The sequence below is a fragment of the Ceratotherium simum genome, chromosome 3 (assembly GCF_057802395.1).
Source record: "Ceratotherium simum simum isolate JZ-2026a chromosome 3, ASM5780239v1, whole genome shotgun sequence".
Taxonomy (NCBI): Eukaryota; Metazoa; Chordata; class Mammalia; order Perissodactyla; family Rhinocerotidae; genus Ceratotherium; species Ceratotherium simum.
In genome coordinates, this window is record NC_141902.1 from 24,590,528 (window position 1) to 24,652,336 (window position 61,809).

Below are 61,809 nucleotides of genomic sequence, written 5' to 3' on the forward strand. Positions count from 1 at the left end.
CTTTCCGGGTGGCAAGACATTTGATCCCTCAGCAACAAGTTCCCGGTTGCTCTAGGCGCTTCGTTTTCAGTGACGCTGCTGACGGCGGTTGGGCCCTCGGCCGGGAAGGCGCGGCTCGAGTGTAAGGCTGGCAAGGGGATGCTCAAACCGTCTTCCTCCAAGACGAAACAAATGGGGAGTAGTTGTAGGCGGTCTGGACAGTTCAGCAAACTGCCGTGAATTCCTTGGGGAATTCCGGGAGGAACACAGCTCAGTGTACTCCGAAGGTCCGGCGCCGATAGGTCGAGGGTTGGGGGAGGTACCATTCGCGGCACCCTGGCCCCGGGGGACAGCTTCCCTGCCCCACGCAGCCAATAGCCAACTTCAGCAGAGACCCACGCAGCCAATGGCCGGCCCAGTGCGTTCCGCGGTGCCCGCCTGCCCGCGCCCACCAATCGGGACTCGGGCCACCTTGGCACCGCCCCCGGGGCCCGCCCCACCCATCCGCCCCGCCTCCAACTCGCTGGAGCAGGGCTGGGCTAGCCGGCGCGCTCTCGGTGGCGGGGGGGCAGTCCCGGTCCCGGCCCTCCGCACGGGTGGGCTCGGAGCAGGCCGCACCGGGCGGGAACCCCACTCCCACCCCGGAGGCCCTCCTGCCCTTTCTCCCCCTTCCCCCCGCGGCCCATGGTGCGAGGCTGGGAGCCGCCGCCCGGGCCGGACCGCGGTGAGTGATCCCCAGCCCCTGCGACTTCCCCTCCCAGCCCCTGTATGATCTCCGACCTCCGGAGCCCCATCCCCGCGCTGGGGGGAGGAGAATTCTAGGTTCGAAGTCGCCCGGTTTTCCCTTCTCCTCTGGACTTTTCGGTTCCCTGTTGTAACTGGGGGAGGGCGAGTGGGTGTGTAGGGAGGAGGGGAAGGCTGGGTGGGACGCCCTTGGCGAGGGGAGAATTGAGATTCGCCTGCTCCCTGGGGCTCATCGCCCCAAGTGCAGCAACTTTTTGTTCTCTGACCCAGTTTGGAGCCTTCTAGACTGCCTGTGAAATGGAGGATAGGAGAAACGTTTCCTTCCCAGGCCTCCCCCCCACGACTACCTCCTGGTGACCTCAACACACGTACAGAAACCTGGCCTTAATTCTGGGGAGCAGTGGCCTTTGGGAGTGAAAGGTTTAGGAGAAACTGCCCCTTCTGACCCCCTACCCAGCCATACTCAGAAAACCAACCAGGAAAGTGAGAACCCCAGTCCTCAGAGGTTCCTGGTGTTGCGTCCTAATCTGAGACTTCTAAACTGAAAGAAGACTCAAGCTGAGACCTGTGTGGTAATGTGGGCCCAGATCAGATCTTGTATCATATGAACCTCCTCCTCACCATACATTTGAAGTCTTTTTATATTATATGATTAAGATAGGTAGATGGCAGTAACTGAAAAAACCAAAACAGCCAGTTCAAGTTGGGAATTTTTTAAATGATGCAAATAAATATCAAGCATTGTCATTAAAAGTACGTTCATTTCACCAATCTTTTGGGGTAGTGTCCAGGCGTGTTCTTTGTGTAAGTCTGCTGGTTGGAGTTCCCAATTGCCTTTCTAGTATAAACTACACAAGCAAATCTCAAATCTGGCTGCACCCTGAGAACTTTTTAAAACTACTGATGCCTGGGCCCCAGTCCAGACTAATTAAGTCAGAAAGAGTAGGAGGATGCCTGGGTTTAAGTTTCCCAGGTAATTCTAATGTGCAGTCCTGCCGCTCATCACCTATGATTACCAGGTTTGGTTTCTTTAAAGTGGAGTGAGAATTTAAACACTTTTAAGGCAATCTGAATGCAGAATACTTTTGAGATTTTTAAGTCACCTTAAAAAATCTTTTACAGTTGTCTTACCTACTCTCAACAATTTTTAAAATGTACACTCTTTTGTATTGTCTTTCCAAAGCATTTGACTTTGTTTTCATAGGAAAAGTTTTTAATGCACTAATTTTTCATAGGTTTATGTGATGTTTAATTACATTATTATATAAATACAGAAAAACAACAGGCATAACCAGGTTTGGAATCACACACAGCTGGCCCAGGCACACAGGGCAGCTGAAGGAAACAGATGATTTTGGCACACTTAGAGAGAAGCCTCCCCGGCTCTGGTGTCCAGTGCACTGTGGGTAGTGGTCATGTAATCCAGTGGGTCAGTTAGGCCAGGCTCCTGGCCTGGTTGAACACTCCTCCCTTCCACTCTCTCCAGCTAATATCACCAATACCCAGTCCCTTCTAGGCTTATTCAAATTCTCTTGAGTCTTCCATCCACTCTTTCCATCCCAGTTCATCCCAGAACTTTTTGTTCTTCTTTAAGCAGTTACCACCATTGCCTTTATTAAGTTTTGAGGACATAACACAGAGGTTCTTAACTTGGGCTTCTGGGCAGCCAGTGAACCCCCTGAGATTATATATATAATGTGTAACTGTGGATGTTTATTGGGGGGGGGAGTCATAACTTTCTAAGGTGCTTTTATCCGATTCTCAAAGAGGTTCATGATCCAAAAAGTTAAGAAGCACATCAGTTGAAAATCACTAAAAGTCCTTTAACGCCCTTACAACTGTATCACCAAAACACATTTCAGGCCTTCTTCAGTTCTCTGAATAAAGATTTAGGGAATTTAGCAGGATCATATCTAGGGTCCCACTCAAACTTTCTCCTGCTTTAATCATAAGCCTAGGCTCAAGCCTAAAGTTCCAAATACCCATTTTTCTAGGATTGTGTGAACACCTAGATAAGTTTAAGGCAGCCCATTCTTTTCTGCCATCTGCCCAGGAGTATGGAAAGCCCAAAGGGAAAGAAGTTTTTATCCTGGCTCTTTATTTTTAATTAGTGACTTTAAGTAGCAGTAGGACATATCTGACATATTTAATAAGGATACAAATTTAGTAATTACTCAGACTTGATAATCCCACCACCCCTGCCACCACCTCTGCCCACCACCTCTTTCTCCAGCTTTGATTCCCTTCTTTTCCTGCCCTCACCAAATGGAGGCACAAGAACACAAGACACTGTAGTGTCTTCACTGTGGTTTTGATTACCATAACGTCTACCCTACTTGTTAGAGTTCTCATGAGCCACTCTCTGGTTGTAGCTTCTTCCTAATTCAAAGCCAGATTCTTCCAGGGAGGTACCAGCTATATAGCTGTGCCTTGATTTAAGCCACCATTCTATATCAAAAAGTCTTCCACAACTTGTGTTTTGTGTAATTGGAAAACTGTGGATATATATAGTACACCAAATATGATCTTTGCATTACTGCACGTTACATTGAAATATCAACCTGATCCCATGAGAATCTGAGGGATCACAAACCACATGAATGAAAGCAAAAATGCCTCCTGTAGGCTTCTCACTGTGCCTGCCTTATGTTCTGGTTTGGCAGTCTTCATCCTTACACTGGACTGCTTTATTCCTTATGCTACATTTCCTTCTTATCTAAGGTGTTATTGTGTCGGTAAGAACAGGACACAGATAAGGTAACGTAGGTGTCAAATATTGCAATCATAAAGTATTCTCCAGCTTAGATTTGGTGGTATTCCTGGTGGGCCACAATTTCTAAATGGCTGTGCAAGCAAGTCCTCACAGGCCACTCAGCTGTGTCTGGGATGAACCTGGAGGGTAAAGATAGAGCTACCACATTGCAATCCACCTGGCAGTCAGAAAGGCTTTATATCCAAATTATGGATTCAGTTCTCCTAAAGCAGTGATTTTCATTTTTTAAAGCAGCAAAATCCATTCTGGAATTATATCCAACTCCCAAAATATAAAATCATAGATACCCTGGTTTCCTCTACTGCCCATTAGAATTAGGACTCTGCAAAAACAGATTGAAAACAGTGATTTTAAAGGATTTCAGTCTTTGCCTCACTCCCCCCATTGTCTAGGAGGAGCATTATCTTATATCAGAATCACCCCATGAGGCTGAAGTAATGATAAAAGCTGTTATTTATTGAGCCTTTACTCTGTTCTAGGCATAATGTCGAGTGCATTTTTTCATTTAGTCATCAACTTGTGAAGTAGGTGCTATTCTGACCTCCTGTGTTTCTGATGGGAAACGAAGGATTAGAGAGGGTAAATAACTTGCCCAGGGACAGCAGCACTGTAGGAAGTGGTGGAGCTACAGTTCATCTCAAATCTGCCTCACCTGGACCTCCCCATCTAACATGCTTTAGGCCCTGCCTACACATGACACCTAGCACATAGTAGGTGCTCCATAAAAAGATATAACTTCACACACACTCAGCACTGTCTCCATGTTTTACACATGAAGAAACCAAGTCTCATATAAGTTCAGTAACTTGTGCTCAAGATCACATAGCTGCTAACTGCAGAACTGGGATTCAAACTGCAGGCTGGCCTTACTCAAGAGTCACACTGCTACCCACTATGCCATGCTGCCTCGGTTTACCCTTTAAGGTTCTCTTCCAGCTGTGTTGCCTTAGGATCTGCATGGTCTTCAGTTTGTTAGATTAACTTGTTAAAAGGGAATGGTGACACACATTAAAATGCTACCAAATCCTTCTAATCATCATATAAAAGCCCTGATATGACACTGCTCTATCTGTAACTTTCTGGACTCGAGAGTTTCCTCAATTGATCATGTAGCATTTACACAGGAATCCTGTCCCATCCTTAACATATCAGAAGTAACATTTATAAACTCAGATGGGATTTCTCTAAGAGTAAAGGGTGACAGATGTGTTAAAAAAGTCTCTAATGCCCACACATAGAGCTGAGTTAAAATTCGGTCAACAGAATTGTACTGGGAAATAACTTGAGCAGGTATTTCAGGAATGAAGCATAGTCGGGGGCCATTCCCGCAGTCTCCACACCCATAACCCCCAGACTGGTGGTGTGGCTGGGCAGCTTGCAGGACCTGGCTACAATTTATAATGAGCCTGCCCACCTGGTCAGAAGAAAGCTGGACCGAAGAGATAAGAGCTGCAGGCCTTCTGCCCTGTGTGGAAGGGACTGTTCAAGTCTGAGGGAGCTCTCTAGGCTCCCTGGAGAGAGACTAAGCAGTTGGAAGAGACAAAGGCTGGGGGGAGGGGATAACCTTTGTTCCAAGCACGACTTGGGTTGGGGGAACAGTCCCCTCTCTCTACCTCACCCGACCTAAACCCACGTGGAGTAAGCCTCATTTATCCCAGATATCTGACCTCTCCTACGCAAAGAAAAAATAAAGCTATCAGGTTTGGGCTTAGGGCTTAAAGGTACTATCATTCCCCTCCCCCAGCACTCCACCACCACCAAGGGAAAGAAAAGGGGGCTGGGCAGAGGAACAGTGCTGTCCTACCTTCTAGATATTCATCCACTGTACTCCTGACCTTTCTCCACATTCTAGAGATAATCACAAATTGTTAGGAGCTAAAAACGTTTGGAACAGTTCTCAGATTACTGCTCCTCTTGTTTTTGTGGCTGAGTCTTCATTTTGTGACTCTTGTTCCATGAACTTAGAGGGTGAAGTGAGTTTGAATTGGAAAGATAAAGACTATGAAAGGACGAGTTTTCCTCCTTAACCTCTAAAGACAGATTTCTGTCTTGGTTACAATACTCACTAGTCATGTGACTTGGGTAATTTAACTTCTATGGTTTTTTCATCCGTACAGTGGGAATTATAGAGGCTCTGATGACTGCATAAGGTTATGAAAATTAAATGGGAAACTTAAAGCATTTGAAAAGCAATCCAGCACGGTACACATAGGAAGTTGATTGTTTTGGAGTCCAACATTTTGTTTGGTAGAAACTGAGCAATGGGCCAAAAGAGGAGCCCCAGTGATTGAGCTGTTTCTCTTCTTATTACAGCTATCTCTGAAGGGCACAAATCAGAAAACACCATGCCTCCTAATAAAGAGGCCAGCAGTCTTAATAGCTCCCCTGCGGGGCTCATCTGCCTCCCTCCAATCTCCGAGGAGCTCCAGCTTGTGTGGACCCAGGCAGCCCAGACCAGTGAGCTGGATGGCAATGAACACTTGCTACAAACCTTCAGCTACTTTCCCTATCCCAGTCTAGCAGACATTGCCCTTCTCTGTCTACGCTATGGGCTGCAGATGGAGAAAGTCAAGACTTGGTTCATGGCCCAGCGCCTCCGCTGTGGCATTAGCTGGTCATCTGAAGAAATAGAAGAGACTCGAGCCCGAGTGGTCTACCATCGGGACCAACTCCATTTCAAATCCCTTCTCTCTTTTACTCATCATGCAGGGCGGCCCCCAGAGGAGGTGCCTCCTTCTCCAGTGCCACCTCCACAACAAGTTGGTCTTGGAATAGTGCCCCTGACTCTTAGCGAGCCCACCCAGATGAAAGGATTGAAGGTAGAGCCTGAGGAGTCCTCAGAGCCACTGAGTCACCAGAAAGCAAAGGAGCCCCCGATGGCACCTGGCAGTGGGGCATTCCCCCACCAATCAAATTTTTGGCAGGATCTTCAAAGTAGTGGCCTCTCTAAGGAGCAGGCAGGCAGGGGTCCCAACCAGTCACATGGCCGAGGTACTGCTTCCTGGAACCACTCCACAACTGTCCACCAGCCACGTGCTCGGGATAAGCCCCCACCAATCTCATTACCTGCCAGTAGTTGTAAGCAGGAGTCAGCATCTAATATGACTCCTTCTTCTTCCTCTACCTCTTCTTCCTCTTTCCAGGTACTGGCTAATGGAGCTACTGCCACCTCTAAACCCCTCCAGCCACTGGGCCGTACCCCACAGCCACGGTCACCCAATGAACAGGCACTACCCCCACATCTGGAGCCAGCCTGGCCCCAGGGGCTAAGGCATAACTCAGTACCAGGTAGGGTTGGCCCTGCAGAGTACTCTTCCCCAGATATGCAACGCCAGCGAAAGACCAAGCGCAAAACCAAAGAACAGCTGGCTATCCTCAAGTCTTTTTTTTTACAGTGCCAATGGGCACGGCGGGAGGATTACTATAAATTAGAACAGATCACTGGTTTACCTCGGCCGGAGATCATTCAGTGGTTTGGTGACACACGCTATGCCTTGAAGCATGGGCAACTAAAATGGTTTCGGGACAACGCAGTCCCTGGTGCCCCTAGTTTCCAGGACCCAGCGATTCCCACACCACCGCCTTCAACCCGCTCCTTGAATGAATGGCCTGAGACACCACCTCTGCCGGCTCCCCCACCCCCACCAGATATACGACCCTTGGAGAGGTACTGGGCAGCCCACCAACAGCTACGGCAAAGTGACATCCCTCAACTGAGTCAGGCGTCAAGGCTTAGCACCCAACAGGTATTGGATTGGTTTGACTCTCGATTACCTGAGCCAGCTGAGGTGGTGGTTTGTCTAGATGAAGAGGAGGAAGAGGAGGAGGAAGAACTGCCAGAAGATGAAGATGAAGAAGAGGAGGAGGAGGAGGAAGACGAGGATGATGATGTCATCATACAGGACTGAGTGGGCGGCTGGGGGCGGGGAGGTCTGTTACTAAAAGATGAACCAACTTAGTAACATTTAAACAAAGAAACCACATTTTTTAAAATTACTTTGTGGCAAAGAACTGAAAAGTTTTGTGTTCTTGAGGTTGGTGGACAGGGAGATGTAGTGAGGGTGGACCAGGGAGGATGACCATAGCGCACAAAGTGATGTGAGGATTGGAAATCCAGACCTCTAGCCTCAGTGAAGAGAGCACTAAGGATCTGGTCCAAACTACGAGCCAGATAAAGGCTCTTGCTCATAGCTGCTGTTCTTTTCCCTTAGTGTACTACAGAGAGGCCAGACCTTGGCCCCACGTCTATAGGAGGATTGGAAAGGAGGAGTAAAGAATTTTGATTCAATTGATGATTCCAGTGCCTCCCCCAGTCCCACCATTTTCTCTGGAATATAAGGCTGCCTTGCACCCCTTTCTCTCTGAGCACAAGTCCATGCACAATGCAGCAAAGAATCTCAATATGTCCCAGTCTTATCACAAACACTCTCTTCCTCATACCAACTTGACTGTGTATGTTTCACCTGCTTCATTATTGTCACACAGGTAGCAGAATGTTTTCTGATACTGGGACCACTTTGCCTTGTACCTTTTTAACTCTTTCCAGAATCCCCATTCTGTTCACTATTTGTCTCAGGGTAAATCTTCCCCACGGAGCTTGTGAAAAAGTTTAATGATTTGGTGGAGAATAATTTAGACCAGATATTTATTGGAGATGGGACTTAGGGGAGATGTCCTTTAAAAAAGTAGATTAGGTTACAGAGGGATAGAGGAGAGGGAATGGTTTCGACTGTTCAGAAGGATGGTGCAGGTAGGTTCCAGGTTTGGTTTTACAAACCTGACACTTCCTCCTGCCTAGCTTGACAGACATTGATTTGTCATCTTTTTGGTGTTGGTTCAATTTTTGTCCAGAAAAGAGACTTTTTCCTCTCTTTATAAGATCTGTCTTGGGGACAAAGGGACCATGGTCTTTAACTGAACTAATTATTGATGTGTTAGAATGGTTCTCATCAGTTGGGGTCAGATATAACGATATCAGTGGGTTAACCATCTAGAAATAAAAGAGTGGAAGGCCCAAATTTCTAGAATAATAATAAAAAGGCCAAAAATAAAATTGTTTCTCTCTCTTCCACTTTGCCATTTCTATGGTTTAGAGACTAATGGAGCCAAATCCATTAACATTCTGATTTAGTATACTCTATTTATTTATTTATTTTTTGAAGCAGCAGGATATTCTGAGGTAGATTAAGAGAACAAAAACTTTAAAAGGCAGTAGATCAGGGGCCAGCCCTGTGGCACAAGCGGTTAAGTGTGCGCGCTCCGCTGCGGCAGCCCGAGGTTCGCCAGTTTGGATCCCGGGCGCGCACCGACGCGCTACTTGGCAAGCCATGCTGTGGCGGCGTCCCATATAAAGTGGAGGAAGATGGGCACGGATGTTAGCCCAGGGCCAGTCTTCCTCAGCAAAAAAAAAAAGGAGGATTGGCAGATGTTAGCTCAAGGCTGATCTCCTCACAAAAAAAAAAAAAAAAAGGCAGTAGATCAGTATCTATCACTGGGCATATTGTTTCCTGCACGTGCTATGGCACAGGTTCTTGCCTAGAAGAAGAGGTGTCTAGAAATGCCTTTAAAAATAAATTCAGAGTTCCAGAAAGGGTAGTGGGATCCTAATTCAGCTTCAAGTCATTCCCAAGACCTAATTTATTTCTGGCAGATGCTGGCTATCTTTACATTTTTCCAGTATTTTTGATTAAGGCCTGCCTGCTAGTGGCCCAGCCATGTAATTCCTCATTTCTACCTCTTAGTACCCAAAGAAAAATAAATGTTTGATTAGTGGTAGTGTTCTTTGCCCATTCCACCATTCTAGAGCCTGTAATACCAATAGAGTTGCAATACCAATAAAAGGGCATCGTCTTTATTTTATTATGTATGTACTTTAGTAAGCTGAAAGTCTGTGTCTGCAACTGTTACCAGACAGAAAGGAAAATGAACACATTTAACAGTAACTAGGCATAGAGGAAACAACAGGCAAATAGAAAAGGTATAATAAATTAGGACAAGGAACAGAGTTGTTGCTTGTTAACATTGGCAATGGGAGGATATATATCCAAAACTAAAAAATGAAATCCAGAAATAAAACACAGTTAATGAGTATATTACCACCCACACCCAATGATGCCAAGAATTGTTTTTCCAACCTTTGTTTCAAGTTCTAAGAAGTGAGGGAGCTACATATGTTTTGTGAGAGAGATATAAACATCTTCGTGAAGCACAAGCCTTATATAAGACCTGACCACCTTCCTAGGAGGTAATACAGGGTGTATATGGTAAAGATCGAGGAAGATAAGGTACAGAGTGAAACCAGGAAACAAGGCAGGGGTACATTTTCCAAGGCCATCATGCCTAACGGATATTGGATGCTATAGTCCGTCCTTCAGCTGTATGTATACATCAGACTTTGAAGATGGTCTATCTGGAAGTGGTCCATGCTTCTCTCCCCCTGGCTAATCCCATCTGTCTCTGTTGGTAGAGAGTCTGCAGCAGACGACAGGAAGGCAGATATGGGTGTTTATAACAAAAAGGGCAAGTAAGGCCCTCTTAAGCCATTATATGAAGTTTATTGGGACAGTAAACCATCGCTGTTAGTTCCCCATCGTTTTCTCCATTGCATGATAACTAACTTTTCCAAACTCAGATTTGATACACCTAGTGTGACAAAGGCTTTGTTGCTACTTTTGAAACTCTCTGGAACATTTCAGTGTTTTATGGTGATAGTATGGCAGAATATTTGAAACAAACTCTTTTGGGAGATCTGAAACATATGACTACCATGCCCAGAGATGACTACCAGGGAGGCAGAGTTCTTATGCCTCTTGGGAGGTGGCATTTTCTTTAATAACTTTTTTTTTTAACTTTATTATGGGAATTTTCAAAAAATACAAAAGTAGAGTATTATAATAAACTCACATGTATCTATCACCCAACTTCAACAAATAACTCATGGCCAATTTTCTTTCATTTCTACTCTCACTGCCCTTCTCCACTAGAGAAGTCTCGTCTCCTTTGCAGGTTAATCTCTCCATTTGTGAGGATCTGAGAGAAGGGTGTTATTTCCCCAGTGTTGTCTCTTAGGGCTTAGACCCTAATTTCCTTTTTTTTTTTTTAAAGGGAAGCTGATTTCATTTATTTATTTATTTATTTATTTTTTGCTGAGGAAGACTGGCCCTGGGCTAACATCCAGGCACACCCTCCTCTACTTTATATGGGATGCCACCACGGCATGGCTTGCCAAGCGGTGCACTGGCGCACGCCTGGGATCCGAACCGGCGAACCCCGGGCTGCCCCGCCGTAGCAGAGCACACGCACTTAACCGCTTGCGCCACCAGGCCAGCCTCAGACTCTAATTTCTTGCTGATGAAAATAAAGGGCATTTTGGAATATGAAAGCAAAATATTTACATACTTTAGTACGTCCCTGGGGTCACCAGGAGCTTGGCTTGGAAAAGGGCCTACATATCCTCAAAAGCCCAGCCATAAAAATTAATTTAAAAAGCAAGACTGGACTTTTCATTTAATAGAGCTTCTTACAAACCTCTCTTCTCATTCCCATGCCCTTTTCCTCTTGTTGCCTGGATCAGAATCATAGTCACATAAATTTACGAAACATTCTAGCTATCTCTGGAGAAGCAAATGTGGTTTTCCCTAGTTCAAGCAGTACCTCCACCCCAGAGATATATTCCATGGAAAACATTTTTTTGTGGAACTTCTGGGAATGTCAGTTGTGTCCAGAAACTTAGTTCCCAATGGCCAAGACCTCTCAGTTTAAAGCCTTTGATTACTATGTGATCTAATTTTTAAACCCCAAACCAGGAAGCTAATCTGACAGGATAGAATCTTTGAAACTAAGACCATTCTGGAAAATTATGAACATATGGTTACCACACTTGATACCCATGTCATGCTCCACTGGTTACATTCTAACCTTAACAAGAGGCCAGAATGAGGCATTTAGTGTGGAGAGGCCCAACTGTGGGAGCTTTTCATGCACAGACAACTTAGACTAGCCAGGGCTCACCTGCAGGACTGGTAGCTGGAAACCAGAAAGGCTCTCTGGTGTGGTTCTCATCTCCCTCTGACCTGAAGGATAGAGTGGATGGTGAAAGATAACTTCCTTGGGCAGTTCCTTGGCAGTGTTACTTATGGATCTGGGTAAATGGGTAGTTCCCAATCTGCAGCACAGTACTCAGAGGGAAAAGACTGTTGGCTAAGCAATTTAAGAAGTGGGTTATAAAGTCTATTCTTTTCCTGTGAGGATGGGGTGCTGACAGAGAGGTCTGAGATTTGAGTTTAACTTTGAGTAGAAAGATGTAGAGACAATATAAAGATTTTGGTGAGCTATGGAAGATGATAGCCCCTTATCAAGAGGACTGGTAACAGAGGTACTTTTCTGAAAAGATGGAGAGAAAAAAGGATACTGGTTTTATCATTCTCATTCAGAACTGAGCTCCCAGCAATGTTCAAACATAGGAATCCCCCCCCCCTCAAAAAGCCAGTTTAATTTTTAATTCGTCAGGCAACCTTCTGCCTAAATAGCAGGACTAGACTGGTGACAGGATGAGCGCTATTTAGGCAAAGCCCAAAGCCTCCCTTCACTGTGAAGGAGATGCGATAACTCTTAAAGAACATTAAGGAGTCGAACTGGAGACAATGCTCTTGTGGGGTGTGGGCGGGGGAGGGCAAATCTCAACTTCTTTTCACCCTGAAAATCTTCATTTTAGAATATATGTCAATGGTTGAAGCTCCACTCCTTTGGGAATGTTATTTAACTTACCTGAATTGTTGGGGGTGAGGACTCTTGTGTGGCCTGAATCCCCACCATTTAGGGATGGTCTGAAAGGAAAGAGCCCTTGTCCAGAGGAGGCAGATGAAGGTCTAAGAAGGGAAATAAAAGCATCAGCAGAAGAGAAAGGGTAAAGGTAAAAAGCATATGTAAAGGAAGAGCCTATACATTTAGACCAGAGAAGAATAAATCCCCTGCTTGCAACTGAGAATAAAGTTAAGTAATTCAGACATATATTAGATAGTCCTATTTAACCTTCTCTTTTGTTTACATGGTAGATTATAAACCTCAGTGGTACAGGCCAGCCGAGCAGTAACCCCAGGGCTGCTGGCAGAGTATCAGTGTGAACAGATCCCAAGTGAAAGGAAGCATAGTGGTACTCACCTGTAAGATAGGCTGTGAGTGGAAGCTGGTGAAGGGGTTTCTGCAAAGCATAAAAATGAGCTTGTGAGATAATCCATGAACTGGAGAAGAGATTCAGGTATACTGGGGGCCAGGGCAAAGGAACGGGAGATCAAAGGTTTTCAGTAACATATGTTAGGCTTAGGGGCTAATGGCAAGTGAAAAAGCTCACAAGTCACCTAGCTGTGTCTCATACAGGAGCTTTCCTCTCCCTTTCATGAGTTTGTGGGCCAGGATCCATCACTGCCTTGATGTGCCCTAATGTATCTGTGCCTTGGTTTCCCCTCTAAGATGGAGGTTGCCAGAAAGAATGGCTAAAGGCAAAGGGTCATTAAATTGGCAAGGAATGACATCAGCAAAAATGGTGGAGTAAGGACCTACAAAAATTCTCTCCATAAAAGGAATGAGAAAACTGCCAAAATTGTCAGAATCAACTTTTTCAGAACTCTGGAAATTAACAAAGAGCTTGCAGCAATCTGAGGAATGTCCAGAAAAATAGCTGAATGTGAGTAAGGACAGCAAGCTCTATGGCATTTTAACTTGCCCTATTCCCATTTCTCCTTCAGCTCCATGGTAGCCTTGAAAACCAAGGCTTTCAAAGCCTCATTCCCAAAGAATTGTCATCATAGACCTGTTGAGTGGTTCACTGGAGACTCCACTTGCAAGGCTGCATTTATTTGACCTGACTTGGAGCCCAAACTCACCAGGACTTGGAGCTTAGAGTTCACCAAGTGTGAAAAGCCTTTTCCCCAGGAGTGTTTGTGGCAAACAATTAGAGACACCTGTTTAGGCTGCCTGGGGAGGTGAATATCAATGGGGTAAACAATAGGCTAACCAAAAAGCATAAAAGGAAAAGCTGGGGAATGAGCTGTGCGTGAGGACTTTGGAAAGCAACAACAGATTTTGGGAAATCTAGCCACGTGCATGTGCAGAACTGTGTGCATGCTCAGGAAAGACCTGAAAAGGACTTAAGCTCTCATCTGGGGCTTACTTTGAGGTCATATAAGCAAGAAGTGAAGGCTAAGGCACAGTTATCAACTGCCTGGCTGAGTGTTGAAAGTGCACCCCAACACACACAGAGAGTCCCTCAGCAAAGATGGAGAGACTTACTGGCTCCAGGTGTTTAAGGAAATCTTTGTCCAATCATTAGCTGACCATGAAGCTAACCAAATAGAGACTTCAGCGGCCATACATGACAAAGAATATGGATTTTACAGAATTAGTTTTAAAAAGTCACTAAACAACAATGAACAGCAACAACAAACCCTGGGGAGGAGGAAGAATCTAATCCTAGAGTTGCCACATTATATTATTTTAAATGTCCAGTTTTCAACAAAAAATTATAAGGCATGCAAAGAAACAAGAAAGTATCACCCATAAAGGAAAAAAGCAATCAATAGAAACTGTCTTTGAGGACACCCAGACATTGGACTTTCTAGATAAACACTTTAAATCAGCTATTTTAAACATGTTCAAATAACTAAAGGAAACCATGTCTAAAGCACTAAAGGAAAGTATGAGAATGGTGTCTCAACAAATAGAGAATACTAATAAAGAAAAATTATATTAAAAAGAACCAAATAGAAATTCTGGAATTGAAAAGTACAATAACTAAAATGAAAACTTCACTAGAGGGGCTCATCAGCAGATATGAGCAGGCAGAAGAAAGAATCAGCAAATCTGAAGATACATCAATTGAGATTACCCATTGTGAGACGGAGAAAAAAAAAAGAATGAAGGAAAATGAATAGAGCCTCAGAGACCTTGGTGGAACACCATCAAGCATGCCAACATATACATGATGGGAGTTCCAAAAGGAGAAAAGAGAGGAACAGGGGCAGAAAGAATATTTGAAGAAATAATGGCTGACAACTTCCCAAATTAGATGAAAAACATTAATCTATGTATCCAAGAAGCTCAACAACCTCCAAACAGGATAAACTCAAAGAGATCCACACCTAGACGCATCATAAACTGTTGAAAGATGAAGACAAAAAAAAGAACCTTGAGGGCTGGCCCAGTGGCATAGCAGTTAGGTTTGCACACTCCGCTTTGGCAGTCCAGGGTTCACTGGTTCAGATCCTGGATGCGGACCTACTCACCCCTCATCAAGCCATGCTGAGGTGGCGTCCCACATAGAAGAACTAGAAGGATGTACAGCTAGGATATACTACTATGTACTGAGGCTTTGGGGAGGAAAAAAAAGAGGAAGATTGGCACAGATGTTAGCTCAGGGCCAATCTTCCTAAAAAAAAATTAAAAAATACAAAAAATGCCTAAAAAAAAGGAACCTTGAAAGCAGCAAGAGAGAGGCCACTCATCCATGCAAGGGAACCTCAATAAAATTAGCAGTGATTTCTCCTCAGAAACCACAGAAGCCACAACACAGGGGATAACATATTCAAAATGTTGAAAGCAAGATTGTCAACCAAAAATTTTAAATCCAGCAAAACTATCCTTCAAAAATACAGGGGAAATTAAGACATTCCCAGACAAACAAAAATTGAGAGAATTCATCACTATCAAACCTGCCTTATAAGAAAAACCAAAGGGAGTCTTTCAGGCTTAAATGAAAGGACACTGGACAGTAACTCAAATCTACATTAAGAAATACTAAAGTATTTCTTTATGTAAAAGTAATTACATAGGTAAATATAAAAATATAGGTGTATTTTTGTTTGTAACTTTTTTCTCCTATCTGATTTTAAAGAAAACTGCATAAAACAATAATTATAAATTTGTGTTGATGAGTACACAATTTATAAAGATGTAATTTATATGATAACAGTACAATGGAGTGGGGATAGAATGGAAGCAAACTATATAGGAGCAAAGGTTTTGTATACTGTTCAAATTGTTTGGTATTAATCTGAACTAAATTGTCATAAATTATGATGTTAATTATAATCCCTGAGAAAATCACTCAAAAATATAGTAAAGAAAACCAACAAGGGAACTAAAATGGTACACTAGAAAACATCTACTTAATATAAAAGAAGGCAGTAATGGAGGAAGTAAGGAACAAAACAGACACAAGACATAGAAAACAAATAGCAAAATAGCAGAAGTCTTTTTCCGTATCAGTAATTATATTAAATGTAAATGGATTAAACTCTCCAATTAAAAGGGAGAAACTGGCAGGATGGAGAACAAAAAGATCCAACTATACACTATCTACAAAAGACTCACTTTAAATTCAAAGACAGGGCCGGCCCCGTGGCTTAGTGGTTAAGTGCGTGCGCTCTGCTGCTGGTGGCCCGGGTTCGGATCCCGGGCGCGCACCGACGCACCACTTCTCCGGCCATGCTGAGGCCGCATCCCACATACAGCAACTAGAAGGATGTGCAGCTATGACGTACAACTATCTACTGGGGCTTTGGGGGAAAACATAAATAAATAAAATTATTAAAAAAATAAAATAAATAAATTCAAAGACACATATAAGTTGAAAGTAAAAGGATGGAAAAAGATATTCCATGCAAACAGTAAACAAAAGAGAGCTGGAGTGGCTAATATCAGACAAAAGCACTTGAAGACAAAATTGTTACTAGAGTCAAAGGTCAAAATAATAACAGGGTCAACCCATCAGGAATATCTAATACTTATAAATACATATGTACCTAATAACAGAGTCCTACAATACATGAAGCAAAAACTGACAGAATTGAAGAGAAAAATAGATAATTCAACAATAATAGTTGGAGACATCAATACCCCCCTTTCAATAATGAATAGAACAACTAGACAGAAGATCAGCAAGGAAACAGAAGATTTGAACAACACTACACACCAACCAAATCTAACAGACATCTATAGGAACTTCACCCAACAACAGCAGAATACACATTCTTCTCAAGTGTACATGGAACATTCCCCAGGACAGACCATCTGTTAGGTCATTAATTTAAAAGGATCTAAATCATACAAAGTATTTTTTCCAACCACAAGGAAGTGAAATTAAAAATCAGAACAGGAGGAAGTTTGGGAAATTCACATATATGCAGATATTAAACAACAAACTGCTAAATAATCAATGGGTCAAAGAAAAAAAAATCACAAGAGAAGTTATAAAATACTTTGAGATGAATGAAAACAAAAATACAACATACTAAACCTTATAGGACGCAGTGAAAGCAGTGCTTAGAGCAAAATTTATAACTGTAAATATCTATATTAAAAAAGCAGATCTTAAGTCAAGCAGAAGGAAAGAAATAAAGATTAGAGGAGAAATAAATAAAATGGAGAATAGAAAAACAATAGAGAAAATCAACAAAACCAAAACCTGGTTCTGTGAAATGATCGACAAGATTGACTAGTCTTTAGCCAGACTGTCCAAGCAAAAAAGAAGGAAGCCTCAAATAGCTAAAATCAAGAATGAAAGAGGGAATATTACTACTAACCTGACAGAAATAAACTGGCTAGAACATCTACATTTTTCAAAGGTGTGGATATGAAAGAATTGGAGGGAGACTATTTGGTGAATTTCAAAAATGGTTATCTAGAAAGAGATTTGCAAACTTCAAAACTGACTCTTGTGGGAAAAATAAACAAATGGGACTACATCAAACTAAAAAGCTTCTGCACAGCAAAGGAAACCATCAACAAAATGAAAAGACAACCTAACAATTGGGAGAAGATACTTGCAAATCATATATCCGATAAGGGGTTAATATCCAAAATATATAAAGAACTCATACAACTCAACTACAAACAAACAAACAACCTGATTAAAAAATGGGCAGAGGAGGGGCCAGCCCCGTGGCATAGTGGGTAAGTTCGGCGTGCTCCTCTTCAGCGGCCCAGGTTCGCAGGTTCAGATCCCAGGCGCAGACCTACACCATTCGTCAGCTATGCTGTGCTGGCGACCCACAAATAAAGTAGGGGAAGACTGGCATAGATGTTAGTTCAGGGCTAATCTTCCTCAAGCAAAAAAAAAAAGAAGAGGAGGATTGGCAACAGATGTTAGCTCAGGGTGAATCTTTATCAGGGGGAAAAAAAAAATGGGCAGAGGATCTGAACAGACGTTTTTTCCAAAGAAGATATACAGATGGCCAATAGGCATATGAAAAGATGTCGGGGCCAGCCCCATCGTGTAGTGGTTAAGTGCACGTGCTCCGCTGCTGGCGGCCCAGGTTCGGATCCTGGGCTTGCACCGATGCACCGCTTGTCAGGCCATGCTGTGGCAGCGTCCCATATAAAGTAGAGGAAGATGGGCACAGATGTTAGCCTAGGGCCAGTCTTCCTCAGCAACAAAAAAAAAAAAAAGAGGAGGATTGGCATGGATGTTAGCTCAGAGCTGATCTTCCTCACAAAAAAAAAAAAGAAAGAAAAGATGTCAAGATCACTAATTATTAGGGAAACACAAATCAAAACCCCAATGAGATATCTCCTCACACCCGTAAGAATGGCTATTATTAAAAAGACAAGAAATAACAAATGTTGGAGAGGATGTGGAGAAAACAGAGCCCTCATACACTGCTGGTGGGAATGTAAATTGGTGCAGCCATGGAAAACAGTCTGGAGATTCCTCAAAAAATTAAAAATAGAAATACCAGATGATCCAGCTATTCTACTTCTGGGTATTTATCCAAAGAACACAAAAACCCTAATTCGAAAAGATACATGCACCCCTATGTTCATCACAGCAATATTCACAATAGCCAAGATATGGAGACAACCTAAGTGCCCATCAATGGATGAATGAGTAAAGATGTGGTATACATATGCCATGGAATACTACTCAGCCATAAAAAAGATGAAATCTTGCCATTTGTGACAACATGGATGCATCTTGAGGGTATTATGCTAAGGAAATAAGTCAGACAGAGAAAGACAAATACCATATGATTTCACTCATGTGGCAGATAAACAAGCAACAAACAAACAAATATATAAGCTGAATAGATTGGTGGTTACCAGAGGGGACGGGGGTGGAGGGAGGGCAAAAGGCGTAAAGGGGCACATATGTACGGTGATGGATGGCAACTAGACTTTGGGTGGTGAACATGATGTAGTCTATACAGAAGTCGAAATATAATGATGCACACCTGAAATTTATGTAATGTTATAAACCAATGTCACCTCGATAAAAAAAGAAAAACAAATTGAGGGATCTGCCATTAAGTGGCAGAGCCAGGACTCAAACCCGGGCCTTCTGGCTGCTCTTTCCCCTCCACCACAGTTCCTTCACAGTTATACACTGCAGCACAGAGGAAAGGGAAGTCCTCTCTGATAAGTATTCGCTACAGAATGGCTAATGCTCTTGAAAACAGTAATAACAGTAACAGTTCTAAGAAGAAAGAAACAAGAGTGCCTTCTTAGCACAGTAGGCAGCGCATCAGTCTCATAAGAAGAAAGAAGAAATTAAGTGAGTGGAACCAAAATATTTCTTTTCTGGAATATTTTTATATTTAATACACAGTGAAGAAGCCAGATAGCCTTCAGGCTAACAGAATCAGCATCTAATTTTCCTTTTAAGCCTAACTTCTACTGCCATCTTGTGGCAATTTTAAAAATCCAAGTCAATTATTTTACTCAAAAATTTTATCCTCCATTTGCTGACCATAGGTTTTCAATGACTTTCTATCGCTCAAATTTTTATTTTCCCTTTATCAGTTTGAGAACATAAATATCATTATTTGAAAAGTAGTAATATATGTCTGGATACCTGGAATCACTGTCTGGAAAAAAATTAAGTAAAATGGCATTACAGTCATGCATCATGTAATGACGTTTTGGTCAACAAGGGACTGCATATCCTACGGTGGTCCCACAAGATTAGTACCATATGGCCTAGGTGTGGAGTAGGCTATACCATCTAGGTTTGTGTAAGTGCACTCCAGGATGTTCGCACAACGACAAAATTGCCTAGAGACGCTTCTCACAACATATCCCTGTTGTTAAGTGACATGTGACTCTATATTATAGAAAACCAGAAATTCTGCTGCTATCTGCACAGAATATGTTGGTTTCTGACATCTTTTTTTCCCCCCCTCTCACCGGTATAATAGTCTCTGGGAGTGCTTCTTCCCTGCAAGCCTCTGGCTCCCTGAGGGACAAATAATAAACATCAATTAATAAATATATCCCAATTTCCTGGCTTCCATATTCCTTGCTCTTTTTCTACATCTACACATTGAAGCACATTTAGTTCTCCAGAGTGGGTATGCTAATCCAAGAAGGATCCACACTTTACCACTTCCAAAAGAAACATGATGGACACTGTTAACTTAGTCCTTGAACACTTCCACCATTTTACCCCTATTCATTCTCTGTGTCAGCCTCTAACATCAGGTCTGCATTGCCAAAAGAAAAGAGAGTCCAAGCACAGCATCAGATAACTTATGCCAAAATCAATATAAGTTTAATATTCTTGCCTTAAATCTTTGCTTTCATTCAGCATTAGAAATCTCAATCTGGAAAGAGAAGGTAAATATGACTTACTTGTCCCAAGCTACTAAAGCCAGGCACTCTGTAAGGGATAGACTCCACTGAGGAGGACCGACTGTATAAGGTGAGACAAAAAGGAAACAAACAAACAAACCTGGTGTTATACTTTTACCTAGACCTAAAGTCTCCTCAGTCCCTATCTCAGCCACATCTAGGTATTTCTTTCATCTTCTAACTATTACCAACAGTTTTAATGTTGCTGTGTAGGCTCTCAACTCACCTGACCACTTGGCTGCTATGCTGAGAACTGGGTCGTGGAGTAACTGAAAAAGAATCAAGTGCAGAAGGGAAAGTTGCCATCAATGGTGTGCTCCGCCTTGCCAAGCCAATCGGTTGCAAGTGGGTATCTGGTTGTATGATCTTTTTATATCATACATAAGATTACGAAAATCACATTACAGTCTCCAAGGAAACCATCTTCCATATGAGAAACGGATATTTATTCATCTCACACAGATATTTGGGCAAAAAATGTTCTGTACCTGACTGTGATGGGGAAGTAATGCCCACTGGTCGAGGTGTGGTTGACCTGCAAGGAAAAAAAAAAAAAGAAAGAGGCAGCTCTAAAATCTATAAGTAGAAGTTAAGTGCTACCTTAGAGGATAAATCAGATCATTGTTCTTAGAAATAACAGCTTCCTCTCTGAGCACAAATTGCCTACTATCATACAGTATAGGTGTCACCCCAAAATATGGAGGGAAAGATTCCATGAGACTCCTTGGCTCTCCAACTCCCTAAGTGAAACCTTCTCCACTTCTCTATTGCCTGTAACAGGAGAAGTTTCTAAGTCCTCCTTTCTTCCTTCCCTCAGTGCCTCACCAAGTTGTCTCAACTTTACATATATCTATCCATCTGTCCATCCATTCTCACATCCACCATTCCCTCACTTCCTCCATCCCTCATCTATCTATCCAACAAGCATTTATTTAGTGCTCATACATCCTAGATCCTGCGATTACAAAGATAACTGGAAAATGGTTCCTATCTCTGAGAGCCTCACAGGCTAGTGGGAGAGACAAAAATATAAATAAATAAAGCAATGCTTAAGTGTTATAATGAGTACATATCAGAAGTACAGAAGTATGAAAGAACACTAGACTATAACTTCTGTGAGTGCAGGGGCCATGTCTTTTTTAATCCACCAATACAGGGCTGATACTAAAAACATTTAACAACTGATAGAGAACAGACATTACCAATTAGAATAACTGGTGATGTACACCCAGCACCTAACACAGTACCTGATAAACAGTAGGCACTTAATGAATATTTACTGAATAAATGAATAATAGAACATCTAACTCTGTCTAATGGAGTCTTGACAGAGGAAATGACATATGAGTTGAATTTTGAAGGAGGAGTAGGATTTTATAAGGTGACAGTCAAGGGTAAGCTTACATTCAAGATTTTACTTCAGCACTTTTAAGCGAGTAACTCTTTCTTGGAGAAGTGAAAGATAAATTCATTAACCATTTCCTCCACCTCAGAGCCCACTCCGGAGTTACAGCCAAGAGTCAAGAAAGAACGGAAATTTTCAAAGAGGGCCAGTACAGGGCCTGATAAAACTGACCTGCTTCCTTGGTACCAACTTGGAGATTCCTGTAGGTGAAAAAAACAGGAGTGAAGGAAGCTGCAGCTCAAGGGTCCTAATCAATGGATCTTCCTTGTGAGATAACTAAGCTGCAATGTCCTCTAGCTGTGGTTGCTAAGATTCCTAGTAAGAGGAAAAATAGCAGCAGTGTCTCCTTAGGAAATTATTAGCTTTGGGGGATTAAAATTTTAGTTCCTCTTCATAAAAACACATTGGGAATCCTGTAGACTGATATATGTGGGGAAATATCGAGAGCCTATGGGAGAGAAAGGAAAATGACAGGATTACAATGTGCTAGAATAGATACAGGAGTAGGATCAATAGTAACATTACATACACAAAGAACATTCTTAGGAAGAGAGAAATGTCTAGGAAATAGAGTTTGAGGAGAGGAAGGGTCCTGAGGTGTCTCGGGATTCTTGAAGAGAAATTTTAAGTTACAACAGATGTCTCTTCCATAAGAGAGCTTCCCAAATGGTAGGTTGTGACTCACTGAGGTTCGAGAATGGGTTACCACTGTGCTCAATATTGATCTTTTGAGCCCTCCAAGGTTTTCTGTGGCCTCGTCCATTTACTGTGGTGTGCTTGTTGTACAAATATTATCAGTTATATGTGCCATGATGTGAAAAAGCTTAGGAAACACTATTCTGTAGTCAGCTAGATAGATGGGAAAAGTAGGGGAGAAAATAATAGTAAGGAAAATCTACTTTGTTCACCTTTAAGATGGCTAGATATTTCTTCAGTTCTCCATTCTCCTTCCTTAAGACTGATAGCTCTCTAGGCAAAAGATGGAAACAATCAGCTCCAGCATGTTAGGGGGATCAAAAAACCTGATTTTTATTATTATCGACACCCAGTTAATGCTTACGGAGAGATGCTTGCCACTATAGATGGTATTTCTGTCAGAGCTAGTGATTCACTAGAGACCACAGCAGGATTTACACAGTGAGAAGAATCAGGTGGAAAAAATAAGGATCCACGTGGCATGATTTCAGAGGACTTTACACAGAATTCCATTTCCTCTCCACACACACCCTTGGCCTGCTGATGTCTGAAAATTTCCATCAAGAATCTCATCTTTTAGTTTAAGATTTCCAAAACACACCCTCCTTGAGGTAACATTTTATTTTGTTTTTTTATTTATTTATTTTTTTGTGAGGAAGATCAGCCCTGAGCTAACATCCATGCCAATCCTCCTCTTTTTGCTGAGGAAGACTGGCCCTGAGCTAACATCTATTGCCAATCCTCCTCCTTTTTTTTTTCCCTTTTTTTTCCCAAGGCCCCAGTAGATGGTTGTATGTCATAGTTGCACTCCTTCTAGTTGCTGGATGTGGGATGCCACCTCAGCATGGCCTGACAAGCGGTGTGTCAGTGCATGCCTGGGATCCGAACCTGGGCCGCCAGTAGCAGAGCGTGTGCACTCAACCGCTAAACCACGGGGCCGGCCCTGAGGTAACATTTTAAATGCTCTTTCCCGTCTCGGGCTGGCTGCGTGGCATAGCGGTTAAGTGCGCACGCTCTGCTGCTGGCAGCTGGGGTTCGGATCCAGGGCGTGCACCGACCCACAGCTTGTCAGGCCATGCTGTGGCAGCGTCCCATATAAAGTGGAGGAAGATGGGCACAGATGTTAGCCCAGGGCTGGTCTTCCTCAGCAAAAAAAGAGGAGGATTGGCATGGATGTTAGCTCAGGGCTGATCTTCCTCACAAAAAAATAAATAAATGAAAAATAAATAAATGCTCTCTTTCGTCTTTATCACTGTGAAAAGGCCATGTCTGATTTCTCTGATGAAGCAGTTTTTTATGGGGGAAGTCAAAGAGGAAAGCTATAAAGTGAGGAGGGCCCCTTTGAGGAAAGAAAGAGAAAAATAAAATGGAGATTGAGGGGACCAAAAACTCTGTACCTGACTTGCCCAAAAAACCATAAACACACGGAGCAATTTTCAGGCTTTGCACCATAAGGAAATAAGGGCTACAGCTTCTCTGAAAGGAAAAAAGCTCTCTAGTGATTTGATTTGTCACTTACTTGTCTTGGCTAGTCACTGTTTGTTGCGCCTCCTGCACGGCTGCTTCTAACTTTGTAATTCTATGCTTATAAAAGGCGATGAGGAGATCTGTTTGTTTCTTCTGGAAACTCCACACCTACTAGGGAAAAACAGGCCTTTGACATACACCCCCATAACTCCTTTCCCTTTACTTCTGGCAACAAAGGGAAATCCCAAGTCATATTTTATTACTGATCATTTTCTTCTGGAGCATCTGGCCCAGTTCATGACTCCTCAGAACTAGAGGAGTCAGCACTGGGGAAAGCCAAAACTTCATTTCCAGGACAATGGCTTCCTAACATCTTAATGAGAATGCTCTGACATCGTAGAACAGGCCTTTAAAAATATAATCTTTCACCTTGAGCAAAAAGAGTAACACCCAAAACACTTTTCAAGCTTAGAATTGGTTCTGATCTAACTTGTCTACCATTAGTTTGGACTCAGCTTCCACACTCCTAGCTAATACAGAGCCCTGTAACCTATTTACTTTTCCTAAGAAATGCACACAGAGACACTTGCAGGCTGTTTACGCTGCTACAATAATGGGCAAAGAGGCACAGAAGGAGATTACCTGTTCCTGAATTTTATTTCTGGGCACAGACAAATAATTTTATCTTTTGCTTTACTTTATCATTTGATAGACAGATGCGCCTACCATGGGATTACTGAATCAGATCGAAAGTTAATATTTAGAAAGTGTTTTGGCTTTGTCAGGCTCTATTTTTGAATAGACAGCAGTATTTATGTCTCATCTGCTTCCTTCCTACTCAGACTATAAACCTTTTGTCTAAGGTCCTTTCCTAGATGTTGGTACTTTTGTCATAAACTTTTCACTCTCACCTAATTTGCAAGTTGCTTTTTCCACCTTACTACGGAATTGTATTTAACAGTTTATACAGTTAAATATATATAGTCTCTAGCCTCTTTCCTTTCTACTCAAAAGCAAACTAAACGAGTTCTAGATAAGTAAGAATTCATTGTAGTCAACTTTATTTTTTTAAAAAGTTGTTGTTTTCAATAAAAATAAAACATGTTCATTTTAGGAAATTTGAACAGTGCAGAAGCAAAAAAAAAAAAAAGTCACTCAGAATCACAAGAGTTACCTAAAATGGTGGGGGTGTTGGGGAGCAATAGATATTACAGATAGATGTAATATACAGCCAAGAGACAGTATCCCAAACATCCTCACCTACTCTTGGGATCAGTCTGTGGTGAAATTAAGTTAGTATCAGGCTGGGCCAAGAAAACCCAAATCCTGCCCGAGACCAGTTCTCCCTTTGAGGGAGAGGTTCTCCCACCAAGGGTCATACGTGCACAGGAACAGACCCCACTGTAGAACTCCAGGAAGCCAGACTGGAGTCCTGGAGGGCCTTTTGCCTAAGCCTAAGCAGGCCTACTTTGCCTACTGACCCAAAAGAACTCAAACCCAAATCTCAGACCTGACCATTCCATGAAGAAGAAAGACCAATCCAAGAAACAATCACCAGCAACAAATGTTAGAGGAGAGAAACAAGTGGTTTTGTCCAATGCTAGGGTATCAATGTTTAGCCTCTTTCAAATATATCCACCAAAGAAGATTCTAAAACCTAACTTAGTAATGAATCTCAGTATTTAAAAAATCTCATTGTTTGTAAACTCATTATTTTGTCTCACTCAAATCCTTCATTCTCATAAAAACATTGGCTTCTTTCTTTTTCCTAAAGAAGGACAAATTTTGCTCACTTTTTTTTTAAAGTTGGGATTATTTTGTTAATATAATCACACAGAGCAGATAATAATAAAAGTAGTCCTACTGATAACACTAAACACTGTCTGGATAACGCAAAGTGTTATTTATTTTATTGGAACAATGTAAGAAACTACCTGTTTCTAGACCTAGATGCCTTTCCTGTACCTCCATATCAGGTAAGGGTATCATGATCTTCATGCTCCGGATTATTAGTCATTTTGGAATTGATCACATGGAACATAATTTTTATTTTATTTACTGAAGAGAGTATTTTAAAACTTCAGTTCTGAATTAGTCTAGTTAATGGCAAGAGGTTGGAGAAAGTAAGGGAGAAACCACTGAAAGATCCTGAGAGAGGCACCGTAATGGAAGCTCAGTAGTTTATTACGACAAGACATATGATATTTTGGTCCAATGCGGGGTGCACATTTTACTGCCTTATTTTTTAAAAAGGTTTTGTTTGTTTATAAAAGTAATACAGGGCCGGCCCCGTGGCTTAGCGGTTAAGTGTGTGCGCTCCGCTACTGGCGGCCCGGGTTCGGATCCCGGGAGCACACCGATGCACTGCTTCTCTGGCTATGCTGAGGCCGAGTCCCACATCCAGCAACTAGAACGATGTGCAACTATGACATACAACTATCTACTGGGGCTTCGGGGAACAAAAAAAAAAAAAGGAGGAGGATTGGCAATAGATGTTAGCTCAGAGCTGGTCTTTCTCAGCAAAAAAGAGGAGGATTAGCACGGATGTTAGCTCAGGGCTGATCTTCTTCTTCAAAAAAAAGTAATACATACTTTGAAAATGAATATTAGCTTGACCGATTGTTTCTTTTGTACTAACGAATGGCTTTCCTAATTCTTATTTTTAAACGTCAGAGTTTTTCTTAGTTGAAGATTTATATTCTCATGCCATTTTAATGTTTTGAACATTTGTAAAGGAGTTTCTAAGTTTTACAAATTTACTTTAAAGGTATTGGTAAGTTCACTATCTCCATTTGGCACTCAAAACCTATTAGTTTGGGGCTGGCCCCATGGCCTAGTGGTTAAGTTCGGCGCACTCTGCTTCAGCGGCCCAGGTTCCTGGGTTTGGATCTGGGGCATGGACCTATACCACTCGTCAGTCAGGCTATAGCAGGGACCCACATATAAAACAGAGGAAGATTGGCACAGATGTTAGATCACGGCTAATCTTTCTCAAGCGAAAAAAACAGGAAGACTGGGAACAGATGTTAGCTCAGGGCTAACCTTCCTCAGCAAAAAAAAAAACAACAAAAAAACCCCTATTAGTTTGCCTTATCTATCTTTTGTGAAACTGACTCCCTCATTCCATAATATCTAAAGGTCTTAGTATTTTTTAATTTTATCTCAAGGTAATCATACCATTGAGAATAGAAAATTTCTCTTTATAGAAGTAGTCCAGCTAAAAAAATGAGAAAGGAATGACAGAATTAAAATATCAGCATTTTGTAACTCCTAGTGAATTAACGGATCTATGTAAAGTTCATCAATGGCTACCATCACAGAAAACAAGCGACAGGACACCATTACCTACTTCTTGGTGGAACACAACACTGCTATAAAGTCATCTTTCCTCCCATGTCCCTAATCAAATGATTCTGATTAAGCGTAAATCTAACTATTAACTTATAGGAAATATAGAGCACAGATGAGCGTATTAAATGACTCCATGGGGATACAATGAACAAAATCCACACTGTGAACAACTCTCTAGGACAAAAGACCATCTTCTTCAACAACAACAAAAAAAGAAATGAAAGGAAACTTATAGTTTAAAAGAAATTTAAGAGCCATAACTAACTGAACTATATAGAACTTATTGAAACCCAATACAAACATAGTTTTAAAATAATTATGAGACAACTGGGGAAATGTGAATGCTGACTAGTTGATAATGCTGATTATTTGATAATATTAGGGAATTATTATTTTAGCATGACATGGATCTAAGAAGAGAGTACCCATCTTTTAGAGATACACTCTGAAATATTTACAGATCGGAATGATATACTATCTGGTTTGGGCTTCAAAATAATCTAAATGGGGTGGCAGAAGGTATAGATGAAGGATGACTGGCCATGAGCTGATAATTGGTGAAACAAGGTGATGGATACATGGAACTGGAAATGCTAAGATGAACAGTATGGGTTCTTGTCCCTTAGCAGCTCTTCAACATGTAGTAGAATGGACATCCAAACACGTGAACCAATAAATAAAATACAAGGTGATAAGCAGAACAGAAGTATGTAAAAAGTACACAAATAATGATTACGAGGTAACTAGTCAGTCTTCAGAGTATGGAAGTCAGGCATTCCAGGCACAGAGGTATGAAATTACATGGTGTATAAAAGCACTGCAGGGCCGGCCCCGTGGCTTAGCGGTTAAGTGCGCGCGCTCCGCTGCTGGCGGCCCGGGTTCGGATCCCCGGGCGCGCACCGATGCACCACTTCTCCAGCCACGCTGAGGCCGTGTCCCACATACAGCAACTAGAAGGATGTGCAGCTGAGACATACAACTACCTACTGGGGCTTTGGGGGAAAAATAAATAAATAAATAAAATCTTTAAAAAAAAAAAAAAAAGCACTGCAAAGAACTAAATCTATCTTACAGATTAGGTAATAAATAACCTACCTAAGAACTTATGTTGGTACATAAGATGTGAGGTGGTAGTTGTGGATGAGATTGGAGAGGGAGGAACCAGATCGTTAAGGGAACTAAGTGTCACTCAGAAGAGTCTGAAACTTAGGTGATGAGAAGCCACCAAAGGGTTCTGAAAAAGCAGTTATATGTTTAGATTTGTAATTGAAATGGATTATTATGGTGCTCAGAGGGAATACATTTGAGCAAAAAAGAACCCTAAAAATTCTTCCTTATGAAAGGCAATTGGAGGACTGTTAAGGTGTCAGAGGTACCCACTCTGAATGAGAGAGGCCCAGTAGCCCACCAGGAGGTGCATTAAGTTTTCGGTTGCACGGTTTGTGATCAAAGCAATACTACCTCTCACACTGGCTTAAGGTTCCTCAGCCTGCTCAGTAGTGATAAAGAACTCAACTACACTGTTTCAGAAGTCCTAAATACTGTCAGATTAGCTTTTTCTTTTCAGATAAAATAATCTTCAACTAAACAAAACCTTTCTTCAAAGGCATCTCTGATTATCTCAGTTGTTCAATTTTTTAATTCAAGTGAGGGATAGAGAACTGGTCTGGTCTATTGATGAGGTCAGGTCTTGACCTGATTTTATTCAAATGGTATATATGGTAGTTATTTATATATATGTTAGCAAAACATATGACTTCAAAGTCAGCAAACTACTGACCAGGGCCAGCTGCCTGTTTCTGTAAATACAGTTGTACTGGAATACAGTCATGCCCATTTGTTTACATACTGCCTATGGCTGCTTCTGTCCTACAACAGCAGAGTCGAGCAACTGCAACAGAGACTGTACGGCCTGCAAAGCCTAAAATCTTTACTGGCTCTTTAAGAAAAAGTCTGTCAATCCCAACACTAAGTTTATGGAAGTCTTTCTCTTTATATCCATTTGTATCTTCTTCTCTGAATTTGTCTTTCTTTATGAATCTATATCTTTTTCCCTCTTTTTCTTTCAGACTCTCCTCTCTATTTCCTATTCTATTTGATTTCCTATCCTGTCTGTTCTTCCTATTTATATTTATTTAATGGACATTTATGTTACTTGTTCTTAATTTTAAAGTGGATGGGCCCAACAGAATGGAAGAAAATGCTTGCAAATAATATATGTGGTAAGGGACTTGTGCCTAGAATATATAAAAAAACTCTTACAACTAATAACAAAAAGATAATCCAATTTAAAAATGGGCAAAGAATCCGAATAGACAGTACTTTAAAGAAGATATATAAACAGCTAATAAGCATATGAAAAGATGCTCAACATCATTACTTGTCAGAGAAACACAAATCAAAACCATGAGATACCACTTCACACCCACTAGGATGGTTACAATCAAAAAGACAGATAAAAACAAGTGTTGGTGAGGACGTGGAGAAATCAAAACCCTCACACACTGCAGGTAAGAATGTCAAATGGTGCAGGCACTTGGGAAAACAGTCCGGCAATTCCTCAAAACGTTAAACATAGAGTCACCACTGGACCCAGTAATTCAACTCCTACTTACATATCCAAGATAAATGAAAATATATGTCCACACATAAACTTTTACACAAATGTTCATAGCAGCATAATTCATAATAGCCAAAAAGTGGAAACAATCCAAATGTCCCTCAACTGATGAACGGATACATGAAACATATATCCATCTGTATAACGGAATATTATTTGGTCATAAAAAGGAACAAAGTACTAATGAAGTCCTAATAAAGGCTACAATGTAGATGAACCTTGAAAATATTATGCTTAGTGAAAGCAGTCAGTCACATAAGACCACACATTGTATGATTCCATGTTTATGAAATATCTAGAATAGGCAAACCTATAGGGACAGGAAGTAAATTAGTGATTGCCCAGGGCTAGGGAGGGTGGAGAGGATTTGGGAAGTGCCTGCTAATGGGTACAAGGGTTTCTTTTTGGAGTGATAAAAATGTTCTAAAATTAGGTAGTAGTGACCGCCAATTATGTGAATATACTAAAAACCACTGAATTGCATACGTTAAAGGGGTGAATTTGGTATGTAAAGTATATGTCAGTAAAGCTGTTACTTAAAAAGTAGACAGGGGGCCGGCCCGGTGGCACAAGCGGTTGGGTGCGCGCGCTCCACTGCGGTGGCCCGGGGTTCGCCGGTTCAGATCCCAGGCGCGCACCGACGCACTGCTTGGTAAGCCATGCTGTGGTGGCGTCCCATATAAAGTGGAGGAAGATGGGCACGGATGTTAGTCCAGGGCTGATCTTCCTCACAAAAAATAAAATAAAATAAAAAGTAGACAGGATATTTTATACTTCCCTGTGAAAACAATTTAAAAAATACAAACTTCTTTTTACTTAGGGGGTCATTAATTATTTTCCTGTAGGTTTGTGACCTTTCATAATCTGCTATGAGTTTTCCATATTATTCTTTAAACTAATAGAGTACTTTCCAGCTTTCAGAATGCTTTGATAAACATATCTCATTGGATCTTTATAAGAACTAGGATGAGTATTATTATTTCCCATTACATGTGAGGGAGTATAAACGGTTCAAAGAAATTAAGTTACAAGCTAGCAGGCAGATTTAGTCTTAGAATTTCTACTCCAGTAGTTTTCCCAGTATTATCGCTTTACCATATTTGATATACATTAAGGAAAGCTCAATGGGGAAGGTTATTCCATTTATTCTTTTAAAAAGTATTTATTGAATCCTAGTATGTTCCTGGTACTGTATCAGGAGCTGATATATAAGATGAATAAGATTGATACTATCCCTCTCCTCATGGGAGGATGCAGACAAGCAAACAGAAAACTATAATACAGCAATATGGTATTACACATGTTATATCCATGTATATGTTTGGGGATAAAAATGTTCCAGACAGATAGAACAGCATGTACAAAGCCCCAGAAGCAACAGAGAAAATTATTTATACAAATAATTAAAATAGATTCAGTCTATCTGTATTATAGCTGGGCGGAGGTGGGGATAAAAGATGAGACTGAAGAGATAAGCAGGGACCAAAGCATGTTTGGCCTTATGGGCCATATTAAGGGGTTGGACTTTATCCTCAGAGCCGTGGTTGTAGTGAATGGCTTTAAAAAGGGAAATAACATGATCATACTTATATTTAGAATGATTTTCTGGCTTTAATACAGAGAACTGATAGGAAAAGGAAAGACTGGAGGTCAAAAGATCTGCTAGGAAGCTACTGCAGTAACCCATATGGGAAACTATCGTGGACTGAACTAGGAGGCTGGAGATAAAGTAGAGAGATTTAAGTATTTTAGAGAGACAGAACTAGCATGATCTAATAACGGATTGGATATGCAAAGAGAAGAAGACATCGAGAATGACTCCTAGATGTTTGGTTTGGTCATTATGTGGATGGCGATTATCATTTACCACAATAGAAACAGGAAGAGTAGCCCGTTTCACTGTGTGTATGTGGAGGATGCGCAGGGTGGAGGGGTGTTAAGAATAACGAGTTCAGGGGCCGGCCCCGTGGCTTAGCAGTTAAGTGCTCACGCTCCGCTGCTGGCGGCTCAGGTTCGGATCCTGGGTGGCACCGACACACCGCTTATCCGGCCATGCTGAGATCACATCCCACGTACAGCAACTAGGAGGATGTGCAGCTATGACATACAACTATCTACTGGGGCTTTGGGGGAAAAATAAATAAATAAAATTATAAGAAAAAAAAAGAAGCATTTCTATTAAAAAAAAGAATAATGAGTTCAGTTTGGGACATGTTGAATTAGTGAAGATATCAAGTCAGCAAATGAATATATGGCTCTGAAGGGAGCAAGAGAGAGAGGGAGAGAAGGAGCGTTCATTCATTCAGCAAAAATGTATTGAGTGCCTCCTATATAGCAAAACTGTGATCATTGTAGTGGATACAACAGTGAACAAAACAAAGTTGGTCCCTGCCTCTATGGAGCTTACAATCTATGGAACACGTAGTAACACCAAAATAAATTGCAAATTACCCAACTGCTATTAAGGAAACAAAAAGGTTGCTATGACAGAGAATAAAGGGGGAGACCCAATTTAGATATAGTGGTCAGAGAAGACTCCTCTGAGGTGACATTTAAGCTGAGATCTCTACTGGATATGGTAGATTTGGAAATCATTCATATGTTGATGATAACTGAAGCATGGGAGTGGATGAGATTATCCATGAAGAATATAAAAAGTAAGGAAAGTATCCAGGATAGAATTCTGAGAAACATAACCATTTAAGAGATGGACAGAAGAGGAACACAAAAAGGAAAGAGAAGTTGGTTACAGTAGCCAAAGACAGAATATTTGAAGGAGCGAGTGAGCCTCAAATGCTGCCGAGAAATCAAGTAAAATAAGAACAAAAAAAAAAGTATCCATTGGATTTGATAACAAGGAGGCTGTTGATATCCTTAGCAAGAACAGTTTCAGTGAGATAGTCTGAGGCCAGACTGCAGAGAGCTGAGGAAAGGCTTGGGAGGTGAAGTACACTGAGTGTAGACACACACCCATCAATGTACTCCACAGTGGTTCTCTTTCTCAAGACCCTACTCAACATGCGCTTGCAAGGGTCACCAACAATCTTCATGTTGCCAAATCCAGTTGACCTTCCTTTGCCCTCATCTTCATCTCTCCAACAGTATTTGACCCAGCTGATTATTTCTTCCTTCTTGAAACATTTTCCTTTTTTGGTTTCTGTGACACCACATCCTCCTTGTTTTCACCTCTCACTGCTGTTCTTTGCTAACCTCTCCTCCTCTACCTAATCACTAGATATTGAAGGGACTCTTTCCTGGGTGATCTCATCCAGTCCCAAGGCTTTAGAAATTATCTATATGCTGATGAGTTTCATACTTATATGTCCATCCTTGACCTATGTCCTGAGCTCCGGAATGGTAAATTTATCTGCCTCTATGAATTCTCCTCCTGGATTTCTAATAAGCATCTATAACCTAATATTTCCAAAATGGTATTTTCCCTCAAAATGGTCCTCTCAGTCTTGCTAAAGGGTACAGTCATCCCACTCAGCTGTTCAAGATGAAAACCCAGATGTCTACCTTGACTCCTCTCTTTTTCTCATCTTCCACATCCAAATCAATAATAGTTCTACTAGTTCTTCCTAGAAAACACATCTCAAATTTAACTATCCTTCTCCATTTCTCTTGCCACCACTTTAGCCCACGCAGTCTTGCTCAGACTTCTCCTATGGCATCCTAACTGGTTTTCCTGCTTCTACTCTCAACGTCTCTATGGTCCATTCTCCATTCAGCAGCCAGTCTCTTTTAAAATTATATATCGGATAACGCCATTTCCGTGCTTAAAATCCTTCAATGGCGTCCCACTGCATTTAGAAGAAAATATAAATTCCTTACCATGGCCTACAAGTCCCTATATGATCAAGCCTCTCTCTTTGACTTTACCTTGAATCGTTCCTCCCTTCCTTCCTCCCAGCCTTAATGTGAATTCATTCACTTAAACACTTCTTATGCACCTAATTTGTGCCAGGTACCTAGTTAGGCATTGGGCAATACAAACATGACACCTGCCTTTGAAAAGCTCACAGTTTAGTGAGAGGAACAGACATATGAACAAATAAATTAAAACACTTTTGCAGAGTTAAGTACTTCCGCAGAGTTAAGAGCAAGGTGGGATAAGAGTACAAAGGACAGAGCAAAAATCTGCCTACAGGAATCAGGGAAGGTTTTACCAAAGAAGGAACAATTATCAGCATGCATTTGAAAGATGGCTAGCTGTGGATAAGGGTACAGTCTATGACCTAGAAATAGAAGAAAGCTAAACAGGTTCATATGAGGCTCTCCAATCCCCAAAAATACTTAGATAGTTTTATCTAGTGGTGAGTTAAGAATTCACAACAGGGAGACAGCCCAGTGGCATAGCAGTTAACTTCCCATGTTCTGCTTTGGCGGCCCGGGATTTGCCAGTTTGGATCCTGGGCACGGACCTACTCACAGCTCATCAAGCCATGCTGAGGCGGTGTCCCACATAGAAGAACTAGAAGGACCTACAACTAAGATATACAACTATGTACTGGGGCTTTGGGGAGGGGAAAAAAAGAAGAATTCACAACGGGCAGTTTGATCAACTGTTGGCCACAGAGTAGTACAGCACAAAAATGCCCCTGTCAGGTCATTACAAAGACTGGGGATGATTAAAACACAAATGGATATTTAGAACAACATTCCATTCATTCATTCAACAACTTTTTGAATGTCCACTACATATTAAGAACTATTCGAAGAGCTAGGTATACAGCAGTAAACAAAACCCACCAAATCTCTGCCTTCATGGAGCTTACATTCCAGTGCAGCATTCAGACAATAAACAAATGTATTATATAATGCTAGAGATAAGAGCTATGATGAGAAATAAAGCAAGGTAAGAAGTAGAGAGTGTTGGGGCTACTATCTGAGATATGAGAGTCAGTGAAGGTCTGACTGAGGAAGGAAAATTTGAGCAGAAGCCTGAATGAGGCAATTTAGGTATTAGATCAGTTATTCAACTCCACAGATTAGGAAAACACATTTTCAGACATTGCTGACTTCACCAAACTGGCCCTTCACTTAGTGATGATTAACTGACCCTTTCCATTTATTTTATCTTGATTATTTGACCATGTGTAATTGGTCCCATGATTAGGCAGGTTAAGATTCAGACTGCATATAATTTCTCTACTGATCATTAACTAACCCTGGGTTTAGTTATTAACCAAAGGTCTGCTCTTTCTCTTGTTCATGTGACCTTGTTTACATTTCTCGAGTCTCAGCTGGATTTTATCTCCCCATAATGTTAAATAGTATCTCAAATATGACGGCTAACCCAAGCAGCTAAAAGCAGGATGCAGCCAAAGCCTTAATTCCCTTTCCTCTATCTCCAGAGTTAGGATTGAGGGGTGAGACACCAAAGAAAAATTAAATCTACTGTCTTCAGCCAGAAAATGACTAAGGATCACCTTCATGTTTAGGAAAGGGACACTCTCTTAAGAATGAGAAGTTAGAACAGAAGGAGAGGGGCTGGCCCGGTGGCACAGCAGTTAAGTGCGCGCGTTCTGCTTCAGTGGCCCAGGGCTCACAGGTTCGGATCCCAGGCACAAACCGATGCACCACTTGTCAAGCCATGCTGTGGCAGCATCCCATATAAAGTAGAGGAAGATGGGCACGGATGTTAGCCCAGGGCCAATCTTTCTCAGCAAAAAGAGGAGGATTGGCATCGGATGTTAGCTTAGGCTGGTCTTCCTCACAAAAAAAAAAAAAAGAACAGAAGGAGAACAAGTGGTAAAATCTCAAGAAACATGCCAAGATAGGAATCTCATGAGGCTATGCAATAATCTCAGTGGGGAACTGGAGAGTGGAATGGTAAAACCAAAGTTTTTACAATTTGGGAACTCTCTCAAACAGTTGTCCCGTCTTCTCTCTAACTTCTACATTCCTATTGCTCCTGACCAAGTCAATGGTATACCAACATATCAGGTATCAGGAAAAGACAAATATTTTCTAAAATTCAGGTGACCAATTATGAACACTAAACGAAGAATTAAATATATATGCATTACTAAGAAAGGTTATTGAAAAATGAGAATGGGGAACAAGAAATTCCTTCTTGACCTTAGGTTTGTAAGTAAAAGGTTGAAAGTTAGACCACTAAATCTATTGTTTGCAGGGTTGGGCCTATATATTCAAAGCAATTTCTAGAGGATTCATTAACCTGCACAGAAAGATTATTAAGCCCCCCAGAACCTTCTTTATTCTTTTTTTTTTTAGCAGTTTCTTAATTTTATTTATTTATTTTCCCCCAAAGCCCCAGTAGATAGTTGTATGTCATAGCTGCACATCCTTCTAGTTGGTGTATGTGGGACGTGGCCTCAGCATGGCCAAAGAAGCGGTGCATCGGTGCGCACCTGGGATCTGAACCCGGGTCGCCAGCAGCACAGCGCGTGCGCCTAACCGCTAAGCCACGGGGCCGGCCCTACCTTCTTTATTCTTAAAACTTACTTAACAGAACTAGGAAGCACAAGGCAAGATGTCAGCTACATAGTGGTTTTTACAGCCTATCACAGATTCTGGGTCAGTAAAAAGTTAACCCTTGAGATTTGTATAATCAGAGAAGAAAGCCAACAGAGCAGCCAACTGCTCTCCATTGTGTACAAATGCAGCCTAAAGAGAATCTTTGATAAAGAAATAAGATACAATTAGAACTTGCCTGGAGAATCAGATTTTCTTCACTTTTGTTTCTCATACCTGAGAGATGTGACTAAAATACTGCAAAGCTGTCTCCACAGGGCTTCTGAAGTACATCTTCTCCTGAGGTTTTAGCTATGAAGAGAGTAAGACAAACAATGAGCATATCCAAAAAGGAATGAAATAAATACTGGCAAATACGGCAAAGGATGTACCACCCTCTCTAGAGCATCTGGTACTATTTCACTGTGCTAAGAGGGCGATCACCACTGCCCTAGAAGATACAGACTATATGATCTAATTCTCCTTACCTGGTGCTTCTGTAACAGCAGCCACAAATAATTCTTCTATCTGTTTTTTAACTCTTTTTTTTATAATTGCTCTCTGCGAATTTTCTTTGTTTCTTTTCTTTTCTTTCTTTAAAATTCAGTGTTTAGTCACTCATCAACCATACTCCTTGTATATTTCCTACAGGCCAGGAATGGGATAAGATTGTTTGTAGCAGGGGGAGAAAAACTTACATTATCAGAAAGAGCCAGATGCTTGCAGGCAGTTCCACAAACAGCACATTTTTCTGGGAGGGGAAAGAGGAAAAATGTTTGATTCTCATGGGCATGAAGTAAGAGTTCCTAAAGTACACGGTGATAGTCAAGTAGGCTAGCACGAGAAGAATAAAAGAGGGCTTACTGAATCTAGAATATCATTGTGCTACAGAAGGTCATCACTTGAGCTCTGTTCTCTAAATCAGTATTTCCAAACTAGTATGTTGATGACAACTAATGCTTTACCATGTACCCATCTCTCCCTCTCTTTTTTTAAATTTTCAATTTTCTTCTGCAGGTGAGGGACAGTTCTAACTCCCCAGGAGGAGTACTGGAGCACATTTATAAGAATACTGGGAAGAGTACAAGAGTATCAATGATCTCAACTTTAAGTTACTCTTTTTTATCCTATCTACCTGACTGCAGGCACACATTAGATACTATAAGAAACTCCCCAATTATTCCTGCCCTCTTCTCACTTTGCTAATATTCCTGGATCTTGCTTTGAAGCTCTCCTACTCTCATTCGCTAATTAACCCAATCTGAAAGATGCAAAAATTAAAATTCCTAATCTTTCCTTGTAAGTTGAAATTTTAGTAGTGGTGCTGTCCATTGACTAAAACAAATGCCATGTCAGGAGAACACATCACATGACATATGCTTCACAGAGACAAACTGCTCCAAAGTGAGCTGCTGTTACCATAGTAAACAGCTTTGTTACATTAGCAGACACCTTAAAAGGGTCATGGGATTCATACAGAGAAAAAAACTTCTCCAGAGGCTACCTTACTTGACTCTTCTCTCCTTGGGGACTAAAGCTCTTTCCTAGTCTTTCGTCCGTGTTATTGCCAGAGTGAGCTAGCAAGTGCAAATCATTCTTCTATTTAAGAAAAACACAAAACAAGCAAAGAAACTTCCACAGCTCTCCATCACCTGCAGGATAAAGTTCAGGTTCTTTAGCCTGGTGTATAAAGCCTTCCATCATCTGGCCACTGCCTACCTCTCTAGCATCATCTCTTACCATTTCTTGCCTTATTCTTTATACTCTACCAATCCCAAGCATGTGTAGTCCCCCGCACTATGGTTTTATGATGGGGTATGCCTTTATATACGCTGTTCTCTTAAACTAGAATGATCTTCCCTGCCTTATCTACTCGGCAAACTCCAGTTTATTATTCAAAACTCTATTGAAGCAACACCTTTCCTAAGAAATCTTCCCTAATCAAAGCACTCTATCTGAAGTCCCTTTTCTGAGCCATTTCCATACCTTATAAGTATTTTAGCATTTAAAAAATTGAACTTAAATTCAAGTCTCATTTCTAAGACTCAATAGCTGTGAGAACTTGGTCAAATCACTTATCCTGTCTGAACCAGTTCCTCATCTGTAAAAATGGGTCTATTAATAATTACCCCTTGGAATTGTGGTGAGGATACATAAAATTGGTACACATAAAAATACTTTTAAACTGCAAAGGTATCACCACCACCACCACCACCACCATCATCATTTCTAATCAAATTGATTCCATAGGCTAGATCACTTCTCATTAGAAATTGCTCTTGTTATCAACCACTTTCCCCTATTCCTATTCATTATTCTTATTTTTTTTCTTTTCTCTAATCAGCCTGATAACCTTGTGGTTTTTCCTGCCGCAGACTTCAAAACACTGACAAGTACCTTTTGGTGTTCAAGTAATAGATACCATTTCCTCAATCATTCTTTATTAATAGATTCCACCAATTTCCATTATCAACAGTTTCCTACTCTATCCACACCACCTTTGGCCTACTAAGTTTTGTTTCCCAAGTCACACAGAGAAATGGCTAATCATTATTTCCAGGTTAAATAAATTTTTGCCTGAATCTGAAAACAATTAAGTCACTCACCCAGAGTCACACACTTTTTACAGAAAATATGGCCACAGCTGGTGACAAAGAAATGGGCCCCATCTTTTCGGAAACACTGGTTGCAGTGAAACCAATCCATGCTGAAGCAGGTAGAGAGAAAGAGTGTAATTAATAGCTGTTCCAAAATCTATGTAGCAATGTTTGCTTAGCTTCTGCTACCTTATTGAGATGCGGGCATACCAATTGGTTGTAAGGAAGTATATATACCTCTGAAGTGAAAAAAGCAGACTGCAGACTATGTTATACCATTTTTTAAAAAGGAAAAATATATATATTTAGCAAAGTAATAGGACAATGATGAGATTTTTTTGAGTGGTGAGATTATGGGTGTGTGTGTATGCATCGCCTTTACACTTTTTTTGTTTTCCAAGTTTTCTGGATTAATTCAGGTACCAATTTGTTACTAGAAAAAACAATCTTAAGAAGAAAAAAAAAAAGAACCATCCACATCTTTCCTAACAGTTTCCTGTGATATGTCGAGATGGAGCGAGGAGGAGGTAGCAGACCAGATATAGAAGATCACATATTAGCCACTTGGAACACATTTTATCTAAGGGAAACATGGTTTGTAAACGACAATGTTGTCTCAGCTTGTACAATTTCCCTTCTACTCTACAGAAACTCAGAATCATAGATCTGGAAGGGGCCTTGAACATCACTCAACTGTTTGTCCAATCCCACCATTTTTCAAAAGATGTACCTGATGTTCACTGAAAATCAATGACTTGTCCAAAGTTCCATTTTACTTAGTGGCAGCTCTGGCATTAGAACCCAAGTCTCCTGATTCCCTGAGTAAAGTTCTTGCTACCACATTAAGTAAGCCTTTGTGTTAGACATGGCAGCCATACAAACTATATTTTCTGCCAATACTAATTCCATATAATTTGTTAAATACCTCACTATGTAAATATGACTTTCTAAGATTTTTAAATGAAGAAATTGACAGATCAAAAACACAGAACTGAGCTGATACATACTGAGCTGGAATTATTTTATACATTTAATGAATTCATGTTTAATTTCATGAATATGCTATTTAAGAATATAATACTTATTAGTTTGATTTCCTTTAAAATTAAATTGGCAAAATAATCAAAACAGAAGGTAATTTTTCCCCCATGGAAGTCTTTTCTCTAAAAAAAAAGTTTTTAAGTGGTTTATGGAGAGATTTGCCAAAGGAATCATGGCTAGTTTGCACCACACTTGAACGTTTTTGTCACATAAGGCAAGATTCATGATAAAAACTTACTGAATAAACAGTTCAATGCCGAGGCATTACACCGTCGGAGCCATAAGCTTCAGATTTCTATTTGTTGCTCACGGTACACTAACTTCTACAGTAGTCTAAAGAACTACTGAAAAGGCCCCACTACCTATGTCCTGCTTTGTTTAGGGACAGCAACAACAATTTTAATCAAATGGGTGGCCAGACGAACCCCTCATAAGAAGGGCAGTTAATAGGGTTTGTGAGGCCAAGACTCGCCTGGTCTCTAGGAGTGATGGGGATTCAGCAGTCTCAACTTTACCAGTAGTTCTTTTCCAGCTACCTTCCCTACCCACTTGGCGGCCGTGATCCCAGAAGGCCTCCGATCTCATCGAAACCATCCAGTTCTCCTCATGAAGAGCTGGAAATGGCGGGAAAATACACAGCGAGCCTAGCACCCGGGAGAGGCAAGAGGCTGGGCGTGGCCCGCTACGGCGTGTGAGGCGCGTGGGCGGGGCCCCGGCGGTGTACTAAGCGCGTGGGCGGGGCCCGGGCGTGTCGAGGCGTGGGCGCGGCTCGTGGCCGCGCGATGGGGATGGGGCGGGGGCGGGGGCGGGGGCGGGGGCGGGGCTTGCAGTGGGACAGGGGAGGTTGCGTTTTAATGGTCCGGGGAAATCTAATACCTCGTTTAAGATTGGGAACAATTAAGGAATGTAATCTAATCTCATACATGTTACTGTGGAAACAAGGTGAAAGTAAACCTAATAATGTTCCAGTAGGCAGTAACAGTAGAAAAATGTGGTCACAAAGCAAAATGAAAACTTCAAGCTAATATTTTTTAATGAAATAAAATAATAGATGCTTTGAAAGAACAGCAGAAATCAGAAATAGAAAAGCTAAAAAGTGATATGGATAGAGAACAGTTGGATATTAAGTGAGAACTAACAAATCTCAGGAAAAAAGTTTTGACTTGTTTTAGAAATAAAAAAAGGAGAAAAAAGGCACAATCAAGGGCTGAAAGGAGAATGATTTTCTAAAAAGAAAGAAAAAGGTTCAAGAGAAAGTGATATAGAAAACAAGCAAAAGAGATTTTACACACACACACACACACACACACGCACACGTTATTTATTTCCCCCAAGGAAAACCAGAGCAATGTATCAGAACAGATATTTAAAACAGCATTTAGAGAAAATTTTCCTGTAACAAAATAACGCTTAAGTATACATATTGAAAGGGCATACCGTGTATAGTAGAAAACTGACCCAGAACAGTCAAAACTAAAACATTTTCTAGTAAAACTCTTGGTTTTTAAAGATAAGGAAAAAATCCTTTGAGCATCCAGATAAAAAGTACTAGTCACTTATAAGGAAAAGAAAATTAGATTGGCATCAGACTTCTCTACAGCAGCATTTTATGCTAGAAACAATGATACAGCATTTTCAAGATTTTCAAAGGGAAAATATGATCCAAGAACTTTATATCCCCTTATATTGTGTTCAAGTATAAAGGCTGCTGACAAAAAAAAATGTGAACATGAGCTTTTCCTGAGGAATCCACTAAGCAGTGGTTCTCAAACTTTTTGGTCTAAGAACTCCTTTACATTTTAAAAATTACTGAAGACCCCCTCCCCAAAGAGTTTTTGTTTATGTGGATTATATCTATCAATATTTACCATATTAGCAATTAAAACTGAGAAATTTTAAAATATTTATTCATTTGAAAACAACAATAATAAATCCATTTATTATTAACATGACATGAAAAATAACTATATTTTCCAAAATAAAAACAATTTAGTGAGAAGAGTGGCACTGCTTTACAATTTTATAATCTGTTACTATCTGACAATGGAAAGCAGCTGGGTTAGCATATCTGATTCTACATTCACTCTATTGCAATATGCTATTTTGGTTGAAGTGTGAAGATCTGAACCCATCCAAATATGTAGTTGGAAAAAGGAGTAGTATTTTAATAGCCTATTCAGATAATTTGAACATTTTTTTTTTTTTTGGATACTATACCAAAATTCAAGAAGTGGGCGTTTGTTAAAAGCTAGTTGCAATGTGGGATCTGACACCATATCAATGAACATGTAACATTTTACATTTAGAACTGGTCATTTGGGCCTGCCCTGTGGCTTAGTGGTTAAGTTCATGCGCTCTGCTGCTGGCGACCCCGGTTCGGATCCCAGGTGTGCACCAACGCACCGCTTCTCCGGCCATGCTGAGGCCGTGTCCCACATACAGCAACTAGAAAGATGTGCAGCTATGCCATACAACTATCTATTGGGGCTTGGGGGGAAAAAAATAAATAAAATTGTAGAACTGGTCATTTGGAAAATATTGGCTTACTGAGTTATGCACATTGACATATTTTGTTATACAATATTAAATACTGACACACTTCATTATACAATATTTAAAAATCACTTTGTTAATATCACTATCTCATCAGAAAAGTCTTTGAGTATTGGGAAGCTGTCAGGCTCACAGTTGCAGATATAAGTTTTCCAAAATTCTAATTTTCATCTGAAAGCTTGAATTTTATCATTGGCAACAAATACTGTCACTTGTTTTCCTTGAATTGATGAGCTCATTTTGTTTATTTTTGAGAAAATGTCTATCAGATACTCAAGTCTGAATAACTATAGTTTGTTTGTTAGTTCTTTTAAGTAAAAATGGTGTTCCATAAAAAAAGTGATTAGTTCAGCTCATAACTCAAACCATCACATAAATGATTTTCCTAAATATAATCTTAATTCTACTTAAATATTCTGAGTCATGTAAAAAGGAGAAAACTTTCAAAAAATTTTTATGAAATGAACTTAACATTGATATCAAAAAGTGATAAAGATTGAACACACACAAAAGAAAACTACAGAACAGTCTCACTTGTGACTATTGATGCAAAAATCTTAAATATTATCAAATAGAATCCAATAACAAATTTTAAAAAGTATACATTATGTACAACCAAGTGATGTTCATTATAGGAATGAAAGGATGGTTAAATATTAGGAAACCCATTAATATAATTTATTATAGTAATATTTCTAAGAAGAAATATCATATAACCATCTCCACAGTTGCCAATAAAGCATTTGTCATAATTCATATGCATTTCTGATTTAAAATCTCAGCGAAGTAAGAATCAATGGATAGTTCCTTAACACAATTAAAAGTGGTGTGTGTGTATGTGTATGCAAAGCTAACATGTTTTTTAATGAGGAAACACTAGAGGCATGCTTGCTGGTTAGGAATGAGACAAGAATGCCACTACCACTTAACGTGGTATTGAACATTACTTTAAAAGGAAAAGATTAAAAAATGTCTTTTAGCAGATTATATTATTGTATAGTTGAAAAATCCAAGAGAAATCTATGGGAAAACTACTATAAATAATAAGAAAATTTAGTAAAGTAACAGGTTGTAAAATTAACGAAGAGATATACAGTAACATTTCCATATTCAAATAATAACCAATTAGAAGATATAATAGGAGAAAAGACTCTAATTAAAATAGCAACAAAGAAGATAAAAATGCTTAGGCAATAACATAACAGAAATATGCAAATAGATATGAAGAAAACTTTAAAACATTACTGAAAGGGACAAGAGTCAACATAAACAAATGGAAAAGCAAGTCTTGTTTTTGGATAGGAAGAGTCAATATCCTAATGATGTCAATTCTCCCTAAATTAATTTATAAATTTAACATGATCCCAATAAAAAACACCAACAAGGTGTTTTCTGGAATTAAACAAATTGATTATAAAGTTCATATGGAAAACTACCAAACAAACAAACAATATCCGGAAAACCCTGAAAATTTTTAGTGTCATGTGGGGTGGGAAGCTAGCCACACCCAGTATTAAGACATATTATAAAGCCTCTATAATTTAAAAAGTGTAGTATTGGTGCATGGATAAACATACAGACCAATAAAATAGAAAGTCCAGAAATAGAATCATGTATATTTGGAAATTTTAATTTATGATAAAGGTGAGGAATTCAATGAGGGGGAGGCATTGAATTTTTTAATAGAGTTGGGACAACTGGATAGACATTTGGAAAAATATAAAATTGGGTCTGTATCTCACATTATTCACTAGGATAAATTTCAAATGGGTCAGAAATCTAAATATAAAAATGAACCATCCAAGTACTGGAAGAAGACAAGGGTGAATACTTAAAACCTAGGAGTGGGGGAGATCTTCCTATGATCAAAAATCTAGAAACAATAAAAGAAAAGACTGATAAATTTCACTACATAAAAATAGAAGAAGACCTTTTGCATGGCCAAACTCACACACACACACAAAACCTACCACAGACGAAGTCAAAAATGAAGTGACAAGTTGGAAAATAATATCTTCCACCTAAATCACAAAGGGCTAATAGCTTTAATATATAAAGAACTTTTTAAAAATGAAAGCCAATAACTTGATAGACATTTGAACAAAAGACATAAACAGTTCACAGAAGACATAAAAATCGCCCTTGAACATATTAAAAGATATTTAACCTCACTTTTAATGAGATATGCAAGTGAAAATTCCATCAAAGTACCACTCTCCATCTATCAGATTTCCAGAAATCCAAATATTTCATAACATACTTTGTTGGCAAGGTTATGGGGAAACAGGCACTCTCATATATTGCTGGTGAGAATGCCAAATGGTACTACTGCTCTGCAGCAAATATGGCACTATCCAGGAAAATTACATATGCTTTTATCCTGTAATCCAGCAATCCCACTTCTAGGAATCTGTCCCAAAGATACACTGCCAAAAATATGAGATCAATTATGAACAGTTATTCTTTGCAGTAGTATTTATAATAGCAAAAGATTTATAACAACCTAAGTATTTATTTATCAGTGACAAATCACAGTTGAATATTATGCAGACGTAAAAAGGAATGAGAAAGATCTTTATACATAATTTGAAGCAATTTCCAGAATTTATTGTTAAGTGGAAAGAAAAGGTAAGATGGTTACATAATATACAATTATTTGTTTAAGAAAGGAGGAATAGAGATATAAATCAAAAAGAAACACTAGAAGATTAAAGAAAAATTACTAAAAAATGTTACTTACAGGGTTAGGAAGGGAATGTTGTAGAGGTGACAATAGGCAAGGAAGACTCCCCTGAATTTAACTTGTTATATAATTTTGTCTTTGGAAATCTAATTGTTTTACATATTCAAAAATAGAATTAAAAAGCAATTCCTAAAAATTGGAGGGGAGGAGACTGAAATAAATGAATTTAATTGTACATCAGATTGGTGACTTTTTAAACAAGTTTATTGAGCTAGAATTGGCATATAATCAACTGTATATATTTAAAATGTACAGTTTGATAAGTTTTGAAAATATGTATAAACCCTTGAAACCATCACTACAATAAAGGTAGTGAAGATATTCATCATCCCCAAAAGTTTTCCTTTGCTCCTTAGTAAACTATCTCTCCTAACCCTCCCCACACTTCTCTCCCCAGGTAACCCAGGTACTTTCTATCAATACAGATCGTTTGCATTTTGTAGAGTTTTATGTACATAGAATCATTTATACTCTTTTCTGTCTTCTTTCATTCAGCATAATCATTTTGAGATCCATCCATGTTGTTGCATGTGTCAATAGTTCTTTCATTTTTGTTGCTGAGTAGTATTTCATTGTATGCATATACCACAATGTATGTATATACACTTGTTTATCCATTCATCTGTTGAGTGACATTTGAGTTATTTCCAGATGGGGGCTATTACAAATAAAGCTGCGATAAATGTTCATGTACAAGTCTTTTTTTGGCATATGCCTTCTTTCCTCTTGGGTAAATACCTAGAAGCTGAAAGTCTAGATGATATAGTAGGTGTGGTAGGTACATGTCTAACCTTTGAAGAAACTGCCAAAATTGTCCAAAGTGGTCGTACCATTTTACATTCCCATTAGCAATGTATGAGAGTTCCAGGTTCTCCACATTGTTTCCAGCACTTAGTATTTCCATTCTTTTAATTTTAATGATTCTAATAGGTGTGTAGTAGTACCTCATTGTGGTTTAATTTGTATATCCCTAATGACTAACAATGGGGAACATCTTTTCATGTACTAATTTGCCATGTATGTATGTATTTTTGGTGAAGTATCTGTTAAAATCTTTTGCCCATTTTTAACTGGGTTGTTTATTTTCTTATTATTGATTTTGAGAGTTCTTCATATATTCTGAGAAACTCCTTTATCAAGTATGTGTCCAGTCTGTGGCTTGTCTTTTCAGCTCTCTCTTGTTTTTTTTTAATTATTTTTTAAGATTTTCTTTTCTTTTTCTTTTTTTAAATTTTTTGTTTGTCTACTTTTTTTTTTTTTTCCTGTGAGGGAGATCAGCCCTGAGCTAACATCCTATGCTGATCCTCCTCTTTTTTGCCGAGGAAGATTGGCCCTGAGCTAACTTCTGTGCCCATCTTTCTCTACTTTATATGGGACGCCGCCACGGCGTGGCATGACAAGCAGTGTGTCGGTGTGCGCTGGGAGTCTGAACCTGCAAACCCCGGGCCGCTGAAGCGAAGTGCGTGCACTTAACCACTTGCACCACCAGGCCGGCCCCTTTTCAGTCTCTTAATAGCGGTTTTTGAAGAGCAGAAGGTGTTACTTTTGATGAAGTCCAATTTATTAATTTGTTCTTTTACGAGCACTTTTGGCTGTCATATCTACAAAATCTTTGCCTAATCCAAGGTCACAAAGATTTTCTCCAATGTTTTCTTTTAGAAATTCCAAAAATGTAAACTTTACAGTTTTGGGTTTGCATTTAGGAATGATTCATTTCAAGTTTATTTTTCTATATGGTTTGAGGTATGGATTAAAGTTCTTTTGTGTGTGTATGTGTGTTGCTTTGTTTTTGTTTTTGTCTTCTGCTTATGGATATCCAATTGTTTCAGCATCATTCATTGAAAAGATTATCTTTTCTCAACTAAATAGCCTGTCAAAATCAGTTGTCCATAAGAAAAGAATTCCATTTACAATAGCATCAAAAAGAATAAAATACATAGGAATAATTTAACCAAGGAGATGCAAGTAGTTTTCTACTTAAAACTACTTAATATTGTTGACAATACTACCCAAAATGATATACAGATTCGATGCAATCCCTATCAAAACCCTAAAGGTGTTTTTTACAGAATTTGAAAAACTCATCCTAAAATTCACATGGAATTTCAAGGAACCCAGAATAGCCAAAACAATCTTGAAAAGGAGAATAAAATTGGAGGACTCACATCCTCCAATTTAAAAACTTACCACAGGGGCCAGCCCCGTGGCTTAGCAGTTAAGTGCACCCACTCTGCTGCTGGCGCCTGGGTTCGGATCCCGGGCGCACACTGACGCACTGCTTGTCCGGCCATGCTGAGGCGGCGTCCCACATACAGCAACTAGAAGGATGTCCAGCTGTGACATACAACTATCTACTGGGGCTTTGGGGAGAAAAAGAGGAAAAAAAAAAAAAGGAGGAGGACTGGCAATAGATGTTAGCTCAGGGCCGGTCTTCCTCAGCAAAAAGAGGAGGATTGGCATAGATGTTAGCTTAGGGCTGATCTTCCCCCCCCCCCAAAAAAAAAGGAAAGAAAGAAATATAGACCAAAGGAATAGAACTGAGAAACCAGAAGTAAACCCTCACATCTATGGTCAACTGATTTTCAACAAGGATGCCAAGACCATTGATTGGGAGAAATAACAAGTCTTTTTCCAGGGAAAAGTGGATATCCAAATAAAGAAGAATAAAGTTGGACACTTACCTTACACTGTATTAAAAAAATTAACTAAAAATGGATCAAAGACCTAAGTGTAAGAGCAAGAACTATAAAACCCTTATAAGAAAATATAGGGGTGGGGCCGGCCCCTTGGCTTAGCGGTTAACTGCATGCGCTCTGCTACTGGCGGCCCGAGTTCAGATCCCGGGCGCACACCGACGCACTGCTTCTCCGGCCTTGGCCACATCCCACATACAACAACTAGAAGGATGTGCAACTTTGACATACAACTATCTACTGGGGCTTTGGGGAAGAAAAAAAGGAGGAGGACTGGCAATAGATGTTAGCTCAGGGCTGGCCCCGTGGCTTGGTGGTTAAGTGTGCACGCTCCGATGCTGGTGGCCCGGGTTCGGATCCCGGGCGCGCACCGAGGCACCACTTCTCCGTCCATCCTGAGGCTGAGTCCCACATACAGCAACTAGAGGGATGTGCAGCTATGACATACAACTATCTACTGGGGCTTTGGGGGGAAAAAATAAATAAATAAAATCTTTAAAAAAAAAATAGATGTTAGCTCAGAGCCGGTCTTCCTCAGCAAAAAGAGGAGGATTAGCATGGATGTTAGCTCAGGGCTGATCTCCCTCACCAAAAAAAAAAAATAATAATAAATAAATAAATAAATAAAAAGAAAGAAAATATAGGGGCAAATTTTCATGACCTTGGATTTGGCAATGGTTTCTAAATATCACAAAAGCACAAGTAACAAAAGAAAAAATGGATGAATGGACTTCTTTAAAATTAAAAACTTTTGTGCATCAACAGAGCAAAAAGGCAACCCACAAAATAGTATAAATTATTTGCAAATCATATTATCTGTAAAGGTTTAATATCCAGAATATTAACAACTCAACAACAAAGAGACAAACAACTCAGTTAAAAAATGGGAAAATGACTTGAATAGACATTTCTACAAAGAAGATATATGGATGGCCAATAGACACACGAAAAGATGCTCAATATCATTACTTATTAGGGAAATGCAAATCAAAACCACAATGAGATACTATTTCACACCAATTAGGAAGGCTATAATTTTTTTAAAAGGAAAACAAGTGTTGGGGACAATGTGGAGAAATTGAAACCCTTGTATATTGATGGTGGGAATATACAATGGTGCCTTTGCTGGAAAACGGTTTGGTTGTTCCTCAAAAAGTTAACCATAGGGCCGGCCCCGTGGCATAGCGGTTAAATGCGCATGCTCCGCTGCGATGGCCTGGGTTCGGATCCCAGGTGTGCACCGACGCACCGCTTGTCAAGCCATGCTGTGGTGGTGTCCCATATAAAATGGAGGAAGATGGGCACAGATGTTAGCCCAGGGCCAATCTTCCTCAGGAAAAGAGGAGGATTGGCAACAGATGTTAGCTCAGGGCTAATCTTCCTCACACACACACAAAAATTAAATTTTTAAAAAGTTAATCATAAAACTTATTGGTCATAACCATATGACCCAGTAATTTCACTCCTAGGTGTCTATCCAAAAGTAATAAAAACGGAGACTCAGACAGATACTTATACATCAGAGTTCATGATATTGGTGCAGCATTATTCACAATAGCCAAATGTGGAAACAACCCAAGTGTTCATCAATAGATGAATGAATAAACAATGTGGTATATACATACAATGGAATATTATTCAGTCATAAAAAAGAATGAAGTTCTGATACATGCTACAACATGAATGAACTTGGGAAACATTACCCTAAGTGAAATAAGCCAGAAACAAAAGGACAAATATTGTACGATTCCACTTACATGAAATATTTAGGGGGCTGGCCCGGTGGCGTAGAGGTTAAGTGCACGCGCTCTGCTGCTGTGGCCTAGGGTTTGGATCTCAGGTGTGCACCAACACACCACTTGTCAAGCCATGCTGTGGCGGCGTCCCATGTAAAGTAGAGGAAGATGGGCACGGATGTTAGCCCAGGGCCAGTCCTCCTCAGCAAAAAGAGGAGGATTGGCAGATGTTAGTTCAGGGCTGATCTTCCTCACAAAAAAACAAACAACAAAAAAGAAATATCTAGAATGGTCAAATTCATAGAGAAGAAAGTAAATTAGAGGTTAGCAGGGACTGTGAGAAGGAGAGAATGGGGAGTTATTGCTTAATGGGTACAGAGTTTCTGTTTGAGGTGATGAAAAATTTTGGAACTAGGTGATAGCTGTACAACATTGTGATATCACAATTTTAAAAAGGATACCACAGAGGTGAGGTGCCCTTCTCATTACATAACGTCAGGGGGTGCCTGATAGCCACATGACTAATTGGTGATGTTAATCTTGATCAGTTGGTTAGGGTAGTGCTTGCCAGTTTTCTCCACTTTAAAGTTTAATATTTGCCCTTTCTATATTTTTTGGAAGCAAGACTACAAGTCCAGCCCACTCTCAAAGTGGGGAGGAAGTAGTTAACCACCATCTCCTGTAAGGAAGAGTATCTCCATACATTATTTGGAATTCTTCTGTAAAGATTTGTTTCTACTCCACCATTCACTTATATATTAGGTCATTTATTTATATCAGTATGGATGCATGTATACTTATTTTATACTTTGGATTATAATCTAATACTATGCTATTTATTTTATTGCTCAAATTATTCCATTTGGCCATTGGGGAGCTCTCTCAGGTTGATTCCTCTATCCCTTTGAAAATTTAAACATTTCTTTCATTTTTCATATTACAAGACGCTCCAGACTTATTTTGTATTTTCCTTTCCCCAGCTCTAAAATCAGACATTTCTCTAAGGATCTTTGGTTGCTTTTATTGGAGAAGGGTACTTTGAAACCAAAATCTGGGCACAAGGTGTGCTCATTACCATGGGGATGTCATTGCTTCTAGGCCCTCTCAGTGGACAGTACTAGGTAGTGTAAGTATGGGTATTAATTCATGTATACACACATATCTATCATTGTTTCTATTTCTTTATCTGCATGTGTATTAGGCTAAACATGAGTTCATACTGATGTCTCCAACTCTAATCCAGTACAGGGTTCATTTAGGCTCCCCTTCTTGCTTTCTTCCCCTCTTACTTCTGTTTCTGACAGTGAGAGAACCCTGACTCCGACATCAATTATATGTGTACTTATTTGATCAACCCCAGTGTACATGTAAAACAGTTTCAGAATTGTTAATCCATATCCCGTGAGAAATAAATTCAGCTGGAGTACAGTGTTTATATACGGTGTGCGGACCTTTTTGGATGCTTGAAGAAATTTGATTATGGGCTGGATATATTAGTTGATACCAAAGAACTATTGTTAATTTTGTTGGGTGTGATAATGGCCTTGTGGTTATGTAAGAAAATGTCCATATTTTTAAGAGATGTTTACTGAGATTTGTAGGGATGGAATGATGTCTGGACTTTTCTTTAAAATACTTCAGCAAAGAAGACAAAAGAAATAGAGGGAGTGGAAAAGGATAGATAAAGCAATGTGGCAAAATCTTGAATAATTGTAGACTGAGTAATAATCTAGGATATGAGAGTTCTTTGTACTCTTCTCTCTACTTCTGAGTATGCTTGCAATTCTTCATTGTACAAGATGATATATTATTTTAAATCATATTTATTTTTGATAGGCAAATCATTTACTTAGTGAAAATTAAAAAGATATCAAAAGACATAAAACGAAAAATTAGTCTTCCTTTTCCTGCTGTTCCCAGCTACCAAATTCTCATTTCCAAAGGACATTGATAGTGCTAATGCTTGTGTATCTTTCCACAGATCATTTATATATTTATAAATAAATGCATATATTTATATATATTCCATTTCCCCCATACACAAATGATAGCATACTTTATATTCTGTTCTATACCTTTTAAAAAAACGTTTAATTTTATAATTTCGGATTTACAGAAAAGTGCAAATATAGAAGAATTTCTGTTTACTTTAATCCAGATTCCCCAAATGTTAACATTTTACCACATTTGCTTTGTTGTTCTCTCTGTTATTAGTTTTTTCTGTTCCATTTGAGAATAAGTTGCAGACATAATGCTCCATTACTCCTAAGTATTTCAGTGTGTATTTCCCATAAACCAGGACATACTCTTCCATAAACACAGTACTATTATCACAATCAAGAAATTAACATTGATATGGTACTACTATCTAATCTAGAAACCTTATTCGAATTTCACCAGTTGTCCCACAAATGTCCTTTATAGAAAGAGAAAAAAATGTTTTTTCTCTCCAGGATCACATGTTGCATTTAGTTGTCCCTTAAAAAATAAGTAAAAACCAAGTTTATAAATTGGAAAATGAAAACCCATCACCCCTGACTCTATTCCCCAAAGATAAACATGGTTGACAGCCTATATATAAATCTTTCCAGAACTTCTTTCAATGCATATGCTAACACACAACACACATATATGTTATATACATTAAACAAAAATGTGATATTATGCATAACCTCTAAGATTTGTTTTTAGTTAATATTTCATTTTTATCTTTATATATGCATCATTCTTTATAAAGCTTGCATGATTTGATTAATTATACCTTAATTTAATGAATCAATTCTCTATTGATGGACATATAGAGTGTTTCTAATTTTTAACTATTGCAAAAACATGCTGTAATAAACATCTTTATTCATTTATCTTTGCCCACCCATGCAATTATTATTATTATTTTTTTTTTTTAAAGATTTTATTTATTTATTTTTTCCCCCCAAAGCCACAGTCGATAGTTGTATGTCATAGTTGCACATCCCTCTAGTTGCTGCATGTGGGACGCGGCCCCAGCATGGCCAGAGAAGCAGTGCCTCGGCGCGCGCCCGGGATCCGAACCCGGGCCGCCAGCAGCGGAGCGCCCGCACCTAACCGCTAAGCCACGGGGCCGGCCCCATGCAATTATTTCTAAAAGCAACTTTCTAGATGTGAAAGTGTTCCTTGAGTATACACATTTTATAAATATTTCTTGAATCCATCATCTTTCCATTTTACCACCCTTGCTTTCTTTTAGTCTCTCTTAATTCCTTGCTTTGATTACTCTGATTGCCTCCTAACTCCTCCCTGCCTCTGTGTTTGCCCAACTCCATTTCATCCTACCACTGCTGCCAGGTCCAGTTGCTGCTCTGCTTAAAACTGCCTGACACTTTCAAGACAACTTACGGAGCATAGCACTCAAGCTCTTTGTGATCTACATTTCTTTTTGCACCTCTCAGCATTTGGTCAAAAGCACTGTGCACTTCAGTCACGTTGAATTTAAATCATGCGCTCTCTGTGTGCCTTTATGCAAACTGTTTCCTTTGCTTGGCATATCCTCCAGATTAACTTCTATTCGTCCTTCCAGACTCAGCTCAGATATCACTTTCTCCAGATGCCTACTCTGGCCTGCCCACTGAGGGGCGCTCCCTGAGCATCTTTTGCCTGTCTCTATCATGGCCCTTGTCTAACGGTGTTATAATTGTTCACTCCTCTCTCTCTCTAACCAGACCGGGACTATAGCTTCACTTTGAGATTACCAGTCCTTCCACGGTGTCTGACATGTAATAGGTGCTCAGTAACTATGTGATAAATGATGGAATAGGAAAGGAAATTATCAGGGAGAATCTTACCTGGCTTCCAGATCCAAGTTAGCACACTCAAACAGGAAACACATGTCAACAGGAAAAGAGAAATTTAGGGATGAAATGAAGAAGACTGGTGGTTATGTAAAGTTGCCACCATTGGGGGGCCGGCCCGGTGGCTTAGCGGTTAAGTGCCCACGCTCTGCTGCTGGCGGCCCGGGTTCGGATCCCCGGGCACTCACCGACACACCGCTTCTCTGGCCATACTGAGGCCGCGTCCCACATACACCAACTAGAAGGATGTGCAACTATGACATACAACTATCTACTGGGGCTTTGGGGAAAAAATAAATAAAATAAAATAAAAATTAAAAAAACAAAAAAAGAACTTTAAAAAAATTTTTTCTAAAGTTGCCACCATTGGGTACTATAGAAGGATCCATCTGGCAATTAAATCTTTCATTCAACAGGGATTTCCCGAGCAAATGCCACTGAACAAGCACTGTTCTAGCCACTGGGAATATAGGAAGGGAGAAGATAAGTCTTCGCTCTTGTAGAGTTTGCATTCCCCTGGGGTTCTAGCAGGGCAAATTTATCTAAGCTCCTACTGAATCCCAGGCACAGAGCTAGGTGGGGATAGGGATGGGATACGAAAACAAGAAATTTCATCTGTCCCTTCAAAAAGGCTGCGACCTCACAGGGAATCCAAATGTAGATACAATTATACACACTACAAAGCAGAATATGTGATCATTACAGAAACATTAATTCACCCAGTCGACAAATATATTGAGCTTCTATATCATGTACCAACTGTACATGGTAACAGATATGGCTCTTGCCTTCAAGGCACTTCCAGTATAGTAGGAGAAAAAGACATGTTTTTAAAAATCTCACAAATAAATACATAACCTTTAAGTACATTAAGTACTGTCATAAAAGATGAAACACCGGGAATGATAAGAGCATATAATTTGGGAAGGCTTCCCTGAGGAAGTATGGAATACTGTGAGCACAGAGAGAAAAGAGAAATCAGATTATCCAACGAACCTGAAATCAACAATCCAAAGAGGCTTATACACCCCTATGTTCATCACAGCATTATTCACTATAGCCAAGAAGTGGAAGCAACCCAAGTGTTCCTCGACTGATGATTGGATCAAGAAGATGTGGTATATATATATACAATGGAATACTACTCAACCATAAAAAAAGACAAAATCGTCCCATTTGCAACAACATGGATGGACCTGGAGGATATTATGTTAAGTGAAATAAGCCAGAAAGAGAAAGACAAACACCGTATGATCTCACTCATGTAGAATATAAACCAACACACAGACAGAGAAAATTGTATTGTGGTTATCAGGGGCAATGGGGGTAGGGGGGTGGGCACAAGGGGTGAAGGGAGACGTGTATGTGGTGATGGAGAAACAAAAATGTACAACCAAAAATTTCACAATGTTATAAACTATTAAAACATCAATAAAAAAAAAGAGAAATCAGATTGATTTAGGCAGGTTTCCTAGAGGAACAGGTATTTGAATGACCCTTAAACAAAGTGAAAGTTTCTCCTGTAGAGGTGGAGGGAAGGGGCATTCCAGGCAGAGAAAAAGCACTAGTAAACTCATCAGTCTGGGAAAGTACGGGGTGGTCCAGTGTGACCGAAGGGAAGAATGAATGAGACATCAAGAGGGATGGTGAGGAAAAGAAGACATTATGGAGAAAAAAGCTGGAGAGATGGACTGAAGCCTCTATACAGGAGTTTAGACTTTATTTTTTAAGCTAGTGGTTCCCCCAAGCAATAGGCAGATCCACTGAATTAGAATCTGAGAGGGAATTTTGTGGGTAAAATGAAGATCAGCCATTGCATGAAGTTGCCACCAGAGGGTACCATAGGAGAAGGTCTACCTGAGAAATTATTGAGCACTTCCCCTGTGCCAAGGATGTATTTTAAAAGTTCCTGGGCTGGCCCCGTGGCTTAACGGTTAAGAGCCTGCGCTCCGCTACCGGCAGCCCCGGTTCGGATCCCGGGCGCGCACCGCCGCACTGCTTGTCTGGCCATGCTGAGGCCGCGTCCCACATACAGCAACTAGAAGGATGTGCAGCTGTGACATACAACTATCTACTGGGGCTTTGGGGGAAAAATAAATTAATTAATTAAAAAATAACAAAAAATAAAAGTTCCTCAGGTGATTGTGCTGCTCACTCAGCTAGCCTTAGAGACTGCTGCGTTATACAATGGAGAACCATCAGAGGCTTTTGAGCAGGCTAGAAATATGATCAACCCCATATTTTATAAAACATACCTCTGGGATCCAGACACAAAATGCCACATATTGTATGATTCCATTTATATGATATGTCTGGAATATGCAAATCCATAGAGACAAAAAGTAGACTGGGGTGATTGCCTAGGGTAATGGGAGAAGTAGGGAGTGACCGCTAATGGCTAATGGGTTAAGATTTCTTTTGGGGTGATAAAATGTTCTTAAGTGGGATAATGGTAATAGTTGCACAACTATGTGAATATACTGGAAATTACTAACTTGAATAGTTCTAAAGAGGTGAATATTATGCTATGTAAATTTTATCTCAATAAAGCTGTTATCAAAATTAAAAAAAAAAAAAAAACATACCTCTGGGGACAGATTGAAGGGATGGAAGGTCACAGACAGGGAGATTAGTTGGTAGGCTATTGCAATGGTGTTATTGCCCAAGTTGGGGGTCTTCTGCCCACCACAAGACATGCCAATAGTCAAGAGGCAAGGTGGTAGGAGAGAAAGGACTATTTATTACAGCTTGCTGGCAAGAGGGAAGATGGCCAACTAATGTCCAAAAAAAAAACCCATCTTACAGAACAAAGATTACAGGCCAGTTATGTACGGGGCTGGCCTCCGGATGGGAGAGGCATCTGGTCTCTGGGTGGGGGCATCCATCTGACCTCCAGGTGGGGCAGACATCTGGTCTTAGTTCCTAATCATCTTTTGTTTTACTTGATAGGCATCAGAGACCAGAGCAACACCCTACACCCTGATCTTTTAGTTGTCCTTGACTCTTTGCCCGGGGGTCATCACATTCCTAAGGAACTCAAGAGAACAAAGTTATCAACTTATAGCAGCTAGGAGGTGCCATAAAATCCACAGAACATGTCTGGGCTAGTTAGTCAGAGGTCATTCAAAGTTACAATAGGGTTTCTTTTCTACAATATGGCTTCCCTTACACCAACCTTGTGTTGATCTGGTATCAGTGAGACAGGAGAGGGATGAGTGGTTCCGGAATAGGGCAGGAGCCAAGGGGTAGGAAGAAGATGACAACTGTGAGGCAGTTTTCAGAGACAGAACCAACAGGACTTGGTGACCAATTGGCTATGGGGCTACAAAGGGAGAGAGAGGGAGGGAAAGATGAAGGTCTCAGGCCTGGGTGATTAAGAGCATGATACTATGATAGCATGATGCTAGCCATGGCTGGAAACTGGGAACACAGGAGGAAGAACAGCTTAGTCTGTGGAACTGAGAGGAGTTTGGTTTTGAAGGCAGTGATGGATATGACCCAATGGGGTTAATACCAGGGCTCAGAGCTGGGGCCTGTATTCTCACTCTAAGCATCCTTTCTGAGTATGTGAATTGTAATTTTTTGAAAGTTTTCTTCTGCTCCTTGCATCATCTATGTTTGTTATTGTCTATGGCTTTCATGCTGGAGCTTTCCTCAAATGTTAGTGATCCTTTGTTGGGGAGATCAGGTAACTATGCTGTCCCTGGACTTTAGGAGGAAAGAGAAAGATCTAAAGTGTCTGTATCTAAGGTCCTTGTATTAGTTAGGGTTCTGCAGAGAAACAGAACCAGCAGGAGATGATAGATAGATAGTAGAAAGATGGATGACAGATAGATAGGGATATATATTTATATATACTCTTGAGAGAGAGACAGAGAGAGAGATTTATTATGACAAATTGGCTCACACCATTATGGAGGCTGAGAAGTCCCAAGATCTGCCATCTGCAAGCTGGAGACCCAGGAAAGCTGGTAGTATAATTCAGTCGGAGTCCCAAGGCCTGAGAACCAGGGAAATCAATGGTTTAAATCCCAATCCGAGATCTGGAGAAGATGAGAGGAGATGTCCCAACTCAAGCAGGAAAACAGGAAGCAAAAAAGGGCCAATTCCTCCTTCCTCTGCCTTTTGCCCTATTCAGGCCCTCAACTGATTGGATGATGCCCATTCACATTGGGGAAAGCAATTGGCTTTATTAAGTATACATTTTCAAATGCTAATCTCATCCAGTAACACCCTTGAAGACACACCCAGAAGTAATGTTTAATCTGGGCACCCTGTGGCCAGTCAAGTTGACACATAAAATTAATCATCACAGTCCTTGAGGTCTTTGAAGGCAGAGGATTTTTGTTCACCATTATAGCCCCAGGATCTAGCACAGTAAACAGTTGATCAATATTGGCTGAATATATGAATGAAATTAATTGAGCACACCCAGGTATATGTAATCCAATTTCTATTAGAATTTCTTTCTCTATTAGTCTGATAAATTGTGTAGTATTGAAAATTTCCTAAAAGACCACCTTCTCTTACTGTAGATTTTATATTCTATATCAGTGATCTCCACACTATAGCCTGGCAAGTTTCAGGTGATTGGGTCCATAAATTTTCACCCAACTAAACTTTTGTATCTCCCTCCCAACTTTGCTACACATTTCTGGAGATCACACTTAATTATCAGGATTTAGTAAGAAAGCAAGACGAAATAAAACCATATTTTAAAAAATTTGTCTTAAGAAGAACAATTAAAAGCATAGCTATCACCAAGATATTTCGCCATTTACCAGAGTGGGGAATACTGGAGGAAGAGCCCGTTGAAAGGAGGCATGCCCACTCTGGACTTACTAAATTTGAGATGCCTATTAAACAGACACATCAAGTAGACAGTTAGATAGCTAATTCTAGAGTTTATGAAAGAGATGAGGGCTGTACCTATAAATTTGGGAAATATTAGTGTGTAGATGCTACTGAAAGTCTGAGGACTGGATGAGATCACCCAGGTAGTGAGGGAGGATAGAGAACAGGAGAGGTTGGGAAGAGAAATGGATCCATTGGAGGAGCCTGAGAAGAGGCCAGTGAGGTAGAGGAAAGCCAGGAGAGTAGATGCCCAGGAGCCATGCTGCTGTGACATCAATAAGATGAAGACTGAGAAATGACTGCTAGACTGGACCGTGTGGTGGCTATTGGTGAGCTTCACAAGAATGGATTCAATGAGATGATAGAGATGAAAGCTTAAGTGTAGTGGATTCAAGCATGAATGGAGGTGAAGAAGTGAAAACAGGAGAGTGGAGAAGTTGAGTGGCAGCTGAAAAGGAATGTAGAGTCAAGGAAAGTTCTGTTAGGTTTTTTTTTTTTAATGGGAGCTAATACAGCACATTTGCATGCTGATATAATCCAGTAGAGAGTGAAAAAATGATGATGCAGGGACAGAGGAATAATTGCAAGAGCAAAGTTCCTGAATAGGTAAGGTAGGACAGGGAAGAGAGTGCACAAGTCAGGGAGATACATAGGATCACATCCATTTCCATAGGAGGGAAGGCAGAGTATGTGGGGAAAGCTAGGGGGAGATTGACAGATTAACGGTTGGAGGATGTGGAAGTTCTCTTCTGCCTATTTCTATTTTCTCCATGAAACAGCAGGCAGGACACCAACTAGAAGTGAGGATTTGGAGGATGCTGTTGGTTCGCAGAGAGAAGAAAGTAAATGGAAGAGTCAGTCGACTACAGGACTGTGATAGGATTGCTGGGCAGTGTTGAGGGCCTGCTTGAGATCTGTGCTCTATGTGAAATGGTCTTCAAAGTCAAACCTTTGATCACATTTTTCTCCTCTTTCTACAATCCACCCCCTCTCCAGGAACTGAGGGCTACATGTTATTACAATTAGTTGGCACATCAGTTCATCGGTTATTATTTAATTAATTTATCTATTAAGCATTAATGTACATTTATTCATTCATTCATTCAATCACATTCATTGAGAGCCATACCTGGCATATTTTAGGGGCTAGGGGTACAGCAGTGAACAAAACAAGTTTCTGACCTCAGGGAACTTATCTTCCACATTCTAAAAAATATGAGTTCTCATCTTTGGTAAACATAAATCCTAGGGGCCGGCCCGGTGGCGCAAATGGTTGGGTGCGCACGCTCCGCTGCGGCGGCCCGGGGTTCGCTGGTTCGGATCCCGGGCGCGCACTGACGCACTGCTTGGCAAGCCATGCTGTGGCGGCGTCCCATATAAAGTGGAGGAAGATGGGCACAGATGTTAGCCCAGGGCCGTCTTCCTCAGCAAAAAAAAAAAAAGGAGGATTGGCGGATGTTAGCACAGGGCTGATCTCCTCACAAAAAAAAAAAAAAAAAAAAAAACTGGCTTCCAGTTGGGGCCGGCCCCGTGGCTTAGTGGTTAAGTGCGTGCTCGCTGATGCTGGCGGCCCGGGTTCGGATCGCTGGCGGCTCGGGTTCGGATCCCTGGCGCGCACCAACGCACCGCTTCTCCGGCCATGCTGAGGTCGCGTCCCACATACGGCAACTGGAATGCTGTGCAACTATGACATACAACTATCTACTGGGGCTTTGGGGGGAAAATAAATAAATAAATCTTTAAAAAAAAAAAAAAAAACATAAATCCTCAGTGAAAACCAATCAGGAAGTGGAAGTTTCCATACTCAAGTACTCAGAACTGGAGTTGCCTAAATCCTTAGAAAGAAGAATACCAAGACCCCATGGCAGATTGGGCCCAGCAAACGAGGTAAAGACTTGCTGCCTGCCTCTTTATTTCTTTCCCACTAGTCCTGGGCTGGCTTTGTGGAATCTGGCCAAGTGCAACAGACAGAAGAGTAATCTGCTGGAATTTTTGTCTCTAGTGTCAGAGCAAAATTCATCATTCTCTCCAGAAGAGCATGAATTAATTGACCATCATAACAAAACAGAGTCTGCTCCATCCAAATTCCCAGGACTGCATAAACCCTAGAAGATACAACTTCCTTTGAACATATGAATATGTCCAAGAGGCAAACAGAACACACACTAAAAAGGACTTATTAACTGACTATGTCTCCTCATGTCATCTTCCTTTCTTTCTTTCTGACCCATTTGGCTTTTTTTTTTCTTATTTCTTTCCTCTTTGCTCACTAATTTTCATCTGCTTTCCTTTTTTTTTTTTTTTTGTGATGAAGATCAGCCCTGAGCTAACATCCATGCTAATCCTCCTCTTTTTTTTTTTTTCGCTGAGGAAGACCGGCTCTGAGCTAACATCTATTGCCAGTCCTCCTCCTTTTTTTCCCCAAAGCCCCAGTAGATAGTTGTATGTCATAGTTGCACATTTTTCTAGTTGCCGTATGTGGGACGCGGCCTCAGCATGGCCGGAGAAGCGGTGCGTCGGTGCGCGCCTGGGATCCGAACCCGGGCCGCCAGTATCAGAGCGCGCGCACTTAACCGCCAAGCCACGGGGCTGGCCCTGCTTTCCATTTTTTAATGAAGTAAAGGCTCCTAGAACCACTAGCTCAGGAAGCCACTGTTTGGCAGTGGTTGCTGAGATTCTAGAAAGAAAGTTGGCTTGAATTGACATCAGGGTTTCCTTCTGACTCCGGGCATGTAGGTGTGAGAAGAAGACAAGTGGAGTGGGAGCATGGACTGTGAGTTCCCTCTGGGAAGAGATGGGGTCCTTTATTAGTGACCTCAGATTTCACAGCTCTGTTATAAAGAAGAAGAAGAAAATGCTTGTCTATTGGGTGCAGAAAAACAAATCAAGAATAGAGTGAATAAACTTTGTGCTCTATTTCTTTGCATTAACAGATACTATTTACCTGTTATTTCAAAAAGGGAATATTGGAACATGACAGGGTTTTTGTTCAACTGTTATACAAGCAGCATATCCTCATGCCGTATCTCTCTTTGTGAGGTAGGTGTCAGTCTCACACAGTGTTTCTTTTCCTAAATCCATACTCATGAGACAACAGCCCTCTTACCCACATTTTCCCTGGTTAAAAGGATCAATTTCTCCCCATCTTGAGCATGCAAAACAACAGTAAACAATCACCGAGATATTGGAAACAGAGTTGTACTAAAGTACTTGGAAAATGGCCAAACCAAGTGCTGTGTGAAGGGGGTGACAAATGTTGAGGGGGAGGGCAGATTAAGTTGTGTGGATCTCACTGAACAGATGCTGTGTTGGCATCAAGGTGGATCTCTAAAAGGCACAGTTATGACACCAGCTCAAGAAGACATGGACACTGCCCTGAACAATGGTCTTCTGTTGCCTTCAGGCGAAAGAAGTTAAGGCATCAGCAACTAGCTATAGTGTCCTGGGGAAAGCTCTCAATGTAAACCATTGATATCCCGCTCATCCGTGACTAGATTAAGTGTCTGGTCCTTGACCTCCGGTAAGACACTTCTCTGAGCCTCAGCTTCCTAACTTTAAAATAGGGAAAAATAATTGTCTGGTCAACCCACAGTATCTAGTGAGGAGGAAAAAAAATGAGATATTGTGCAT

The 61,809-nt window shown here is 40.4% G+C and overlaps 2 protein-coding genes across 5 annotated transcripts; one reads left to right on the forward strand and one right to left on the reverse strand.

Annotated features, from left to right (window-relative positions):
* Positions 1-514: 514 nt before the first annotated feature.
* On the forward strand, positions 515-8,567 carry HOMEZ (homeobox and leucine zipper encoding). The gene is made up of 2 exons (XM_004421229.3): positions 515-703; positions 5,810-8,567. Exons 1-2 carry the CDS (start codon positions 664-666, stop codon positions 7,402-7,404), a joined length of 1,635 nt encoding a protein of 544 aa, XP_004421286.1. The 5' UTR covers positions 515-663; the 3' UTR covers positions 7,405-8,567.
* Positions 8,568-9,571: 1,004 nt separating this feature from the next.
* Positions 9,572-57,415, reverse strand: RNF212B (ring finger protein 212B). 4 transcript variants are annotated; one of them, XM_087423587.1, is made up of 15 exons: positions 57,233-57,414; positions 38,742-38,842; positions 36,834-36,886; positions 36,373-36,447; positions 23,737-23,852; positions 22,430-22,490; positions 21,693-21,721; positions 20,605-20,651; positions 20,343-20,385; positions 20,117-20,177; positions 19,673-19,721; positions 12,656-12,695; positions 12,263-12,363; positions 11,507-11,568; positions 9,572-9,967 (listed from the first exon to the last, which is right to left on the reverse strand). In XM_087423587.1, the coding sequence occupies exons 1-15, from the start codon at positions 57,235-57,237 to the stop codon at positions 9,902-9,904; spliced, it is 909 nt and encodes a 302-aa protein (XP_087279713.1). In that variant the 5' UTR covers positions 57,238-57,414; the 3' UTR covers positions 9,572-9,901. The 4 variants fall into 4 exon arrangements, with proteins under 4 accessions (XP_087279713.1, XP_087279715.1, XP_087279716.1 ...); XM_087423589.1 differs by lacking the exon at positions 57,233-57,414 and adding an exon at positions 40,012-40,356; XM_087423590.1 differs by lacking the exon at positions 38,742-38,842 and having other exon boundaries at positions 57,235-57,415.
* Between the last annotated feature and the right edge of the window lie 4,394 nt (positions 57,416-61,809).

Bases quoted from the DNA above. Each gene is read 5' to 3' on its own strand.
- HOMEZ (XM_004421229.3), top strand. From the start codon at position 664: ATGGTGCGAGGCTGGGAGCCGCCGCCCGGGCCGGACCGCG. The intron at 704-5,809 runs GTGAGTGATCCC...TTCTTATTACAG, and splicing joins GCCGCCCGGGCCGGACCGCG to CTATCTCTGAAGGGCACAAA.
- RNF212B (XM_087423587.1), bottom strand. The intron at 36,887-38,741 runs GTGAGTGACTTA...TTCCCCTCCCAG, and splicing joins TAAAAAGTGTGTGACTCTGG to AAAAATGTGCTGTTTGTGGA. The intron at 11,569-12,262 runs GTAAGTTAAATA...TCTATCCTTCAG, and splicing joins CCTCACCCCCAACAATTCAG to GTCAGAGGGAGATGAGAACC.